The sequence below is a fragment of the Vitis vinifera genome, chromosome 6, assembly GCF_030704535.1.
Source record: "Vitis vinifera cultivar Pinot Noir 40024 chromosome 6, ASM3070453v1".
In the NCBI taxonomy this organism is placed as follows: Eukaryota; Viridiplantae; Streptophyta; class Magnoliopsida; order Vitales; family Vitaceae; genus Vitis; species Vitis vinifera.
Window position 1 is genome coordinate 17,701,488 of NC_081810.1, and position 72,089 is coordinate 17,773,576.

At 32.6% G+C, this 72,089-nt stretch overlaps 4 protein-coding genes across 9 annotated transcripts in view; 2 read left to right on the forward strand and 2 right to left on the reverse strand.

The window, feature by feature from the left end:
• Positions 1-35,666: 35,666 nt before the first annotated feature.
• LOC100249621 (uncharacterized) lies at positions 35,667-48,478 on the forward strand. 4 transcript variants are annotated; one of them, XM_019220593.2, is made up of 3 exons: positions 35,681-35,798; positions 36,477-36,581; positions 46,328-48,478. In XM_019220593.2, the coding sequence occupies exon 3, from the start codon at positions 46,331-46,333 to the stop codon at positions 48,296-48,298; it is 1,968 nt and encodes a 655-aa protein (XP_019076138.1). In that variant the 5' UTR covers positions 35,681-35,798; positions 36,477-36,581; positions 46,328-46,330; the 3' UTR covers positions 48,299-48,478. The 4 variants fall into 4 exon arrangements, with proteins under 4 accessions (XP_019076136.1, XP_019076138.1, XP_019076137.1 ...); XM_019220591.2 differs by lacking the exon at positions 36,477-36,581 and having other exon boundaries at positions 35,667-35,798; XM_019220592.2 differs by lacking the exon at positions 36,477-36,581 and having other exon boundaries at positions 46,292-48,478.
• Positions 48,479-49,035: 557 nt separating this feature from the next.
• On the forward strand, positions 49,036-60,702 carry LOC100246140 (uncharacterized). Its single transcript, XM_002267066.5, has 14 exons — positions 49,036-49,478; positions 49,576-49,616; positions 50,599-50,691; positions 50,842-50,916; positions 51,685-51,734; positions 52,712-52,801; positions 53,979-54,035; positions 54,508-54,577; positions 55,609-55,710; positions 55,780-55,832; positions 58,687-58,837; positions 58,952-59,036; positions 59,852-59,980; positions 60,196-60,702. The coding sequence occupies exons 1-14, from the start codon at positions 49,208-49,210 to the stop codon at positions 60,375-60,377; spliced, it is 1,449 nt and encodes a 482-aa protein (XP_002267102.2). The 5' UTR covers positions 49,036-49,207; the 3' UTR covers positions 60,378-60,702.
• A 4,056-nt stretch (positions 60,703-64,758) lies between these two features.
• On the reverse strand, positions 64,759-70,249 carry LOC100251284 (probable E3 ubiquitin-protein ligase RHC1A). Of its 3 annotated transcripts, none has more exons than XM_010653254.3 (3): positions 69,611-69,756; positions 69,397-69,504; positions 64,759-66,092 (listed from the first exon to the last, which is right to left on the reverse strand). In XM_010653254.3, the coding sequence occupies exon 3, from the start codon at positions 66,031-66,033 to the stop codon at positions 65,023-65,025; it is 1,011 nt and encodes a 336-aa protein (XP_010651556.1). In that variant the 5' UTR covers positions 66,034-66,092; positions 69,397-69,504; positions 69,611-69,756; the 3' UTR covers positions 64,759-65,022. The 3 variants fall into 3 exon arrangements, with proteins under 3 accessions (XP_010651556.1, XP_059593575.1, XP_002266870.1); XM_059737592.1 differs by having other exon boundaries at positions 69,337-69,504; XM_002266834.5 differs by lacking the exon at positions 69,397-69,504 and having other exon boundaries at positions 69,611-70,249.
• A 940-nt stretch (positions 70,250-71,189) lies between these two features.
• Positions 71,190-72,089, reverse strand: part of LOC100256436 (THO complex subunit 7A) — a 6,711-nt gene continuing 5,811 nt past the window's right edge. Inside the window, exon 5 of the mRNA XM_059737594.1 lies at positions 71,190-71,514. Within this exon, the coding sequence (XP_059593577.1) occupies positions 71,383-71,514 (132 nt within the window). The 3' untranslated portion in view covers positions 71,190-71,382. The remainder of the gene's footprint in view (positions 71,515-72,089) is intronic.

A 72,089-nucleotide genomic window follows, 5' to 3' on the forward strand; every position in this document is an offset into this window, starting at 1 on the left:
ATCTAGTTTGTAATTTTAATTTGTAGAAATTTTAAATTTTGTTGTTAAAAATAGGGAAAAAAATCATATTTGATTTTTTTGTATCAAAATAAAAATAAATTTAAAATATTGGAATATAAAAGAAAATGAAATATAGAAAGTACAATTCCTTTATTCAACATTTTAATAAATTACATGAAAAAATGAAAAGAAAAAAAAATGAGAAGCAAAAAAGAAAAAAAAAACAAAAACTAATATTTGAACTATCCAGCACAATGGACCAAACGATGGCATGGCGAGTCATATCCTTAAGTCTAGCATGACCCAATAGACCAAGTCATGTCGACATAACCTACTATAGTAATTGGGTCATGTTGGCCCAACCTGACCTTTTAGAGTGTCAACTCGACCCAACCTTTTAGCATGCCGAGTTATGGGCCAAACTAGGGTGCCTGACCCATTTGACACCTCTAAGTCCATGTAACATAGTAGCTTGACAAATTTTGACAACTCAATAGCCTAATGTCATGATTCACCATAGATTTTGTCCAATATGTAAAATCATCTCTCTGATTAGGAGATAGTGCACTACAGTCTCTACTATACATAAATCGATTGTGAACAACTTATCATCTTGTAAGCAAACCATAACTTGTATACTTTATATGGATCCTAATGCATCCAAGTTATATAGAATGAAAGTGATATGGTGTTGAATGTTCAAATCAATATCAATACAAAAATGAATAGTAAGTGGAAAATCAAATCTAACTTTTTACATCATGTCTCACTTTTAAGAGCTCTATCCCAACAATTTTTTTATACATCTTGATATGGATGTGTAATATCATTTGTGGAGATTACATAAAGAGGTAGACATGGATTTAATGCCATACTTGTTGTCTTTTAGATTAGGCAATTTCATATGGTATGAAAATATTTTTTCAAGGATAGATGGTAAGCAATAGTTTTTCAACCCTACTATTTTTCTTTACACCCAATAGGGTTAAAAAATAATATAATTTTTTAACAAAGTCATTTCAAAATTTATAGCTAACTTTGGAAAAGATTTTTGATGTTGAGAAGTAGTTTTTATTCTTCTTGGGGTCATGAGAACAAGGTTATCTCAAAGGAAGCAACAACAACTTTAATAGGAGTAAAACATGCAAATTTAACTTTTTCCTTACAAGGTGAACTTTTATTAAACTCTATGTAGTTTAATTCTTTGATTTGATAAAAGAAGAGATAAAAGGTAAAGATGGTCCCAAAAGCCACTATAGACATAAAAATTTAAGTAGACTAAATTACCACTAATTTGGTCTTCAAAGTAAATAAACAAAAAAAAAAATAGATATCCTCTTATGGATAAGTTTCCTAAAAAAAAAACTAATCTCCAACTATAAAAAAGATAATAATAATAAGAAGAAAAATATTATTATTATTATCTTGTTGGTAAAACCTCCTAGGAAAGAAAAATTGTTAAAATCAAGGAACTAAATCCCTTGAATTAAGCAACCAAAATCCGAGAATTTGAAATTCAAATTCCTTATCCCTAAAAATAAAGGTGTCTTCTTTCAAGAAATGGGGGAGAAATTAAGAAATTGAAAAAATCCTAAGGAGAAAATCCAAAAATGACTTTGTACAAGAAAAGAGGTTTTACAACAAAAGAAAAAGTTTCATCAAATCTCCCTAGAAGTTTGGTAAATGGCAAAAAACATTGCTACACACGTTCTTCACTATTCAACAAGTTCATTCGGGAATAAGCTACTTGTGGCCCTTGATTGATCTTCGAAATCAAGAAAACATCATCGTCATCTTCCAAATTATGATCAAGGCAAAAAAAAATTAGAGAAAAAATATTATTTTGTAAAGAATATTGTTTTTATTGTACCCCATCATATTTTAATTTTAATAAATATTTTGTTTACATTATTTTCCTATTGTTTTGCTAATTTCACAAGACTTTTACGAAATTTGTGCATACAAATTTCTGGCATGCTCGATGGGATGTCTCTATCTCTCATCTCTTTTGTTAGAAGATTGATCACTATTACGTCAATGGCATCCAAAAGAACTCAAGTTGTGCATGTCAACAAGGGTAGTGACAAGATTGTCATTGTGCAATCGACACTCAACATCGCGACAAGCCCCATGACTCGTAGTAAAACAAAATCAACATCTTCACTCTCAACAAAACAAATAAGTAAGTTTACTTATTTGCGAAAACCACTAAGAACGCGTGATGAGAACCAACCATTCATCACTTTGGCCTCTTTTGGGGTAAAGAGTCATAGTCCTCGTAATAGGGGAAAACTTCCTTTAACATTAAAGGACTTTGGGGATAAATCTCCTTACTCTATTACCGATGCCAACTCTAGTATCGGCTCACACTCTGGATCGCCAACTAAAATGTTAAAAATGGAAAACTACTCCAATTTCTGACTCTTTTACTTCTCCCTTCTTGATGACTATGTTGGTAATGGCAACCGACACTATATCCATAGATGAATAATTGGCAAAAATGGCTCGCGCCATCGCCAAACTCACTAAGACTGTAGAGGAAAATGATATGTGGATAATTTCCCTCATAAACAAGGTCGATGCATAAGTACAAAATGTGGGTGAGCCAAATCAAGGTCTCAACTACCTTCTAAATGTTGCATTTCATCTCGATGATGCACCACATACGTCTAGGATAGTGCAAGTCGAAGAACAAACGGCAGAATCTACCTTGGTGGCATCATTATTTGTCCAACAACTTCAGGACATGATAACTAACACCATTAGAGCATAGTAAAGTGGACCCTCACAGAGTACACTTATGTACTCTAAACCTTACACTAAGAGGATTAATAGTCTACGTATGCCTGTGGGCTATCAATCTCCAAAGTTTCAATCATTTGACGAGAAGGAAAATCCAAAACAACATGTTACCCATTTTGTTGAAACTTGTAACAATGCAGGTACAAATGGTGACTTGTTAGTCAAACAATTCGTTCATTCTCTTCAAATGAATGCTTTCGATTGGTACATAGACCTTGCACTTGAGTGTATTGATAGTTGGGACCAAATAGAATGCGAATTCCTTAATCGTTTCTACAACACTCGACGAATTGTAAGCATGATGGAGCTTACTAATACTAAGCAATGGAAAGATGAGTTGGTCCTAAACCACATTAATCGTTGGCGTTCCTTAAGCCTGGACTGCAAAAATAGATTATACAAGGTGTTAGTTGTGGAGATGTGTATACAAGGAATGCATTAGGGTCTTCTATACATTCTCAAAGGGATATGACCTCGCACCTTTGAAGAGTTAGCTGCTAGAGCACATGACATGGAGCTCAACATAGCCAACCATGGTACTAAGAAGGACCTTATCATTGACCAGCAAAGAGAGAAACATGATGGGAAAACAAGTGATAAACCTTAATAAAACTCATCCAGGAGTCAATGATGGTAAATACGACTCCTATCGAAATCTCAACAAGAGATAAAAATAATGAAGTAAAAGAGGTCGAACTAACCCAGGAAAATGAGGCGTTGGTTCACCTTGAAGGAATTGAAGGAGAAGAAGTATCTTTTTCCTGACTTTGATGTGCTTAACATGTTGGAAGATCTACTCTAGAAAAGGTTATTGAGCTACTTGAGTGCAAGCATCTAGAAGAAATAGGTCGTGTTAATGATCCGAACTACTGCCATTACCATCTAATCGTCAGTCACCCTGTGGAGAAAGGTCTCATCTTAAAATATCTTATAATGAAACTTGCAAAGCAAGGAAGAATTCATTTGGATTTGGATCAAGTAATAGAGTCAAATCATGTTATAGTCACATTTGGGTCATTTAATCCTATTCCATTACACATTCCACCTAAGACATTGGGGGCATGCGCCGGTACTATCCAATGTGAGTTACCTAGGTCAAAGCAAACACAATTGTCACGCTAAGACACCCTTCTTCACCTTTGCTCTGATAATGAATCAATGTCATATAGCAAAGAAGGTTGGACATTGATGACATGAAGAAAACCTTGCAAGAAGCAAGAATCTCATCCATACCCAAATCTTCTTAGGAAGGAAACACGTAAGCAAAATATTCATCGACATGCGAAGAAGAAAGAAGAAAAGAAACTCAAAAGAAAATAAGTGATTGTACAGGTTGATGACCTCTTAGTAAAAAAGCTTATCACCCCTATCACCTTAAGAGAATACCTCCCTTTAGAGTGCTTCAATAGAAAAATGATAACATCAACTCATATGGTCTCTTGTCATGAGACTTTAGTAGAAAATAGGTCAAGTGAAGATGAACAAAGTGCTATTGGTTTAAAGTCAAGCAAAACCAAGGAAGAGGATAAGGTAGTAGTTGCACCTATTGTGTTTACCCTCATTTTTCAATATCCATGAAATGCTACAACTTCTTGAGGAAACACGAATTGCATTAATCCAGACACTTAAGAATCCATCACTCTATGCCACAAAAATAAAGAAGACAAAATGATTTGAAAACAAAGGTCACAATTTTGCGACATGTTGTGCAACTATCACTTTCACCAATGACGATGAAAAGAGCGTGACATCAAATTTTACCATAATTGTTCTCAAACCTCGACACTCCAATGATGTTCCTTAAAGCATGAGCCTAAACGGCATATTTCTCATATCCTACAAGAGCTTAAACTGTAGTAACAAAAAAAAAAAATCAAACTTATGCAAAAAAAAAAAAAAAAATCTTTTTTGGCAAACTTCTTAAATTGGTGAACAAACTTTTTTGTATTAAAGAAGTCAAATTCGGAGATTATAAACTAAAATCTCCAACTTCTTTAAATACAAGTGTTCTTTTCTTTCATCATGAAGCACTCTTAAAAGGGAGATGCAACTTAGAAGCTAAATCCAAAAATGAAGTTTCAAAAGTCAAGATCAAACTCCAAATATTTTTCAACAAGTTTGTAGAATAATATCAAACACAAACAAAAGTGTCATTCATCCACCTTCAAAGTTAAAGAAAATAAGGTTGGGTATTTCAAAACACTTGAGAAAATTATTGATAAGTTTACTTGAAATCAAATCATTATTGACCCTCAATTAAACTTTGCTCCAAAAACACATGTTTACCACCCTTGGATTAAAATCAAGTCCAAACTTGACACATTCTTCAACAAGCCTATGGAAGAATATCAAACACAATACAAAAGTGTCATTCATCCACCTTAAGGGCTGAAAAAAAATCAAGACGAATTCAAATGATCTTCTTTTGTTCTCTAAAATGCTTAAGAAAAGTCTTCACAAGTTTGGTTGAAAATAAGTCATCTTTGACCCTCAATTGAACTTTGTTCCAAAGATATGAATTTATCACCCTTCGATCAAACTCAAGACAAGTGGCATTCATGGCCCATATAAGCATAAACTATGTATAGTGCACAAAAAATAAAAATAAAAAAAATCAGCTAAGTTGAAAACCTAAAAAAGTGACTTAGGCAAAATTAGGACATATACTCGCAAAATTAAATCTTTCTCTTAGTCTTAGCAAAAGTTAGAGCATAAAATAATAATAATAATAATACCTCTTCACCATCAAGTTCCATCGGTTGAGTAGAAGTTGGAACGTCAGCAAAGAGGACATCTGCATCAAGAGGGTGAGAGTTAGTCTCATCATAGTACATGAGGTTGTGTCTAATCTTTCGGCATTTGAAGTGACATTCACTTGTATCATTAGAGTCATCATTTTATACATGAAGACTTTGTGCATTGTTATGTTGCTTAAAAGTCTTGTGACAGTGACCACTACCACAATTGAAAATAGTTTCCTCATGCTCCAAGTGCGTAGAGGTATTAGTTTGATGACTACCCATTAAGCGCTTAGAAAAAGCACTTGAATCATCAGGTAAATCATCAAAATCCTTCTCAACACTGTCTCTAATGTTCCCCTTAGTAGAAACACTTGAGTCGAATTTACACATTCTACTCTCTAAAGACTTTAAGGGTATTTGTCGAGAAAAATCAAGAGGAGGCTCCATACAAGCAGCAATAAGAATTTCCTTATCAGGATTGTGCATTTTGATCCACCAATCTGCATTAGCCTTGGTGACTCAAAACTCTTCAAGACTATGAAAATCTAGTATAGTAACTTTGGAGTATGTACCAAGCCTAGTGCATGACTCCCAATGTTGATACACCACCTCTAAAGTTCCAACACAAAAAATCTCTGGCAAACCCCTATGAGGTCTTGAGGATACCCAAACTGCTTGGAAAACTGGTGAGGATAATACGATTAGATCACCTGATGGTTACTTTGTCACAAAGACAAATAGCTAGAGCAAAGACTTGTGAGATAAGAAGCTTTGGTAACACTAATAGATTCATTATCAATCCAATGCACACACTCTTTGTGTCACAATGCCAAGTGGTCCAGTTTTATGTCTTTACAAGATATTATCAAAGCCCGAGCTTGTAAATCATCGAAACACTTAGCAGAAAACTCGCTAGCGTAATAAGTCATTCGTGGGAGATGGTTCCAAGAAGGAGAAATGAAATGGGTATCGAAATATTCACCTAACCATTCGTATAAATAATGAATAGGGAAAATAAATGCATTAGTCTTGAGATTCAAAGAACAAGTTATTTCATTTAAATCGTTGTAAATGCTTACTAACACCGGAATAACAAGACTAAATGTCTCACCTTAAGCCATTCTACTAGCTACCTTAAAGACTCCAAAACGAATCAAATTGACACCCCCAAGGAAGAATGAACTTGCATAACCAACATGCTATGAAAGCAACCAAGTAAGTTTCCTTAACATCTGCCTCGGCCACACCAAGGTCGTCAAAAACTTCCGTCTCTGACTGAGTACAAGATTTAATAGGATCAATATCCCCGAATGGGTTATAAGTATCCTTAGGCCTTTGTGTCTTATTCCTTATACTCTTCTTTTAGGGTTTTGCATAATTCATGGAGCCTTTGTACCAAAATGACACCCAATAGGCTAACTTGACTAAAGACTTCCCCTTCATCTCAGAGCAAATTCAATGATATACAAGGAATAAGTTTCGACAACTTGGTGGGAGTGAGGAATTCATTGCATCATTAGATAACTCTTCCGAACTTGGTACCATCTCATCATAAAAAGATCCAATGATGGGTAGTCCAACAATACGATACAAGTCCCAAAGATATATGGAAACCTCTTCAATGGAAGTATGCAAGGTGTTAAGGGTAGGACACCAACGTTCGCAAAAGGCCTTAATCATAGAAGCATGACAATCATAGTTGAATAGGGATGCAAAAAATAGCTTCATAAAGTTTGTATACTTTAAGAAATAGTCTATGCCGACCCATTACCTCCTCTACTCATTCCCAATATCCTTCGGTAAAGAAAGATTCCCCAAGTACCTTAAAGGAGCTTCCCCATTTAGCTTCTCCGTCACAAACATAAGAGCCTATCAATCCAAATTCATCATGAACTTCAATAGTAGTTGGGTGAGAGAATTCAGTAGTAGAACATCAAAAACAAGTTTCACTTTATTAGGTTTTTGAATTGTTGATATTTGTAAGCTTGCAAGATGCAACTCGAGACCAGGAAGAAATGTGTAATGGATCCTTTGTCACTGGCACTGACAAAGATTGAAGGTTAGTAAATGACTTATGCATTGACAAGGTAATCCCCTCATCAAAATCTTCACTATCATCCTCAAGAATGGTTACAGTATTCTCTTTGAAACATTTGAAGAACTTCGTTCTACACAAAGAAAAAAGGAAGGTAGAGAAAGAGATGAATAAAATATGGGTCTAAGTTTTTAGACACCACTATGCATTTAAGTCAGGCCAATTTGTATGAGTGAAGACCTTAGCACTTAAGTCGTATTAAGTGCTGAAAGTACAAAACCGCATAGCATCAAAGCCATAACTTGTTACATAAACGCCAAGTATTATTCTAGTTTTAATTAAATGTTAAAACTTAAACACCACTATGCATTCAAGTCAAACCAATTTGCATGGATGAAGACATTAACACATAAGTGCTGAAAATATGACACTGCTTTGCATCAGGGCTACGACTTGATTACATGAGGGTCAAATTTTAAATATTCATATTTAATTTTATTAAAAATTCACTCTCAAGTATTAAGGCAAATTTTTGAAAAATTAATTAATTACCTGATATCAAATTTGTTTCCACGAATGATAAAGGTCAACATGTGTTTGAGAAAGGTAAGTCTTTTCATTCTTTTTTTTTTTAAATGTAAGCCAAAAAATAAATAAAATAAATAAATTGGGAGATCACATGTCAATATATATATATATATATATATATATATATATATATATATATATATATAAACTTCCCATATATATATAAAGCTATCATCCACTGTTAGCCATTCATATGTGTGTGTGTGTGTGTGTGTGTGTGTGTGTGTGTATGTTGGTTGTTATTGCTTCATAACCCCACGCATGCCACAAATAGGCTCCTATACTCAGCCACTACTGATGTCTCCCCACAACTTGATGTTGAATGCTATGACATGATTTCCAATGCATTTATAATACCCAAAAAAAAAACTTACAGGTTTGGAAATGGATCCAAGGTTGAAGATGATTGAAAAAATGAAATGATTCCTCGTGGAGAACTCAAATCGAGTTCCTTAAAATTAGGTTGAAGATCACCTAAAAATTGAAATAATTTTTAAAAGAATTCAAGTTGGGTTTCTCAAATTGGGTTGAAGAACATCCAAGGATCAAAAGAGCTCTCTGAAAAAGTTTAAGTCTAATTTCTCAATTATTGTCCCTTTTATATATATATATATATATATATATATAAAACATATACAGAGAAGACAAATTGGAAGATGATTCAAAGTGTAAAGCAAGAAGGAAAACAAAGTAGAGTTTGAAAAAAAAAAAAAAGTGGGAAAGAAATATTTAAAAAAAAATAGGAAACTTCTTATTAAAATATTTCTTTGAAAAAAAAAATACTTCAAGACTCACCCCATCTACATGACAATGCATGTACATGATGTGTCTTGAAGTGGAGGCATTTGTAGATTAAAAAAAAATTAGTGGACTAAATTACCACTAATTTGGTTTTCAAAGTGAATAAAAATAAATAAATAAAAATTGATATCCTCTTATGGATGAGTTTCCTAAAAAAAAAGAAAGAAACTAATCTCCAATTATAAAAAATATGATAATAATAATAATAAGAAAAATATTATTATTATTATTATTATCTTTGTTGGTAAAACCTGGAGAAGAAAATTTGCTAAAATCAATGAACTAAATCCCTTGAATTAAGCAACTAAAATTCGGGAATTTAAAATTCAAATTTTCTATCTTTACCTATAAATAGAGGTGACTACTTTCAAGAAACGGGAAAGAAATTCAAAAATCAAAAATTGAGAAATCGAAAAAATCCAAAAAAAAAGGAAAATCCTAATGAGAAATCTAAAAGTGACTTCGTATGGGAAAATAGGTTTCACAAAAAATATGAAAAGTTTCATCAAATCTCCCTACAATTTTGATAAATGGTAAAAAGAAAACGAGTTCATTCGGGAATAAGCCACTTGTGGCCCTCGATTAATCTTTGAAATCAAGAAAATGTCATCGTCGTCTTCCAAATTGTGATCAAGGCAAAATAATTAGAGGAAAAAAATATTCTTTTATAAAGAATATTATTTTTGAGATTATACCACAATATTTTTTATTTTAATAAATATTTTGTTCGCATTATTTTCCTATTGTTTTGCTAATTTTGCAAGACTTTTAGGAAATTTGTGCGTACAACCACATTTGTGCACAATTTTATTTTTTATTTTTTTTAAAGAAAATTTATGTGGTCATATAGAAATTTTATTGATTTAAAGAATAATATAGATACAATCCCTAATATGTTCTTGGATTCTTCTTCTCCTAGTTGTCAAACAAGGGCTTGAAAAAGCTTAATCTTGAATACAAAGTTTGTTGAAAATTTGACATCATAGGAGCATAACTTGGATTTTGACTTCTTATGGTTTGAGTTTTGAGTTTACTTAGGCTTTCACTTGACTTGAGCTTTGGCTTAACTAAGCCTTTACTTGAATAGGGCTTTGGCTTAACTTAGGCGGTGTTTGTTTTTTTGGCTTTTTGCTAAAAGCAATTTACTTTCAGAATTTAGGTTGTTTGTTTTTTTTAATTTTTAATGACTTATTACTAAATTTTTAAAATTTTTGGCTCAATGGAAAAAGCCAAAATATTTGGTTTTTTCTAAATAGAAAAAATCAGTTTTTGAAACCTCCCCAAATACGATTTTCAACCCAACACCCGACCTTAGCCCACCCATCCCTTGTAGCTTTCCACAACCGACATCCTCAACCCTCACCTCATCGATAATTTCTTCATTCTCCTCATCCATCGCTCTCTATCTGAGACTACACAGTTGGAAAGACATTCCACTTTCATTCGACATTGTTGATCTGATCGAAGCTAACCCTCAACCCAAATTTATTTTGAGTTTTAGGATTTTAATAGAGCAGTCAAGTCTCATTTCCTAGTACTTCTCTCTCTAAAACTCTCATTCTCTATTCTAGTTCACATATGCAAGTGCTCTGTTTAGGGTTTTTGAGTTCACGTGTTGCAGGTCCTAAGATAATTTTAGGATTTCTAGGCTCTGTTAGAGGAGCTGTGTGGGTGTTTCTTTTGTTTGAGTTCATTTTTAGGAAAAAATTTCTAGGCTACTGATTTTGTTTGAGATTACAAAGAATATGGGTATCGGGTATTTGGGTTTTTTTGTCTCAACAAGACCAAATCAGGAGTATTCAATGAGTGGTTGGGATTTTAATTTCTATCTTTTGCAACCCTTCCCCTTTTGTAGGAATCAACTGGAGCATAAAATAATTCAAGACTTCTTGTCTGTTTATTGAAATATAAGAGATTGGGTAGATGGAATTGTAGGGTACGTTTGAAACATTACCATTCTTTGTTCCTTTGATGATTATAAAATTTCTAGATTTTGGTTGAATCGATAGCTATGTGGCTATGCCACTAAGGTTGTCCTAAATGATGAATTTAACAATGGGTCTTCTTCCAATTCAAGAGCATCCACAAGGTTTGAAGGCTTAGAAGAAAATACCTCATCTATCTCTAATTGAGGAAAGTTTTTGCCCCCATAGAGCACTCTCCCTTTTCCAACTTGACTATTCTTCTAGAGTTGGGTCTTTTCCCCAACAAGAAGTTGCCTGACAAGACAGAATTAAAGGAGCTGGTCTCCTCATCATCACATTTCTTCGTGTCAATACTTATTGTTTCAACCTTTCTTTTTCCTTTTACAAGGGTAAGTGATCTTCGGCTTGAGTCTACTTCCTCAATAGAAGTCCCTTGTTGTGCCTTTGGAGTACTCCCCCCTATACTTTAATTTACTCTCGGCATCACTCTATCACAAAACTGAAATCGTTTAACCTCTGATGGAGCAAATTTTGTTGTCTAAGATCAAAGACTTGGAGCCCTTCTTGGCTCCTTGCTACATAATGGGAAAGTAAAGGAATTAGGGCATTGAAATTTAAGAAGCCCTAATGTTGAAAGTCAATTGTCAGTTGGATTAAATAAAAGGCCTAACCTCATGGGCTTTGCCAAGTCATGGTCCCTTGAATTATGTGGTCTGGCTTTGCTTGAGGCTCTTACTAAGGGCATTGATGCCCCTCAATTTGGAGGCAAGAGTCATTCATCCCCCTAGGACATCTCTTCATTCGAGAAATAATAAGGAGAGTTTTTTCTCCTTTGATGACAACACTGAGCATAGTAGAAATCTACATGCATTGTTATTGCAAAGGTCCAACTTGTAGTCTCTTTGCATAAGGTTTTCACTAGGCTACCATCCCTTGGCCGAGAAAAAAGAGTTTGGCTACTCTACAATGTTAGGCTTAATGTCATTGGGCTTAGAAAATCTTCTTTAGTTGATCCCCAGGCACAAAGTATGGCCCGTCACCCTGAAATAGATCTTGAGCACCTTTTTTTGGGGCAAAAGGTCCATTGTCATCCTTGTTTAAATTTAGAAAATTAACCCCAGTTGGCTTACCCTAGTTGCAGGTTGTCCATGGTTATCCATACTTGTGCACCTTTCAACTTGTTTATAGAGTTTGCAGGTTTTCTAACTTCTGCACTGCAACCCCAACCTCGTGCTAAGGGTAAGCTAAATGGTTTATCAGGTTGCTTTTGGAAATCTTAGTCAACTCATCCCTTCAACTTGTTTTTGATTCGTCTTTGGCCTCCAATACTTCTAAAATCAGCAACAGGAAAAAAATCCATCTACCATTCACCTTAATTGATGTCAATAAGATCTCCCATTTCATCAAATGTGACATATTATGCAAGTACACAATTCAGTTAAGGCACCAAAGGATTTCAAAATGGCTTCAAAAGCTCTCATGTCCATAGATGGAAAGGTAAGCCTCTCAGCCTCTCAATTCAACCTAACCACTCTTTAAGTCAGATTCATAATTGTATTTGTTCTTGAACATCACCTTCCCAAGCAAACTTTACTCTTTTTGAACCATAACCTCTCCTAGATTACTTGATTCTTCTGCTACATTTGTTGATTTGATCCAATAAAAATGAATTTCATGGCTAAAAAAGATAAATCACTAGAGACCTATTTATTCCTATAGCAACAGCTAGCCTATGATCAATTGTTTCCCACTCAAACAATTGGTTACAAGATTAATTTTTAAGCATGGTTACAAGATTATTTTATATTATAAAGAACATAAATTTTTTAATTTGTTGTGCATTGTTCCAAATGTTCCTATTTACTCCTTAGCAGGCAAAGCTTGTTCCTAATGTTCAGCTGTTTAGTCATATCTATTATTTGTTGTGCATACTGAACCAATGACTTTGTTTCACTTATGACCATAGTTTCAACTCCTTAAGCGACTCTTGTTCATACTGTTTGACAATTTTGTCATTTAAGATTACTTTCTGTGCATGATAAATTGTTGGCTTCACTTGATTTACGGTCTCCATATCAGAAATCATATTCTGTGCATTTTTTTTCTTGTATCAAAAGGAAAAAGACATAAAAGAAGCTGCATAGGTATTATGGAAACTGCATATTGCTAACATTTTCAGTTTTTTTTTTTTTTTTTTGGAAGGAAAAGTATATCTTGAGAATGGAACCAGTGGCTTTGAGCACTACTTTGATGATATATTTTTAGCAAATGGAGATTAATGCTTTCTAGAACTTTTTTTTTTATAGGCAATGCTTTTCAGAACACAAATTATGTTATTTGATGAACAGTTGTCTTCCACTGTTATACTTTGAGATGTCACTTCCTAGGAAACACTTCATCCATCTCTTGTTCTTTCTGATGTACAAAAATGCACGTACACATGTATGTGAGCATTCATGTAGACATGTATTGGCATAAAAAGAAGTGAATAGGCTGGGTGTAAATGAATATGCTAAAATAAGAAATAAGAGCCAATGAGATATAATCAATGAAATGTAAATAGAGTTTAGGCTCAAATTCACATAAGAAGGTTACACTAAGTATATTGCAAGCCATACTCAAACTTTACATTCATGAAGATTTTTATTTTATTGTCTCTAATTGAAAATTGAAAATTAATCATTAATGTTGGTTGGTTTTTTGTATAGTAATGAGTCAAAATGTTGAGATTAGTAGGGCAAATTGGACTGACCCCATCCAAAGAAAGCACTTTATTGATCTTTGTCTTCAAGAGGCAAACAAATGCTTTAGATCAGGTGAAGATTTAAAGTCTAGTGCTTGGCCTCAAATTGCTGAGGAGTTGGAGAAGTTACTTGGAAAACGTTATACTTCAAAACAACTTAAGAATGGGTGAGATTACATAAAAAGACAATATCTCATTTGGAGTAAAATGATGACTATGACAGGACATGGTTACAACTCTGTAACCAAAACTTTTGATTGGCTAGCTAAAAAATGGGAAGAATATCTACAGGTAGTTTTTTTTATGGATTTGAGTGAATTTTAAAAATAATTGTCTTATATATGTATACATGAAAAATTTGTTGTTTATCTTGCAAAATGGAAATATCCAGAAGTTAAACAATTTTGTTTTAAACCATTAGCAAATGTAGAAGAATAAGAGGCATTGTTTGGAGTGTTAGCTACTGGGTCTAAAAATTGGAGCTCTGGAGGAGTGATAGCTTCTGGGGCTGAGGAATCATCAACACATTCTACATCTATGCCTAGCAAAACTTCAATTAGTTTAGAAGAAGATGAGGATTTGCCAAGAAATACTAATGATAAAGCAGAAGGTTCTAAGAAAAAACAGAAGAAAGGAAAGAAAGAGCAAACTTAAGAAGAAATGAATAGAATAATGAATGTGTTGGAGAATTTTGAAGGACCCTCAGTCAAATAATGCATGAAGATTTTGAAGAGGCTCTTGACTTATGAGGATCCATTATACTATGTAGCAATTAATGCATTTTGCAAGAAAAAATAGTACAGAGAGGTGTGGATGGAGATGGAAAGTGACGAAGAGCGAACGGGATGGATTCAAAGCTTGAGAAAAAACTTTTTAAATATTTGTTTTAGATTTGTGGAATGCATAAGGTATATGACTAATATGATGATTTTAATTTGGTACATTTGGTTTTTTGTTTTGGATATTTGATACATTTAAACTTTTCCAATTATAAGACTTTCTCTCTACATTTTATGGATATTTGTTTTGGATATTTATTACTCATACATTGTTATAACTATTTGATTATATTGTTATGCTTTTATTCCATAACTATTGTTTTTTTATAATAGATATTCTTATGGAGAATCCTTCACATCACTCAAATAGTTCAAGTTCATCATCATCAAGTGAAGATGAAGATACAAAGTTAGAAGTGACAAGAGTTTTAAAAAAAAGATTGGTTGTGTTGTTGCTCAAATTATTAAGTGACTCATCCATTAATAAGGAACGAGTCTCTACTTCATCATTTACAGGTTCACTTTTCATTCAAGAGCTTTTAAATGGTTCATTTAGCACATGTTATGAACTAATGCGGATGGAAAAACATGGATTTATTTCTCTGTCACATGTTTTGAGAAAAATGATGGCTTGTTGATAGTAAACATTTGAATGTTGAAGAGAAAATGGCCATGTTTCTTATGACTATTAGTCATAATCTTCGGAATCGATTGATTAAGAATAGAGTCCAACACTCAAGTCAAACAATTCACAAATCCTTCCATGAGGTTTTAGTGGCCATGGTGAATTTCTCAAAAGAGATGATTACTCCTCCATCATTCAATGATAGTTCAAATGGTATCTCTAATCGTTGGCTAAGACAAATTTTTAAGGTATATTATTTTTTTATTTCTAATTATTCATATCATATTTGTATTATTCTCATATAAAAATAATTATTTATATTTTAAAGAATTATTACCATGTAGGATGTTGTTGGTGCAATTAATGGAACTCTTATCCATGCATGTATTCCCACTAATCAACAATACCTTATCAAGGTCGTGAGAGAGGAGAATGTTTTCAGAATGTTATGGCAGTTTGTGATTTTGACATGATATTTAGGTTTGTTGTTGTTGGATGGGAAGGAACAACTCATGATTCATCTTGACAGAAACTATTCGTAACCCGTAACATAATTTTCCAATGCCCCCATCAAGTAAATATTTTATTTTCATTTCATTTAATATAATTTGTATTTATTCATTAAAATAATCAACTCAATCCTTTTTTTCAAAAAAATATTATTTAGTAGATGCAGCATACACACACACTCGAGGTTTTATGGCACCATATCGTAATGTGCGCTATTGGTTGAGTGATTTTCGTAGTGGTGGTAAAGCTGTAAGAAAAGAGGAGATATTCAACCAATGTCATGCAAGATTAAGAAATGTCATTGAACGTGCTTTTGGTGTTGTTAAGGCGTGTTTCCCAATATTGAAGAGAATGGCACCTTATTCATTTACTACTCAAACAAAAATTGTCATGACATGCTTCTCCATTCACAATTTTCTTCGACAAATCTCAATTGCAGATAGATTATTTTCAGAAAATGGCAATGAAGTGGAATTAGAAAGTGACAATGCAAATCAAAATCAATACTCAACTACAAGCAGTTTTTTTGCAGCATCTGATCAAGAATCATGCAACAGTTCTGAGACCAAATCGCAAATGAACTCTTTCAAGTGTTAAGTTAACTTGTCATTTTTAGCTTTTTACCATTGTAAGAAATGCAATGTTTAGATATTAGCATAAAATGTGATGTCTTCAAATATTTGAAAATATGTACTTGAATTGTTATGTTTTTTCTTTAATTTGATTTAGGTTTTATCAATCCATTATATTTCATATTATTAAGTTTAAATATTTTATTTTAATTATATAAAAAATAAATATATTAATTATTTTTTGTAAGAATGATAATGATAAATTATTTATTATAACAATTTTATTATTTTGAACTTTTTAGAAATAAGTTAAATTATATTTTTTAATACATTAAAATATTAAGATATTGGTTTTTAGTATATAAAAAAAACAAACAGCTTAATACTTAATAGAAATAAAATATTAAAAAAACAAATAACTTAATACTTAATACTATTAAGCATTATTTAGTATTAAGTTAAAAATAAGTTCTATTTAGAATTAAGCCAAAAAAATAAACGTCACCTTAGGCTTTGGCTTTGACTTGGGCCTTAGATCACTTTTCTCAAGGTTTGAAATATTGGTAAACACAGATATAACATTAACGGATATATCGAAAATATTAAAGAAATATCAATAAGACAAAAATTATTTAAAATTCATGGAAATATTTGGAGAAACTCCAAAAAATGATAAAATAAATAAAAATACACATATTAAAGTTATTTTTTAAGTGTAATTGAGATAGGTATGGTTAAAGAGAAAAATATCGGTAAACAAAGATATATCGGTATTAATAATTTATTATTTATCTAATCAAATTAATTTTAATTTATAAAATATTTGAACTTGATTATTATTTTTATATATTTTAGTATTTTTTGAATAAATGTATATTTTTAATATTTTAAAATAAAAACGTTCAAAATTAAATAAAATTAAAATGATAAATATAAAAAATTTAAAAGTGAAGTGATAGTAATTTTTTAAAATATGATTAATGAGATAATGATAATACATTTAACAGTAAAACTATAATTTATTTAATTCAAATGCATTCAATAATGTAAAATAAATGATGATGCTTATATGAATTTTTAATATTTAATTATCATATAAATGATATTAAAAAATACTTGTTAAGAAAATTATAATAGTGGTTTTATATATTTATTAATTAATTAAATAAAATTTAAAATAACATAATTAGAATTTATTTATTTATTTTTTAATAATAAACTTTAACATATTTATTATGTTTATATATTAACAAAAGAGAATATGGCTCAGTGGTAACTAAGCTTGAACCCAAGAATCTTGCCGATAGCAGGCTAAACACAATTGATGGAGGGTTTTGTGGCAGGCTAGGTGTAGGTGAAAAAAATGAAATAGAGGCTTTGTGGCGAGCTAGGGCGAAAAATTAAATGGAGGGCATGCAAAAACTAGCGCATTGACCGGCAACGAATGGTGTTTGTCTTCCCAAAATATCAAGAAATTTCTTGAAAAATCAGTAGAAATGTTGATAAACGTCGATATTTCGTCGAAATGTTGTATCAGCTTTGTCAAATAAGCGAAATTTGCCGATATTTTGACAAAAAATCACGACATTTTAAACCTTGCTTATGCCTTGGTGTGACTTGAGTCTTGACATGGCTTAGACCTTAGTGTGGCTTAGGACCTGGTCTGAACAACATTGATTGAGAGATTGGATAGCTTGATCTTGAATCAAAGAGGTTTTTTACAACTTTCGAACTTGAAACGTTAAAAACCTTAACAATTAAGAGATAGTTAAAGAAATTAAAGATTTTTTAGCAAAGCTTTGATGATGCCAAAATGATTTGAAGTCTTATTTGAAGATTTGAAGAAGCTTTGATGTTAGATTAATTTTTGTAATTAATCTATAATTTGGGCCACACATGTAAATAATTAAAATGTGTGTGCTATCATTTAATTAAGCCTAAATATAGTGATCTAATTAATAATTGATTAATTGGCTTAAGGGTATAATTGTCATGAGATTATTGTGTAGATACCATTAGACAATTATTATTTCTATGAGGGGCAGAAATATAATTGTGATAAAATTAAAACTGCCCTAACGGTTTATAAATAGGGTTATGGTCCCCATTCTACGACTACGCATTCCAATTTCTGAAAATCCTCTCAGAGAGAAATTGACACAGAATCTAGTGGCTAGAATTGGAAGACCATCTCAAAGGGTTTTCTTCCTATAAGGTTTCTCCTTCAATGGATTTAGGTATGCTTCCGCTATTATTTTTCTACTCATTGTTTTTTAATCAGGAGATTCCAGTATATATGAAATTAGGGTATTCACCTTGTTAAATATTCCAGTATATATGAAATTAGGGCATTTACCTTGTTAACTATTCCAGTATATATGAAATTAGGGTATTCATCTTGGTTGATTTTAACAAGACTATTCCAGTATATATGAAATTAGGGTATTCATCTTGGTTGAGTATTTTAACAAGTGGTATCAGAGCCTACTCCTTGATTAATTCTTTGAGTTATTATTTTAATATATGTCAATGGATTAAGATTTATTAAATATTGAGTTGATAATTTTTTTTTTTTATTATTATTATTATTATTATTTAATAGCATTTTATGATATTAATATTTAAGTTATTGATCTAGCATTTTAAATAGGCTAATTAAAGCGGAAAATCACCAAAGTGACATCTTTCGTGTAGATTAGTCTGTTCGGGGTGTTAGATATTTGTGTATGTGATTCATGCAGGTATTGACTGGCCCAAAGGAAAGTTAATATTTGGTCAAATTGCATACATACCTGCGGTGATAAATATGTGATGATTATAAAGGTAACTTAATGTGAATAATAAATCAATCCAAAGATAGATTTATTATTTGACATAACTTATCATCAATGTTTGATCACTACAACAAGAGTACCACTCACAGTTAATATTATTGTCCAAAGACTTGATATTAATGTTGTGCTAGGTATCTTGAAATGTCATAATTTGCTTTTAAATTTAAAGATTATGTGTTTAATTGCTTATTTTATGTGAGCATGATGGTTTATTTGATTCATTTTATTTTGTTCTCGATTCAGCTTTTATATCAACTACTTCTATATCTGCCAACATCAATAATGTCCCTATGTTAAATGGGACTAATTTTAAGGACTGGAAAGAGAATATGATGATTCTCTTAGGCTGCATGGATATAGACTTGGCCTTGAGAATGCCCAAACCTGATGAACTCAATGAGCAAAGTACTCAAGAGGATGAGGTTTATTGGGGTAAGTGGGAACGTTCAAATAGGCTAAGTCTTATGATCATGAAGCGCGGCATTCCAGAAGCTTTCAGGGGTGCGGTAACCGATGAGGTTACTAATGCCAGTGACTTCCTTACGGAAATTCAGAAACGTTTTGCCAAAAACGATAAGGCTGAAACGAGCACGCTTTTAGCAAGCTTGATTTCAATGAAGTATAAAGGCAAGGGTAATGTTCGGGAGTACATCATGGAGATGTCTCATCTTGCTTCAAAACTTAAGGCTTTGAAACTCGAGTTATCTGATGATTTACTCGTGCATTTGGTTCTCATCTCTCTTCCTGCACAATTTAATCAATTCAAGGTCAGTTATAACTGTCAAAAGGATAAATGGACTCTTAATGAGCTCATTTCATTCTGTGTGCAAGAGGAAGAGAGATTGAAGCAAGACAAGACCGAAAGTGCTCATCTGGCTAGCACTTCCAAGGATAAGGGCAAACGAAAGAATAAGGATAATAAGGTTGCTGCTTCTAATGGTCCAGAACAAAAGAAATAGAAAGTTGAGGTAACATGTTTCTTCTGTAATAAGCCTGGACATACTAAGAAGGAATGTACCAAGTATGCTGCTTGGCGTGTTAAGAAAGGTATGTTTCTTACTTTGGTTTGTTCTGAAGTTAATTTAGCTTCAGTATCTAGAAACACATGGTGGTTAGATTCTGGTGCTACTACTCACATTTGTGTTTCTATGCAGGGTTGCCTGAGTTACCGAAAACCAAGTGATGCTAAAAGATGCATCTATGTCGGAGACGGTCAGTCGGTAGAAGTAGAGGCAATAGGGCACTTTAGATAATTATTGAAATCTGGTTATTTTTTGGATTTAATAGATACTTTTGTTGTACCGTCTTTCAGACGGAATTTAATTTCAGTTTCTGTTTTGGACAAATCAGGTTATTGTTGTTCATTTGGAAACAATATATTTACATTATCTATTAATTCAAATGCTGTAGGAACCGGTTTACTTAATGTTTATGATAATCTATATTTGTTGGAAACTATTCCGTCCTATAATGAAACCTTGCATGTGGAATCACGAGGTACAAAACGTAAATTGAATAAAGATAATTCGGCCTCATTGTGGCACAAACGCCTAGGTCATATCTCTAAATCTAGAGTTGAGCGACTTGTGTCGGATGGGATTTTGGATTCACTTGACTTTTCAGATTTTGATATTTGTGTTGAGTGTATTAAAGGAAAACAGACCAAAACAAAGAAATTAGGTGCCAATAGAGCTACAGACGTCTTAGAATTAATTCATACAGATATCTGTGGACCATACCCTACGACATCTTGGAATGGTCAACAGTACTTTATAACATTCATAGACGACTATTCAAGATATGGCTACCTATTTCTTATACATGAGAAATCACAATCATTGGACGTGTTCAAAACATTTAAAGCAGAAGTTGAGTTACAACTCAACAAAAGAATAAAGAGCGTCAGATCTGACCGTGGTGGTGAATACTATGGTAGATATGACGGATCAGGTGAACAACGTCCAGGACCATTTGCTAAATACCTAGAGGAATGTGGGATCGTCCCTCAATACATCATGCCAGGATCACCTAGCATGAATGGTGTAGCAGAAAGACGAAACCGAACCCTTAAGGACATGGTAAGGAGTATGATTAGTCATTCTGCTTTACCCGAAAAACTCTGGGGTGAAGCACTCAAAACGGCAGCTTATATCCTAAATCGGGTGCCAACTAAAGCGGTTGCTAAAACGCCTTATGAGCTTTGGACGGGTCGAAAGCCCAGTTTAAAGCATTTTCATATTTGGGGATGTCCAGCTGAAGCGAGACCTTATAAGCCTCATGAAAAGAAATTGGACTCTAAAACAGTTAGCAGCTACTTTATTGGCTATGCAGAGCGATCAAGGGGTTTTAAATTTTATGATCCTGCTATTAGGTCAATTTTTGAGACGGGAACTGCAACATTTTTTGAGGATGTTGAGTTTGGGGAGAGAAATCAGGCTAGGAATATTGTCTTTGAGGAGGAAGAGGGATCTACTATTGCTTTTGATAATGTACAGGTTTCACTACCTATCATTGATCAAGAAGTAAATTTGGATCCTCAACCAACAGACAATATTGTTCAACCCTTAATTGCAAATGAGGACATTGCTCCTAAAGAACAAACTCAACAACCTCGAGAAAATATGCCATTAAGGAGATCCACTAGAGAAAGGAGAAATGCAATTTTGGACGATTATATCGTATATCTCCAGGAACGTGAGGTAGAAAGTGGAATGATGGAAGATGATCTAATCAACTTCCAGCAAGCCATGAAAAGTTCCAACTCTCAGAAATGGATTGAAGCCATGAATGAAGAGTACAAATCTATGCAAGACAATAAAGTTTGGGAACTTGTCCCATTACAAGTTGGTACGAAGCCCATTGGTTGTAAATGGATATTTAAAACCAAGCGGAATTCAAATGGTAATGTAGAAAGGTATAAAGCACGTCTTGTAGCTAAAGGCTTTACTCAAAAAGAAGCAATTGACTTCAAAGAGACCTTCTCTCCAGTTTCTACGAAGGACTCTTTCAGGATAATCATGGCACTAGTTACACATTATAATCTTGAGTTACATCAAATGGATGTTAAAACAGCGTTTCTCAATGGTGACATTAATGAAACAATTTATATGGTACAACCAGAAAACTTTGTGTCCGAAGACTCAAAGAATATGGTTTGTAAATTAACTAAATCCATTTATGGGCTCAAGCAAGCTTCTCGTCAGTGGTACTTCAAGTTTCATCAAATTATTGTCTCATATGGTTTTGAGGCAAATCTTATGGATGAATGTGTGTATCACAAATTCAGTGGGAGTAAGTATATTTTCCTGGTTTTATATGTCGATGACATATTGCTAGCCACAAATGATATTAGCATATTGCACGACACCAAGAGATTTTTATCAAAACATTTTGAGATGAAAGATCTTGGTGATGCCTCCTTTGTCTTAGGAATCCAGATACACCGAGATCGTTCTAAGGGTATTTTAGGATTGTCACAAATGACCTATATTGATAAAGTCCTCCAAAGGTATGGCATGCAAAATAGCAAACCAGGTGATACCCCTGTCGCTAAAGGAGACAAACTCAGTCTTAATCAATGCCCTAAAAATAGTTTAGAAAGTCAAGAAATGCAAAAGATTCCTTACGCTTCGGCTGTGGGGAGTCTAATGTATGCTCAAGTATGTACACGTCCGGATATTGCGTACATTGTTGGCATGTTAGGCAGATATCTAAGTAACCCTGGAATGGATCATTGGAGAGCAGCCAAGAGGGTTATGAGATATTTACAGAGAACAAAAGAGTACATGCTTACATATAGGAGATTGGATCAGTTAGAGATCATTGGGTATTCTGACTCCGACTTTGCTGGATGCCAAGACAGCAGAAGATCCACATCAGGCTATATTTATCTGTTGGCTGGTGGAGCAATTTCATGGAGGTCTGCCAAACAGACACTCATAACTTCATCCACCATGGAAGCAGAGTTTGTAGCATGTTATGAGGCATCCAATCAAGGAATATGGCTACAAAATTTTGTCACTGGGCTGCGTGTTCTGGATGGTATTGAAAGACCACTGAAGATATTTTGTGACAATAAATCAGCAGTTTTATATTCCAATAACAACAAGAGCTCTACAAAATCAAAATACATTAATATCAAGTTCCTAGTTGTAAAAGAAAAAGTACAGAGTGGACAGATATCCATAGAGCATATTGGAACAAACTCCATGATAGCGGATCCGCTTACAAAGGGATTACCACCCAAGGTCTTTCATGAGCACATTGCTCATATGGGTGTTGTCTCATTTGAGGATATCCAAATTTAGTGGGAGTTTGTATTATTCATTGTATATTGCTCTATGTTATGTTTAGACTTTATCTATACATTTGGATTGTGTTCTGCAGAAATAAAGTATTCATTTTATTGCACTCTGTTAAATTATGCTAAAGATTTGATCTCAATAAAGTTAAGTTGGACCAGTTGGAAATAGGCATGAATAGATCACATTGCATGTAATTTCCATGCTATGCACTCATGATTGATCTATGTCATTTAGCTGTGCAGATATATGTGACCATTGATTGGTCTAGTAACGATTGATGTAACAAAGGTCACCTTGATCCTATGTCAGTATAGTTAATGGACGAGATTGTTCGGATATACCCTAAGGACATGATAGCAAATTTTGAGCTCATAAGGTTAAGCACATTTATTTGATTACATATGCATGTGGCCCAGTGGGAGATTGTTAGATTAATTTTTGTAATTAATCTATAATTTGGGCCACACATGTAAATAATTAAAATGTGTGTGCTATCATTTAATTAAGCCTAAATATAGTGATCTAATTAATAATTGATTAATTGGCTTAAGGGTATAATTGTCATGAGATTATTGTGTAGATACCATTAGACAATTATTATTTCTATGAAGGGCAGAAATATAATTGTGATAAAATTAAAACTGCCCTAGCGGTTTATAAATAGGGTTATGGTCCCCATTCTACAACTACGCATTCCAATTTCTGAAAATCCTCTCAGAGAGAAATTGACACAGAATCTAGTGGCTAGAATTAGAAGACCATCTCAAAGGGTTTTCTTCCTATAAGGTTTCTCCTTCAATGGATTCAGGTATGCTTCCGCTATTATTTTTCTACTTATTGTTTTTTAATCAGGAGATTCCAGTATATATGAAATTAGGGTATTCACCTTGTTAAATATTCCAGTATATATGAAATTAGGGTATTTACCTTGTTAACTATTCTAGTATATATGAAATTAGGGTATTCATCTTGGTTGATTTTAACAAGACTATTCCAGTATATATGAAATTAGGGTATTCATCTTGGTTGAGTATTTTAACATTTGAATCTCCTTTGAAGAGCTCCTCTCTAACTTTTATTTTCTGAATTCTCTTTGGTAATGTTATTCTCAATCTTTTGAATTTTAGAATAAGCTCTCTTTATGACAATTTAAATGATCGTATTTGGGATCGATTTCTATTATTTAGAAATATTACGTCTTAGTTAAAATTAATATTTAGGAAGATTTGAAAGACTATATTCAATGGTCTTAATCCTTGAAATATTATTCTTCAATAAAATAATATTTAAGGAGATTTCATATATTATATTTAATAGTTTTGATTTTATTTATTACTAAGACTTGACACTTACTTTTTCAATTATGAATTTTTTTATTCTAATAATTATATGTCAAATATATATTTTCATTTATTTAATGGAAGATAACTTATCTTCTCTACAAGGTTCATACTAAACACAACATTAACTTATTGGTAAAAAAAATTATGTCATATGCCCACTTACAAGTGCACGGTGGTTGGTGGGATTTTGGGTCCTCAAATTCCACATAAAAATTTTAAGAGTTGCACATTGTGTGGTCATGCAACCTTCAAATTTATTTTGTGAATGGTAGGAGAGGCTAAGAGATGTCTTGTACCTATGAAAAAAACCCAAAAATTATTTTTTTTAAATCAAATTTAAAATAAGTCTATTTTCAATGGATTTTTTAGGCTTTTCAAAAAAAAATAAGGACATTAAAGCTATGTTTGGTTCAAAAAATATGTCAAGAAAAATGTTTTTCTTATTTTTTATTTTACCACAAAAAATATAAAATAAAATTAAATATAATTAAATTTTGTCAAAATGTATATATTTTTAAATTATATAATCTTTATATAATATAGGAAAATAAGTAAAATGTGTTTCAAGAAGCATATAAAAAATAATTTATTAAGTTCAAACCTATTTTTTATTTTCCTTCCCTTTTTATTTTATTTTTTATAGTTTTCTTCTCTATTTTCTTTCCTTCACATTTTCCGGGAAGCAAACATAACTTAAGGTTATGTTTGATTCCTGAAAAATACCAATGAAAGAAAAAAAAATGCGAAGGAAAATGGTTTTCTCATTTTTGGTTTCACTATAATTTTTTTAAAAAAAATATTAAATATAATTAAAATTAGTTAGAAATTTATACATTTTAAAATTATTTCATCTTTATATAATGGAGGAAATTAAGTGAAATGAGTTTGAAGAAATATATAAAAATAATTTATTAATTTTAAATCTATTTTTTTATTTTTCATTCAATTTTTCTTTCCTTCCACTTTTCCTCTTTATTTTCTTTCCCTCACATTTTCTCTCAAATTTTCCAAGAATCAAACATAGCCTAAAGGAAAAAAAAAATTAAGAAAAATGATTTTTTATGTTTGATTTATCATAAAAAAAATATTTAATTAAAATTAATTAGAAAAAACTCCTATATTTTCAAATTATTGAATCTTTACATAGAAAAATAAAATGAGTTTAAAAAAGTTTATTAAAATAATTTATTACTTTTAAACTTTTTTTTTTATTTTCCTTCATTTTTTTCTTTCCTTTTATTTTTGTCTCCACTTTCTTTCCCTTGTACTTTTCCATAAATTTTCTAATAATATATTTACCCTTGTGGAGAGTGTTTGAACTAAAAATATTTACCTCATGTTTGGTTTTTGGAAAATTTGAGAGAAAATATAAGGAAAAGAAATTGGAGAAGAAAAATATAAGGAAAAAAAAATAAAGGAAAATAAAAAATAGTTTTAAAGTTAATAAATTATATTTACATGTTTCTTTAAATTGTCCTCACTTACTTTTCTTTTTCTATATAAAAAATAAATAATTTGAAAATTTATAAATATATATATATATCTATTTTTAATTATATTTGATCTTTTTTCATTTTTTTTGTAGTAAACGAGATATAAGAAAATTATTTTACTTATTTTTTTTTTAAATAAAGGGAAATTATTATTATTATTATTATTTAATATTTGGTTTTTTGATAAGAATATGAAAGAAGATCAAATAAAATTATAATCACTTAAAAATTTTAAATTATTTAATTTTTATATGAAATAGTTAAAATAAATTAAATGCACTTGAAGTAGCATATCAAAATAACTTATTAATTTTAAATCTTTTTTTTAAATTTGAATTTTTGGATTTTTCTTGCATTTAGATAAACATTATTTTCTTTCACTTTTTAAAAATTTTTAAAACAAATATCCATTGTTTTTAATTAATTTTTTTTCCAATTCAAATTTAAATATTATTACAAAAACTTTGTTGACGGAAAAAAGAGGGAGTACTTGATTTGGGTAATAATTCTCTTTAAGAAAAATTCATCATAATTTTAATTTTCATTCTTAATATATTCAATAGCATAATTTAATTAAAATAATTGTAACATAGAAAGTTAAATATTATTACGAAACTATTTAGATAAACATTATTTTATTTCACTTCTTAAAAATTAAGTATTGAGATTATGTAAAGCATTATAAATTTAAAATAAGACCCATATTTTTTAAATCTTTGTTATCAAAGGAAAATCATTCAAAATATTCACGATTAATTTATTATCATAAAAATATAGGAATATGACTTTATTATGAATTTATTTATTATCAATAATACATGACTATAAATTAATTATTAATTTATTAATATAGAGAATTACTCATTTAACTAAAAACTCTTTTGTTTAAAAAATTTTATTATATTTTTTCAAATTAATCAGTCATAACACAATTCAACAAAGAAGATGTGCTTAAAAATAAAGTTTTAATTTTTACATTATTTATAAGATATTTTATTTATTTTTATTTTTTTGGGTGAGACAAGGTGACAAAGCATATTATTATAGTTCTTTTATCATTAAATTATTAGTCTTGATAATAAAGCCTAATTAATAATATTAATAAAATAAGTTGGGTAAGTAATTTAATGATGTAATAGCTCTTAAGAGGTTCCATTTTTTCAAACCTTCCAAATCATCCCGTTTATTTTAATTGTTTTCCAAACTTTTCCATGAACATAAATGATCCAAGTATTCTTTCAAGTTTAACTTTAAACATTAAAACCAAAAATATGAATTTTGTAAAAGAATCCCAAACCATAGCAATAATTTATAGGATATATCATAAAGTCATGACAACTCAATTAAATCCTAGAGCTGTATGTCAATTTGTTAAAGATGAAACATTATTATTACAATATAATCTTAACAATACTCAATGGGAATTAAAAGATTTAACCCATCCAAAACCAATTAAACCTTTAACAACTCCTTCAAAAATTATACAACATACAAATGACACTGTTCAAATAGAATTTAGTCCAACTTCTAGATATTCATTTACTCAATATTTTATGTCTGCTAGATCTTCCACTTCAAATGCAAATTTAAATGGTGTCGATTTTACTCCAAAAATTTCTATTCCTGTATATCAGCAACAAGAATCTCCTCCTGTGTCAGCTACTCATTCCAATATGTATCATAATCAAGTTAACATTATTCATAAGAAAAATTATAAAAAGACTCCTTTTACTCCTAATGTAGAATGGATAAAATCAAAATTATTTTGTCCCTCATAATAATACTAAAAAATCTTATTTTCAAACACTTCCTCCTCAATCTAGAAATGCATTAAGAAAACAATATGAAAAATATATGAATCAAAAGAAAATGAAAATTCCTTTTTTCTATTGGTTTTTCCTACTTAGAAAACAAATAAAACAAATTATAACTTTAAGAAATGAAGAAAGACATCAATTAACCATAAAACACTCAGAAAATGTTCAAAAAAGAATTTTAACAATAACCTTAGAATTAGGTTCCCAACCACCCTTAAATAATCATCAATTTAATTTTGATAATAATTCAATTTCTGTTTCACCCTTCAAAATTCCAAGAAGCAAAGATGAATAAAGTTCCATAATTTACAAACATATTAGACAAGTTCAACAACAATTAAATTATACAAATCATTCTCTTCAACATTTAAATCAACAAACAACAAAAATTTCTCAATTTTTGTTTTCTTCTGCCCCGAGAAGGAAGATAGGAGAAACATCAAAATCAAATTTTTCTTCAAACCTTTCTCCAACTTTATCATCATCATCATCATCTGTCAAGACTTTAGAACAATCTTTTATTATTCCTATAAATGCTACAAAATCAAATATACAACTAGCTACACCAACATAAACAATGTTAAAAGAAATACAACTTAAATTAGATAAACTCAGTATTAATGTTATTAATCAAAATAAGAATCAAATTCAAACTATAACAAAAGGAAAATCAGAAATCAATAAAATAGAAGAACAATTCAAAATGTCTCCTGATTCAATAGTTAAACCCTCTACAACAGTCAATGCAATTTCTAATAATTTTGTAAGCAGAAAAAATTATTATTCAAAACCCTATTTTCCTGATGTTCAATTAGAAGAAAGAAATTATCAATTAGTTGCTAGTTATGATGGTAGTAGTTTTTATGAATGGAATATAGATGGAATGAGTGAACATCAAATAATTAATTTACTTCATGAAATGATGATGACTGCTAATGCTTATAGAATCAAGACTAGTAATTCTGATTTTCATGCTGCTAGTGCCTTAGTCATAGGATTCACCGGTTTACTTAAAGGTTGGTGGGATCATTATTTAAGTCCAAATGATAGAGAATACATATTAAATGCAAAAAAGACAATAATCAAAGAAGAATGAACATTAGTCCAATCTTATGAAGAAGATGCTGTCAATACGTTAATATTTGCAATAACAAAACATTTTATAGGAGATCATGTCTACTTTCAAGAAAGAACTTCTGAAATCCTTAATAATCTTAGATGTCCAAAACTTCAAGATTTCAAGTGGTATAAGATATGTTTTTAGTCAAAGTTATGTCAAAACATGATTGTGAAAGTCATTATTGGAAAGAAAAATTTATATCTGGTTTACCAACTTTATTTGTAAAAAATGTTAGACAAAGAATGATAAATATTCATAATGGATGAATTCCTTATGAGTCATTAACATATGGAGAATTAATTACTTTCATCAATAATGAAGGTTTAGCTCTTTGTACAGATCTCAAATTAAAGAGTCAAATGAAAAAGAAAAACAAGATAGTAAAAAAGAATTAGGAAAATTTTGTTTGTATTATGGTTATGATACAATAATAGCTCATTCAAAAAGAAAAAATAAACAAAGTAATATAAAGGGTAAAAAAACCCTCAACATAGTCAAAATTCCAAAAGAAATTTATAAAATTTAATCCTAATAAATCAAAATCTTCAAATAAATCAACTTTAGAAAAGAAAACACCCACATGTTATAAATGTGGAAAAGTGGGTCATTACTCAAAAGATTGTCAATTAGAAAATAAGATTAATTCATTAGAAATAAGTGATAAACTAAAAAATTTAATAATATGATTAATGATTGATAAAGAAAATGAAGATTCTAGTGAAAATTATGAATCAGAAGAAGATAATCAAATATTAATAACACAAAAAATATCAAGTGAAGAGTCTAGTCAAGATGAAGAAAAATCATATGATAAAAAATATTGTGATGGTATTTGTGAATGTTCATATAAATCAATAAATTTGATTTCAAAGAAGTCAAAAACTCCTTTAAATATTCTTATTCATAATTATGTGCCTCTTATCAATTCAATATATTTTCAATTTTGGTATATTAAAGATAAACTCATTAGATATCTTATTCATGCTTCAAAAGAGGTACTAAACTTTGAATTTTATATACAGATGGAGCAAGAACGGATTAAGTTTGGGAAATTCACTCTTCTAGTGTTTCCTAAAAGTAATATATCATTTCGGATTCATATAGATATAGAAGGTTTAGATAGATCACAAAAATGCATTTTAAACAACTTCTGGAATGCAAAAAGTGATACTCAAAAGTTGGAAGCTTTAAATGCTTTATCTTCTTATTTTAAATAGATAAATGATGATTTAGACAGTTTTCCTAACCCTTCAAGTTCTAATATACATTGCATCCCAATGGATACAGATCTTGAAAGTTTCAATTGCAAGAAAAGTCCAGAATAATCTAAAGCTATAGTTTTAAAATATTTTCAAAATGAATTTCAAAACGAATTTCCAACACTTTCTAATGAAAACTTAGGATTTCAAAAATCAAAATTATCATTTTTCAGGTAAAAGAATTTGAATCTTCCTCAAGACCTTAGACAGATAATCAGTCAAAAGGCTCAAGTTACAAGGAAAGCTAAGCAAAAGCATATCATGCAATTTCTTGCTGACTGTAACACTTTTGGAGTTACTATTTAAGGGATAAGTTTCACTTGGATTACTCACTATGGAAACACCAATAATAATTGTCCAAAGATTGATCCCTTGTGTAGGGTAATTCCACTGGAACAGCGTGACTGTAAGTGTGCTCTTACTTACAATATTTGCAAAGCCAACATTAACTTAGACAGTACAGATCAGTAGTCATCAAATTTAATAATGAGTCAATAGAACTAACTTTTTCTCTCCTCATGGATTATGTAGTGCTTTATCAACTAATTTTCTTCTATCCTGATCAAACTGATGGATTTGGAAGAAAGTTAGCAGTTTGTGTTTCAAATGCCTTCATCAGAAATTTCAAATCAGTTGAACTCATTATCGAAAGAAAGTCTCCTGAATGGTCGAATAATGGAGGAGTTTACCCTGCTCAACATCTTATCCTTCTCAAAGCCAAGCAAAGAAAACATCAATTGTTTGGTACAGAGATCCTTTGGCCCTATACTAAATTTAGCTTCAAAAAACAAATCAGACATTGGAGGTTAAGAATGATTGTCAGAAACCTTAATTCCGAGATTTATAGTTCTTCTAACTATAATCTCATTATTGAAGACAATATTCAAAAGATCATTTCTGCAAATGATTTTCCATAAGTCATTTTTTTTTGTTCCAAACTCAATTTTCTTATCTTGTTGATAAATACAAAAATGATTACGTCCATGAAAAGGAAGCTTAACAAGTTTTTGAGAAATATCTCTTAGAAATGCTCGGTTAAGAGATATCAAGAATCTTTTCTAAATATGTATCTTTGTACATTTGTCTCCTTGTATTTATCTAGTAAAAAGAAATCATAAAGTAATGAATAGTGTTTTTGTATACTATTATGACTTTCAAAAAGCTACAGAAGAAATGGAAGATGAAGAGAATTTATTCTTTTTTGACAATAGAAAAGAATCTCACCTCCTTTCTACAGACTTCAAAAACCAAAGCTCCAGTTGTCCTAACACGTGGTGACGGATTTCAAAAAATTTTCAAGCATGAAGACTCAAGATCGACTCAAGTCTGATTTCATCGTCTATAAATAGAGAAGCCAACTTCCTCACAAGGCAAAGTTGAAAATCCAGAGAGCTCAAGCGTGCAAGCATAGAGTGTTCTTAGAAATTCTCTCTTTTGCTTTTTGTAATATGCTCTTTCAAAAATTCAAGTCCTTTGTATTCATCTCTTTAGTCATCCCTCTACTGTCAACAAGCATGTATTCAACAACTCTCTGTAATCAAGGTATATTTTCAATAAAAGTTATTTTCAAATTCAAATATCTGTGTTTTTATGTTTAAATTTCTGCAATAAATTAGACAGAATTAGATAGTAACATTTCTGTTTTTATGCTTAGAGTTCATTAGACAGAATTAATTTGTTGTGTGCATAAACTGTTATATGTCCTGGGTGAAAACAGGGACCATCACAAACGGATCAACACGGGACTTACACTCCTTCTGCCCTCAAACACCGCTATCTAGGTTGACTAAGCCGTTCACAAGAAATTCAATTCAAACTAAGTTAGGACTAAATTAGTGATTAATTACGACATATAACAGTTCATGCACAAACTGCAAATTAATTCTATCTAATGAACTCCAAGCATAAAAACAGAAATAATTACTATTTAATTTTGTCTAATTTATTGCAGAAATTTAAACATAAAAACACTTATATTTGAATCTGAAAATAACTTTTATTGAAAATATACTTTGATTACATAGAGTTGTTGAATACATGCTTATTGACAATAGAGGGATGACTAAAGAGATGAATACAAAGGACTAGAATTTTTTAAAGAGGATATTACAAAAGCAAAAGAGAAAATTTCTAAGAACACTCTATACTTGTACTCTTGAGCTCTCAGGATTTCCAATTCTGCCTTGTGAGGAAGTTGGCTTCTCTATTTATAGACGATGAAATCGGACTTGAGTCGATCTTGAGTCTTCATGCTTGAAATTTTTTTGAAATCCGTCACCACGTGTTAGGACAGCTAGAGCTTTGGTTTTTGAAGTCTGTAGAAATGAAGTGAGATTTTTTTCTATTGTTAGAAGAGAATAAATTTTCTTTTTCTTTCTTTTCTTCCATAGCTTTTTGAAAGTCATAATAGTAAACAAAAAACACTATTCATTACTTTATGATTTTTATTTATTTTTTACATTTTTCATAATTTTTTTACATATTTTTTTTCTAATTTATTGTAGAAATTTAAATATAAAAACACGGATATTTGAATCTGAAAATAACTTTTATTGAAAATATACTTTGATTACAAAGAGTTGTTGAATACATGCTTATTGACAACAGAGGGATGACTAAAGAGATGAATACAAAGGACTAGAATTTTTGAAAGAGGATATTACAAAAGCAAGAAAGAGAATTTCTAAGAACACTCTATGCTTGCACTCTTGAGCTCTCAGGATTTCTAACTCTGCCTTGTGAGGAAGTTGGCTTCTCTATTTATAGATGATGAAGTCGGACTTGAGTTGATCTTGAGTTTTCATGCTTGAAAAAATTTTGAAATCCATCACCACATGTTGGGACAGCTGAAGCTTTGGTTTTTGAGGTCTGTAGAAAGGAGATGAGATTCTTTTCTATTGTCATTATTAGTCTTGATAATAAAACCTAATTAATAATATTAATAATATAAGTTGGGTAAGTAATTTAATGATGTAATAAATCTTAAGAGGTTCCATTATTTTTTTAACACTATCATGCAATGTATGCACAATTAAAATTAAAAATTATACCAATTTTTTATACGGTGATGTTTTTCTTTTCTTTTTTTTACTTAATTCTAAGTAGAACTTAAGACTAAATAATGATCAATAATATTAAGTTGTTATATTCTTGTCTAATTTATTGCAGAAAATTAAACATAAAAACTCAAAGATTTGAATCTGAAAATAACTTTTGTATTGAAAATATACCTTAATTACAAAGAGTTGTCGATTACAAACAAGCTTATTAATAGTAGAGGGATGACTACAAGGAGATAAATACGAAGGGCTAGATTTTTTGAAAGGAGAGACAGGTTCACACAACAAATTAATTTTACAACAAATTAATTCTGTATATGAACTCTAAGCATAAAAACAGAAATAATTATTGTCTAATTCTGTCTAATTTATTGTAGAAAATTAAACATAAAAAAGCAAAGATTTGAATATGAAAATAACTTTTGTATTGAAAATATACCTTAATTACAAAGAGTTGTTGATTACAAACAAGCTTGTTGATAGTAGAGGGATGACTACAAGGAGATGAATACTAAGGACTAGATTTTTTTTAAAAGAAAGAGAGGTTACAAAAGCTAAGAGAAAATTTTACAGAACACTCTTTGCTCGCACTACTTACTCTTCCACTCTTGAGCTTTGCCTTGTGATGAGGGTTGCGTCTCTATTAATAGAGAAAATGTCGGACTTAAGTCTTGATGAAATCCACGTGCTTCAAAGTTTTGAAATCCGCAATCAAATCTTGGACAACTGGTTGTATTCTTGAAGTCTGCTGAAAAATGTGAGTTTTCTTTACTTGTGTCAAAGAGGTGTTAAAAGAAATCAAAAGAAAATAAATTTTCTTTCTCTTCTCTTCTCTTCCACATGTCTATTAATTTTAAAAAATAACTTGGAGTACAAAAATTAAGTTAATTAATATCATATTTCTCATGCCAAAATTGATTTAAAGGAAAAACTAGCATAGTTATTCATATGTAGTTTTATTCCGAGAAACTTTGATATTAATGGCTAAATTTTTTCCTTCCAAATTATTATTATTATTATTATTTTCAAATTAATAGACTTGTTAAAAAATCCAACTCTTTAAGCTTCATTCTAGTGAATCTTTAAAATAACATGTTTCATTGTTTAAATTATTTTATGTTATTATTTACTTTTGATGGAAGAATATAGTTATAAATGTTAATAAAAAATTGAAATTTTTATAAGCTTTTTGTAAACGATAAAAATTTAAATTTTTTAAAGCAAAAAGATTAAAGAATTTAAAAATGGTTGAGTGGGTTTGTAAAGTTTAAAAGATTAAAAAAAATAGTGTTTAGGAAGATGATTGGGTTATCAAGTAGAAAAGATAAAAAATAAAAAATAAAAAAGAAGACAAAAGACAAAAATAAGGATACATTTAGAAAGATGAATGAGTTTATAAAGTAAAAAGGATAAAAATATTAAAAATAATATGAGAAGGATATATTTGGCAATATATATGCATTTTTAAAGTATATTAAAATTTAATAATTAGTTTTAGGCATTCAAGTGAATTATTTTGAATTTTTTAAATACTTAAATGCTATGTTCGACTGGAAATTTGAAAAAATGCGAAGGAAAGAAAATAGAGAGTAAAAATAGAAGAAAATAAAAAATTTAGGAAAATAAAAAATATATTTGAAATCAATAAATTAATTTTATATACTATTTCATTTTTTTCACTTATTTAATTCTTTTATATAAATATTAGATAATTTTAAAATATACAAATTTCTTAATAATTTTAATTATATTTGACTTTTTTTTTCGTATTTTTCATAATAAAATCAAATAGAAAAAAATTATTTTTCTTAATATTTTTTTTCTTTCTTAATACTTTTCGAGAACTAAACATAACCAAACGTTTAGTATGAATGAAAATTTAGACCAAAAATATGCAAAATAACAAAAAAAAATCAAATTAAAATTTGTAAAATTTTGAAGCAAAAATATTTTATTTACTTCCATATAATATAACTTTATGATATAATGAATGCCAAAGATTAATTTCAAAATAAATTAACATTTTTACTAGACTAGTAAAATTTATACATATTTGTAAAGCCTATGTGTGTGTTCCCTTTTTGTCTATTATGAAAAAACAAAAAAAATCGAACCTAAAAAGAAAAAAGAAAAAAGAAAAAGAAAAATCCAAAGGACCCATGGGGCGAACCCAAAGGCCCACGCGACCTCCGCTCGTGCGGTGTCGGGCGTCCTCGGACCACACGCGGCTCATTATTTTCCCTCTTTCAATAATTAATTAAATAATAATAGTAATAATATTAAAAAATATTAGAAATTAATTACAAAGGTAGAAAGGAAAAAACAGCATAACATAATAACACACCTCAATATCGATATATCATTTTCTCTCTCCCTTTCTCTCTCTCCATTTCTTCATCTCTCGATCCATTTCGCCAATCTTCTCGTCTTCTTCGTGCTTTCCAACGGGTACTTTCTCTCTCTTTTTCTGCCCTACTCTTGCTCCATGTGATTTGTTCATCTCGGATATCTCAGATTTTGGTTTCGTTTTTCTGCATGATTTTATGTTAGGGTTTTGCGGTTTTTGAATTCGGATTGTCTTCTCTATGTGCCGTTATGTAGGATTCAAAGCGTTTCATGGATCTTTGATTCAATCGTTTCTTGATCTGTGGTTTTTTTTTGGGTTTTTTTTTTCTTGTTTCCTTTTTTCCTTGGCTGATGAATTGAACTTCGTTGGTGGTGTTTTTGAGTCGGTGGAGGAAATGGATTATTAATGTGGATTCTACGTTGTTGTGTATGTGTGAGAAGGAACTTTGTTTGTTTGGCCATTTTGCAGCGGCTTTGACTTTTATAGCTGTTGTTTTCGTTTTGATTTTTGGTTAAGTATTGTGGTGGTGTTGTATGTTTCTGGTTTTTGCCGATTTATCAATTTGAAACATTATTTTTTTCACCCCAGAAATAGAGAATTTTGACAAGGAGGAAAAAGATTGTTTGATATGCTATAGAACATTGGAGATAATGTGTAATGTGTTGTAATTGATCAAATTGATGATGCCAACATTCTGTTTCTGTACTGTGAATGCTGTAATAAGGGAAATGAACTTACAGTTGAAATAATAATTTGAGTTTTTCGTTTGATGGGTCCAGATTTAACTGGCGGCTCAATCCCAATGAATCCGTTTACAATGGTGGAAGATGAGATGATCTTTTGTTTTATTTGGTTTTTTCGTGTGGTTGATGTGATGTTTCAGTGTAAGTGCGTCCCACTGAAAGTGGGAGTGATTTTCAGAAACGGATTTTTCTTATTAGATTTGAATGGGTAAGCTTTGCCGCATGTCTCATTCTTTCATGTAAACATGTATTGTGATTGTATATCCCCTTATACTACAACTTCAATACTTAGAAGCATGAGTTGATCATTGTTGGTGGACATCTAATTTGACTTTAGGTTGACAGGCAGTTTCACTGTCAAGAGGGTAGCATTACCTTGAGAATAGCATTCACCTCAAATATGGTGAAATGACATTACTGATTAAGTGGGAGAGAAAGAAAGTAGGCTCATTAATAACTTTCTTTTTTGTCGTGTACTCTTATGTCGTTGTAATCATTTATTTATTTTCTAAGTAAATGTTAAATGAATCTACTTGATGTGTTATGTCATAGTTCTTGTTACCTAAAAAAGCAAAGCAATCACTCAATAAAGTATGACCTTAAGTACATGCTAGAAATGTGTGAAACACCTCAAAGAACTTCTTATATGAAGTAAACCCTGCTTTGGTGTCCATTTCGTGGTTCTTATAAGTAAACATTGTGAAGTGCCAAAAACCACGATGTAATTCAATACTAGAAGGATAAATAATAAATTTATAGAAGCAAGCATTACTACGACCTGTGTATAATTACTGTTTAGTTTATTGAAGTTCTGTAAACTATGCTCTACGGTTCTGGTTGTTGCAAGGCTGTCAGTAACCCGAGGTTTGGGTCCCCATGGAAAGCCCTAAGGGCTTGGCCATGGAAGGTTCTTCGGTTATCAAAAAAAAAAAAGGTGGCAACAAGAAGATTTCTCTTTTGAAATCTCTTCCTATAATCTCTTTTCGTTCCTAATAGCTAAGGTTTCCCAACTTGTCAACTATCCTGCGCTCCAAATGACACATTTTACTTTTTGCAGCATGCATATATATATGACTTCCTTTGTAGGCCGCAGCTGATGGTTTTTGTATTCCCGTGCTTCTTTTGGGTTTTTTGATTGCTTTGTATACATCGTGTATACTTCTTTTTATTCTAATACACTTAAACTCATAAAAAAAATATATGCATGACTTCCTCTAGTAATAAATAAAAGAAGTTAAGTGGGTCTTATACGTAAGATTCAATTTATTATGAACATCAATCTTATAAGTAAACTCATTTCTCATCTTTATTAAGCCACTGACATTTTATCTCATAAATTAAATATTAAAAAAAACTGGCAGTAAAAACAATGAATCTTACGAACAACAATCTCATAAATAAACTCATTTCTCATCTTTATTAAGCCACTGACATTTTAGCTCATAAATTAAATATTAAAAAAAAAAAAAACTGGTAGCAAAAACAGTTTTTGAACAACTCTCATCTCAAACCCTAAGGCACATTCCTCATTATTGAAGCATCAGCTGGATATCCTTGTTTGAAAAAACATGCAAAAATTTTTTGCAAACAACTCCTATCTCAAATCCTAAGATGCATTCTCCACTATTCAAGCACCGGTGCTTGTCCTTGTCCAACGTTGATTCTATGTTGAGATTGATAAATCCTTTCTTTCTTTATCAATCTATATGATTATGGATTCATGCATGCTTGATGTTATGATAGGGTTTTATAGGTTCTTCTTCTTCTTCAACAGCATGCTCTCTTTCTCTCTGTCTCTCTCATACTTCTCTTTGTGTTTGATTATCTTAGTGTCTGGATTCATGTGTGCATGACATTATGTTAGGTTTTACAACTTAGGTGGCTCATTTGTAGTTTGAAATAGATAGGCTGTTCAATGTTTCATCATATAATAAAAGTTTGATTGGATCTTTGATTTAATCAAGCTCAATCTATAATATATCATACTTTTTTTTTTTTTTGGTGAGATCTATTGAACTACTACACTATTGTATGATATTTTCAAGCCAATAACATATAGTTGTTATTCGAAATCTCATTTTTCCTTCTATAAAAAAAGAAAGAAAGAAAGAAAGAAAAAGAAAAAAGTTCTGATTGACAATTGCAGAAACCTTGACTCTTATTAGAGTTGATTTTTAAGTGTTACAGCACCATTGGATTTTTGTTGATCTTTAGGAGTTCATTTTGAGAATATTTCAAATTCTGGCTTCCCTATGTACTTTATTGTAATTACCAAATAGAAGGTGTTCAAAACTTTTTTTTTTTCCTTTGTTAATTATTTTTTGTAATAAAAGAAACAAGCTTAAAGTTTGCTCGTGGAAGGTTCCTTTTTGCGGGAGGTTGGCCATGTGGAAGATGAGATGTCTACACATAGGGGAGCAGAGCAGGTTGAAAGGTCAGAGGGAGTTGGAGAGTATGTTAGTGGGTCCTTGAAGGGTCTATCAAGTAGAGCTGCCTTGGAAATTCTTGAAGAATTTTGAAATTTGCTTGAGACCTGGGAATTTTGAAAAAGTAGAACTACATCTCTCAACTTCTCAAGTACCTTGGGTAGACCGTTCCTCTAAGTATTACATTCTATAGTGTTGCACATGCACAAAATGAGTGGTTATGCCATATATGAAATGAAATTTTTATGAACAAAGTTAATACGAAAAAAAAAATTCTTCCACTTCCTCATTATGAGCATCATCTCAATGATTTCAGTAATTAAAGAATTCCTTACAAAACGTTAACCATCTCCTTATTCATTGTACAGTGGCTAGTGTGTTGTGGGGGATTGTTCTTAGTCTGTTTGGAGCCTAGTGGGTCTTTCCAGAAACTGTAAAGGAGGCGGTTATCAGCTGGAAGGGTTTTTTTGTGGGTAAAAAGAGGGAGAAAATTTGGAGATCCATACTGTTATTTATTTTTTGGACGGTTTGGAAGGAGATGAATAGATTAGCATTCAGGGGGGGGGGGGGGAGTTAGCTATACAGAAAGTTAAAAATTCTTTTGTTTGTAATTTGTGGGGGTGGGCAAAATTGTATAATGGTGCGGAGCCTCGTTCCCTTATAGGTTTCCTGGAGTGGATAGCCTCCAGTTAAGGGTTGGTGGGTTTTTTTTGCTTCTTTTGGTTGTTGTTGTGAGGTCTTCGTCGCCTCGTATACTACCTGTATGCTATGCGGCACTTTGCCTTTTGCTAATATATGTGTTTACTTATCGAAAAAAAAAAAATTAAAGAATTCCTTACACCTCCTTCATTACTGTGCTAGCTGGATCTCCTTGTTCCACATGTCACGGAGACCCAAACTGATAAAATCAATTTATTTTCCTTTTGTGAAGGTAAAAAGATACATAAATCCTAGAACAATTAATGTCAACCATAGTAATCTGTTTTAGTCTTGCCATACCCATCTCAATCTCTCTCTCTCTCTCTCTCTCTCTCTCTCTCTCTCCCTATCTTGCTCACACACAGGCACATAATTTTCTCTATATTAGGTAGTTTTAGATTTTAGATTCATCCATGCTTGATTTTGTGTTAGGGTTTTTTATTTTGATAATGAAAATTGGGTTTTGTTCTTTTCAATTTATTTTCCTTTTTGTGAAGGTAAAAAGATATATAAATCCTAGAACAATTAACGTCAACCACAGTAATTTGATTTTAGCCTTGCAATACCCATCTGTCTCTCTCTCTCTCTCTCTCTCTCTCTCACATGCACACATGCTTTTTTCTCTCTGTTCAATTGGTTTTAGATTTCAGATTCATGCATGCTTGCTTTTATGTTAGGATTTTTTATTTTGAGAATTCAAATTGGATTTCATTCTTTGTTTCATATAGGAAATTTTTTTATTGAATTGTGTCTTGATCAGAAATTATATAACTTCATACTTATTTTGTGTTGTGGCTGATGAAGTGAGCTCCTTGTCCATGTGCTTGATTTTATATTAGGATTTTTTTAGTTTGAGAATTAAAATTGGCTTGTCTGTTCTTTTGTCATTTAGGTAAACTTTGATTGAATAATGTTTTTATCTGATGTGCTTTAATTTCATGCTTATTTGTATTATGGCAGAATAAATTGAGTCCATTTGATACACTATTTATTCAGAAAATGATATCAGATTGTAAATTTTCCTTATATGTACTTTCTGAAAGTCTTTTTTTTTTTTTTGGAGGATTTTGTATTTCCTGGAAGGATTTCTCATCCTTCATTATACTTACTATTTTAATTCAATGAAATCTTTGTTTTGGATCAAACAATTGTCCTTATGTTTAAACATATCATGAAAGAAAGCTTTTATGTGACAGTTCGGTGGACAATTATGTTTCTTACCTAAGTTGTTTTTAATTCAATTTCTGTTGATAATAATTTATTCAATATTTAGTTGGTAGCATTAATTTGACCATGAAACCTAATAAATGTCACAAAACCACCTCAAGTCAAGAGCATAAACCCAATTTCCTTGTAGTCCTCTTTTCTTGGCTTAAATATCTACAAGCACATGTTTAATAATTGATGGAGGACGTTTAGCTTATAAATCCGTCAACAATAAATAATATAATGTTTAAAATACTGAATCTCTCTCTCTCTCTAAGTCATGAATGAATTAGATCATTTTTTTCCCCTTAAAATGTTTCCAAATCGGGTGATACATCACAATCTTGTCAGGTGATGCTCGACAACTAATCAATAGAAAATGGCCTTAAGCACATGATGATAACCCTCTCTTGGATAATGTTGGGCCCTTCTTGCTGTTCCCTTGGTTTTCCTCTTATGTGAAACACCACAAATAACCCTTTCTTATATAAAGCTAGATTGAAAGAACAAAAAACTATACATTCTTTGATGTTATGCATTGCATATGACACTTACTCTCATACTAGTAGTAGTGCTATATATAAAAAAACCAATACTAAATTTATTTCTTAGTCCTTCTGTAAATGGTCAACATTTCAACAATTCAATTGAAATTTAAAAAAAAAATGTGAAGAAAAACATTTTTTGCAAGGTCCTTAGTTCTCAAACCCTGAAATTGACCCCCTCAACTTGTGGGATTGGCTGGATCACTTTGTTTTACATTAGAAGATTGATAATTTCCTTTGTCTTTTTAATTAATCTAAAAAGATTGTTGCCTAGAATAATTGATATTAATTGCATCCATCTCTCAATATTCATCTCTCTCTCTCTCTATCTATCTGTCTCAATCATCTCCTTGATGTTTCTCAGATTCTTTCCAAGTGATACATTATATTATCTTTGTGTGTGCGAATGCTTCATATGTGCTGTCATCTCTTGTGGTAATAAAAAGAAAAATAAGTATTGCTTCACCTACAGAGGGTTTTTTTTAATTAAAAAAAAGATTTACTAATTGATTAGTTTCCTTTTTTCATGTTAAACTACCATGTCAATGATTTTGTAGATAAAAAACTGCCCCGAAAAAACTGTTGGCATACAAATATTCAGGACCATCCCTAGCCTGGCCTTGAACCCCACCTTTTCATGTGTGCCCCGGCAGGATCTCCTTTGAAACACACCTGTGTACACTTAGGTAGAAATCCATATTAAGGTAAAACCTCATCAATGCTAAAATGTTGAAATTCATCCATTGATTCCTTTTGAGCTTCCCAATGTCCATCTCTCTTTCTTTCTCTCCCCCCCCCCCCCCCCCCCTCTTTCTCTCTCTCTCACACACACATATTCATATTTTCCTCTCTATCTGATGATATTTGATTGTTTCCTTTGGACTCATGCATGCATTTTGTTATGTTAGCTTTGTAACACTGGTACAATATAATATCAAAACACTGTTTCTGCTGTGACTTACACATGGTTTAGTTTGTGAATCACTGGAATACTTACACTGCTATATAAACTATTAGTCATTAGTTTATTTATATGTTCTTTGAAGTTGATCTGAAGTTTTCCTAATTTGACCAGTTGTTCCTGTTCAATATGAACTTGGAAAGTGATAAGTTTCAAATACGGGGAAACCCTGGAATTATAAATGGGCAATCCTGGCATCTGAGAAGATCTCTTATAGACTGGTATGGTGTAAAAATGTTTTGACTTGCATAATCTTTAAGCAGATTTATAATGGCTAAGACTCAGACAAGGATGCTTGAATAAATTGTGCACTTCTAGAGCAGAATATGAGACTAACAGGAGATGCTTTAGGATATGCACTCTGAGAGTACCTAAAATCACACATCCATACATTCTAGTTCATGCATCTCATTTTGGAATTGTGCTTCCTATTATCACAAGCACGAATCTAAAATTATCATTTTTTAGAGGTCTGCATTTGTTTCGCTAGATTGGGGAAATTCTGAAGCAGATTTTTGTTTAGCCTAGGGAGGAGGCAGTACTTTAGAGGAACACTAAGGGAATTCTGGGCCCTATTCTTAGGACATGCTTTTCTTATTTTGTTTTGTGGTTTATTGGCTTTTTTTGCCCTTTATTTTTCTCTCTAAAGGGATATTATCTTGTTGTCTTTTTCTTGATATATATATATATATATATATAGATATATAGATATATAGATATATATATATATATAGATATATAGATATATAGATATATATTTGGCAAATAATTGATAGAAGGGTTTTGAACAATTGAAAGGCAATAGTTGATGTCCCTTTTGGAGTGATCTAGAGTCTGGTTTAGGAATGGTTAATTGCTCTTTGCTTGATTTCATTGATGACTTAAGTAGAAGATATTTGGTTTTTGTATAGTTTCCTATTTTCATTTGCATTGTGGTTCCCATTGTGTACTTCCAGTTTATGTTGTGTGCACGAACCGTTTTGCTAGGCTCCATTTAATATATCTGCATTTGCCTATTAAAGAAAGAAAGGCAATCATGAATGTACTCAATCTTGACAATCTGGAAGGAAAGAAACAACATATCTTTTGATAATTAAAAGAACTCTATTCATAGACTAAAACATTCCTTTGTAATATTTGGACTTGGTCTAAGTTGTTTTTAGTTTTTAGTCCCCCCCATCTGTAGTAGATTTTGTGGACTGGTTGGGCTTGTTGTGAGAAGGGCATTGTTTTTTGTTGCCCCTCTATTTTGGAGGTGCGTTGAGGCAGTTGTTGTATGTGCTCTGTGTACTTTGGGGCGCTTTGTATGCATCTTTTGTTTATGATATTCCCTTGCTTTACTCATCAAATATATATCTTGAAGGCCAATTTCATTATTTTTGACAATTCTCAAAGCCTATCTTTTGAGTGTTTGTTCTCTTTTGATGTTGTGTCATCACATCCATATTTGGAACGCTTCTTTCATACTAGTTAATCATACTCCCATCCAATGTTTTAAAAGGCTATTGAGCCTCAAGGTGAGGCTTTGAAAATTAGCCATGAGGCTATAGCCTCAATTAAGGTAATTAAGGCTTAAGCCTTACCATGTCGAGGCTTAAGCCTCATAGGTGCCTCAAGGTTATTGAGGCCTAAACCTCAAATATCCTAAAGGTTTTCGGTCATTGTGGCCTTTTGATATATATTTTCTAATAGGCTTAAGCCTCAATATTCAATGAGTTGTGATGGGATATATTATCATCTATGATTTTGTGGGCTTTTAATATATAGATTTTTTGAGTTTTGTATTGGTTTCCCACATGGTTAAACCTTTTTCAAAATAAAACCTTAATTGACTTTCAATTAACCTTTTAAATGAAAGGGAAAAAGAGAGTTTGAGAAGAAAGAATAGAGAAATTGTTACCAAAAAAAATAGTAAAACTATTGATTGTCCTGGTGTTTGATTTCATATATATAGATGTAATTTTATTATTAATAGATCAGAAAAAATAATGAAGAAGAAGACTAGGTGGATATTTTTTTTTTTTGATAAGTATGAAGACTAGGTGGATATTAACACTAATTGGGAGGATGATATAGCAATTAGATATGATTATATCCCTTGGAGGATCCTACTAGTGATAGTGATAGTAATGTTAAAAATTATTTGATGAAACTATGACAGAAGGTAAAATGTTAGAAGAGAGAAAAAATGAACTAAATTAGAAACTATTAACAAAATAACAAAGAAGAAGACTTGGTGGATAATATAACAATTAGATATGATGATATTCCTTGGAGGATCTTACTAGTGATAGTGCTTAGTGATAGTAATGTTGAAAATTATTTAATGAAACTATGAGAAAGGGTCAAAATGTTAGAAGAGAGAAAAAAGAAACTGAATTAGAAGCTATTAACAATGACAAATAATTAATTTTATTATTATGAAGTTTATGTTTTCATTTTTATTTTTTATTTTTCAATTTTCTTCTGAATTTATGAGTACTTTTCTGATTTTTTTGATAATTTATTTATTATTTAGTTGTTTAAGTTGAGTCTTATACCTCGTTTTGCCTTGAGGCTTATGCCTCCCCTCACTTGGGCAAAACACCTCAAGACCTCCTTTAGCCATTTAAAACATTGCTCCCTTTTTTTCATTATGTCATGCTTGATTAGTAAGATAAAAATGATACTTAGGTGATTTGTTTTTTTAACTTAAGTCTTAAAACCAGTTGTTTTAAGATTTAAGATAAGTAAAAAGAATTGCCTTTTCCATTAAGACAAAATTGTTTTTGAAAAAATGATAGGTTAAAAAACAAACAATTTTAAAAATGACTTAGGTCTTTCTGATAAAAGAAAAATGACTTTAAGTCTTAAAGCAACTTGCTTTAAGACTTCAGGCAGAAAAAATAAAGATAAAATAAAAAATTTAATACTCAGTACTATTAAGTACTATTTAGATTTAAGACCAAAAAAAAAAAAAAATAGTCACCCTAGACAATGCTTTCAATCAACTTCTTTATGTACCCTTTCTTTTTGGTTAGCAACTTCACATATAAATTTAGGACCAGAATAAACTCTGTTTAGATCAAATGTTGCTTCTTATTAGGCTAGACAAGTGATTTGTGATTTGCTAAAGAAACTTTATGTGGTATGGAAGCATTGCCTAGATAAGTTGTGTGAAATCATTTTCTGTTTCTCTTGTATTGTTATATGAGTTTTTGGTTGGGAAGTAAACATACAACATATTTCTCTGGTTTTGTATGCCAGGATTAGGGATTTGCTACAATACATTCTCTTGAGTATAAATGCTAGGTGTCTGTTTGAAAAGGAACTGATTTACTAAGATTCCCTTGAAAAGAAAATGATACTGTCTGTTTTTGTGATGGTAGAGACATGGATTATAGTGTTGAATAAACATGGGCTATTTGGACTTTGGAGCTTAATCCATTTTCATGACTTATTTTAATTGTTAAGGTTGTTTTCAGAATTGCTTTGAAAAAGCAAAATTACACTCTCAATTAACAGGGGTTGGCTGTATCCCATCTTGTTATACCTTCATGCCCATAAAGGCCAAAAAAATAAAAAACTTTTTGCTTATTCAATGATGTGAAAACATTAAGAAAACTAGCTAGCCCCTTTCTGCTACATCTCTCTCTCTCTCTCCCCCTCTCCCTCTTACACACACACACACATTCATTCATGAAGATCATTTGTTGCTTCTTTTGATGTTGATTTATGCTTCATCAACATCACAAAGGTATTCATCTCCTATATCCTTATGGTATGCATATATACTTTGGTACCGCTGTGCTATTGTGAACTGATTGGCAAATCATTATGTTAAAGTTTCTCTTCATTCTGATGTTTTGTATGAAGAATGCTATGTATGCCTAGATAATGTGATGATATGTTTGTGCTATTGTGGAGAATTGAATGGCAATTCTTGGTCTTGAACATAATCTCACACCTGTGTGGTTTGCTCTCATGATGATGCTATTTGTCAAAACTGAGAAATTAATTATTTCTTTCTAACAGTAAAAGAACATTTCATCCTTGTCCTTGAATCCCCAGGAGATGTCTCCAGCATCCAGATCTAAGTCCAAAGACAGAAGGGTGGGCAAGGAACCACCGAAAGCTTCTTCAAAGTCTTCAGGACCCGCCAATGCTGGCAGTAGTATCCCAGCCAGTGCATATGATCCAGTTTTAGGAACATTCCATGGCCTTGAACCAACACCAGTGACATCTGCCCCACCTCTTCAAAGTAATGGCCGTTTTCGTAGCATAGATGAAACCGATGACAATTGTGGGAGCTCACTTGGTACGGGAGGTGAATATGATGCTGCTTCCAATAATGGTAGCTGGTCTGGTGAGTCTGAAGATCATAAAGAAAAAGCATCTAATCCACCTGTCCGACAGGAGGCAATACCAGGAGCTGACAATGACAAAAGAGAAAAAATCCGTCAGAAGAATGAGAGGAAGCATCAGCGTCAGAAGGAGAGGAGAGCCCAGGAACTGCATGAGCGATGCAGTGGCTATCTGATGTCGAGAAAACTAGAAGCACTTGCCCAACAGCTTGTGGCAATGGGGTTTACTTCTGAACGTGCTACAATGGCTCTCATATTAAATGAAGGCAGAGTAGAAGAATCAGTTTCGTGGCTGTTTGAAGGGGGTGAAGAAGCAGATAAACACAAGAGTGAAAACCTTGATGGTGGGAATAATTTGAAAATTGACATAGCAGAAGAGCTTGCTCAGATTACAGGCCTAGAGATGAGGTACAAGTGCTCAAAGCAGGAAGTTGAAAGGGCTATAGTTGCCTCTGAGGGTGATCTTGCGAAGGCAGAAGAAACCTTAAGGGCACAGAGGCAAGACCCACCTTCCACTCCACCAAACTCAGAAGAAACTGATGATCCACCAACCATTACTAATGGTAAGCTTCCAGTAGCTGTTAGCCAGAACCCTTTGAGGCAATCAACACAGTCCAATTCATCTTCTACAATACAACAAAGGAGAGATGAAAAAGACTTCAACTATACAAAATCACCTGCTACTATAGGGACATCTTCCGAACCTGGAAGTAAAAATGTGCAACCTTTGAAGGGAACGCAACCTAAGTTGGAGTGGGCAAGACAACAACAAATAGTAATGCAGGAAGACAAAAGGTTGCTGACTGCTGGGTCAAATTCTTCCCATTCATACACAATGGCTTCACCCCTTCAGGTGTCACAGCCACCAGCCAAGACGGAGACCCGTTTTGCTGCTGTTGGGAATGAATTTAAGAACCTACAGCCAGGACCAGTTAGGGAACCAGTTATTGTCATGCAGCGGCCCCAATCTATCAATTTAAAGCATGTCTCTTCTACAAGCATGAACTCATCCCCTCCAGGAACAGCAGCTGGTTGGTATCATAGTAATTTTGAAATTGCCAAGTCCAATGGGTTGTCACCCAACATCCCTAGCACCAGAAACCTCAACCTGAATGATCTTAGTGCAAATCAGTTGTACCACCAACATCATTATCAAACACATCAACAACTCATGTCCGGTTCAAGCCCAGCAGAGTCCCCAGGAACTCACCGGGGAAATGGTTCACGGAGCAGAATGAGTACATCTCCAAGCCTTGCTGCTGCCTCCTCCCTTGGACTTTTCTCTGGATTGGGTTCAACTGTCTCGTCAGGGTCCTCCTCTCCTGTAGACTGGAGCACTGGTGGCCAAATGCAACTGTTAGACTACACGAGCATAGATTGGACGTTGGATCGGAATTTGTCTAATGGGAGACCCAGTGGGGGATTGTGGCAAGGGATGGCTTCTCTGGTGAACAACAATGCTTACATGCATGATTCAAATGCATCAGTAGTTGTTGGTAATCCTACCATGAGAATCATTCCTCCCAATGGGCCTGGAATCCCAATTCCAGGCCTGCAGGGCGGTGGATCTGCTAATGCCGAAGCATCCGCTGGTAGCTCTCGAGAGTGGACTTCTCCTTTCGAAGAGAGAGACCTTTTTAGCTTGCCCAGAAGGTTTGTTTTTTCGCCTACTCTGTAGAGAGGATGAGTGGGAGGGAGGGGTCTAGAAGAATAACATGAAAAAAAAAAAAAAAAATGTGCTTGGATTTGATATGTTGATGTCGTTCTTGTAATGCAGTCGTGTCGTGTATTGGTGGACAATCTTTTAAATGCAAAGAAAGCTTCTAAGAGTCCTTTGGTTGATAGGTCTCTTTCACTACTTGATGCTTTTATTTGGTGTGGAGGGATGTGGTGGCGAATGCCATCTTCTGTGTAATGCATTTTTTCAGCCATCACTTTTAAAGCCAATTGGTCTTCTCAGTATATATGAGACAGACAAAAGCTCAATCAGAATTAAATAAATAAATAAATTATCATAAGTTTTTTTACGTGGTTGTTTTTGGGCTCATTTTTCATCCATTTGTTACCAGAAGGAAGTGCGCCGGAGGTAATGCAAAATTCAATCAATTTTTCCTATTATCATTTAAATAAATTTTCAAAATTATCTCATGATAAATCTGGGTTTTATAGTGAAAAGTGTGTTGGAATACAATTCAGAAAATGTTGGAGAAGATGAAATGTTTTATGTTTTGAGTATTTTTTAAAAATAATTTTTATATGTAATATTTTATTTTTAATTATGGTTCATATTTATATAATTATTTTTTTAAAATAAATAAAAATAATTTTTAATGTATAAGGGCAAGTGTTCAAGTCTTTGGGCTTGGATCTGATTTTTAATTTTAAAACAAAATAATGAAGAGAGTGAGGAGCCACACCCACAGATGAAAGGTTGGGTGGGCCACATTTATCCATCAAATTTCCAACTGAATCTCCATCTCAACTCACCACTCCAACCTCTGCACTCTATACGGGACACAACAGAACAGAAAGGCAGAAACAGCACAGAGGAGACGAGGAGTGGGCACATATACTTACATATGTGTTCATGGCTCTTTCGACTCCTCCAATTCTAATCACTCCCAGAAGCCACCACCCGTTCTCCTTTCCAACAGCTCATCACCCATCAAAACAAGCACCCTTCTCCTCCTCTTCCTCCTTCATCTCCAGGTCACTTCAACCCCTCCGCCTCCTCTCTCCTCCTACAACAACCTTCCACTTCAAGTGCTTCTCCAAAGCCCAAAGGCAGTCAGACGACCAAGTTGAGTTTGAGAGGCTCTTCTCTAACCTCAATCAAGCCACCCTCAAGAGGGAACCTGGTATTTCTTTCTTCAATTAAGGTTTTCGGTTTTAATTTTTTTTTTTCATTGCAATGCTGCTGTTATTGATGATGGGTTTCTTTTCGACTGTTACCAGGAAGCCTCAGTAGTGCCATTTTTCTTGTTGCTGGCACCACGGTATGCTTTTCCCTTTTCAGTTTTGCATGCAACAGCATGTGGGTATAGGTAGACTTTGAGAATTCTTCATCTTTAATAGCTCTAGCTCTAAGGAATAATTTTGGAAGAGCAAAAATGATGAGTTTGTGACATAATGATCTGTTTGGTAGTGGGAAATAGAATGCTTTCTGTGTTTGCAAGAATATGGATGATGACATGATTGAAGTTCATTTTTGAAGGGAATTTCTAAAAGTAGGTAATATTTAGGAAACTCCAAAGAGATGTTTTGCAATCAAAAAACAGAAAATAATTCGACATGATGTTTTTCTTCAAGAACATATTTTAGTTATTTTTCCTTATTTTCTGAGGACCATTTTTAAAAAAATAATGAGATAAATACAAAGAATAATTGAAAATAAAGTATCACATATAAAATTTATTTTAAAAAATTGGAAACATAAAAAACAAGTTGAAAAGTCTCCCGGTTCTCAAACAAACTTTTGTACTAAAAAACATCATAGAACTGTTTTTAAAAACTATTATAAAAATCTACTTTCCCATAACAATTTGCAAAAGCCTGTTTTTGAGAGCATTTAACAAACAGGCCATAAGACATTGTTTTTCACATTTTCAAGATGCAAGCAATTTGCCAATTGAAAACAATCTGAACTCAAAGATGTCTATGCTTTTCACTTTTGAAAATGAAAACATTTTATTTAAAAACTGTTTCTGTTTCTGGATCAAGATGCTTTTGTGAAAGAGGATGCAGGAAGAGCTTTTCAACTCCCTTTTTTTTATACCTTATTTTGGATACCTCTGGACCGCTAAACTCTCCTCAGATTATAAACTTAGCTAGATGCTTTTGGATTCGTCTCTAGAAAAGCTTCTAATCACACTCCAAAGTTAAAATAATGTTTGCTTTATAAATAGTTTTTGTGGAATTATTAGTATTGCTATTTCCATCTCTTTATTGTAACAGCCATTTCTTTGTTGAATTCTATAGGTTGGTGCGGGGATTCTTGCAATTCCTGCAGTGACACAAGAATCCGGTTTTCTTGCCTCTGCAGTTACATGCTTTCTTTGTTGGGTATATATGGTAAAATTCTGAGACTACAATCAAAATTAGTGAGCCTCATTATTTCATGGTAGCCTGGATCTTTCTACTCCTTAAATTTTGCTTCTCTCATTGTGTGGGAGATAGCCTTGTAAGTGACTCAATTTTGCTTGAGCATCCTAAATTGTGCAGGTTGTTACTGGGCTGCTCATTGCTGAAGTAAATGTGAACACTATGTGCGAACTGGGTTCTGGCGGTGTATCATTGGTAGTTTCTTTTTCCTGTTGCTGAGGGCTTGAAATTAGTGTATGGATTGTTAAATATAAGATATTTTGTCACTTTATATGAGATACCCACATGGTCCAATGAACACATGGATTTAATCTAGGGTTAATTATTAGAATTTAATTTACCCTTTTGTATCTATGTTAGGAGCCATAGAACATGATCCTATCTCACGAGATAGATACCCTTTCCTCTCTCTCACTCTGTCTCCCTTTTCAATTTGTTGATGGTTCAATACATTGTGTGAGATTGACAATTTAAAATTGTTTATCCCAAGAAACTTGTATTATACGTTACCCACCTAATGTTTCCTGATTACACTTTCAAGAAATACCAAATTTACTCACCAAGTTGTTTAAGTGATTGAGCACTCCTTACATGAAGGTTTCTGCCTGACATAACCAGGATGCACTGGTTTTCCTTAGTACAAGAGTTAGAAAATGTGGGTGTTGAGCATGACATAAAGAGCAAGTGTGCTAACCGGTGCCCATTTGAGCAAAAAACATATCCATGTACACCTTCATTCATGCTATTGCTTCTTTAATCCTGTATTTTTGGGAGAAGGTTAAACTTTAATTGCTATGACGATGTATTTTATACTTCTATTGTTAGTTGCTTGTGAAAATTAGAAAATTGATTGTATTCTATTAATGAACATTGTCAATTGTCCAGGCCTTTTAAAATGGAGGGTTGTTCACTTGAAATCCTATCATAGCTGATATAAATTACTTGCGCCATGGCTGATTTCAGGTGTCAATGGCTATGAGAACTCTTGGGCCAGTTGGAGTTCAAATTGCTTGGTGAGTGGATATTTGGTTGCAGATTTATTGGACTAAACATGCACACTGATGGAACAGTTTTGGCAGTGAAACTAGTTTTTTGTGATTCAACGATTTTATATCAGTGGTTTTCATTTATATGCCAACATTATTTTATGTGAGCATCTTTCGCCTTCTATTGAATTTAAATTTAATGCAAGTGCTTGTTGGTTGAAAATGTACTCCCCTACTATGATGGTAGAGCCTCCAAACATAGTAAAGATCGGATGCAACAACTTTTAATTGATCAACGCTTGATGTAGTGCATCTATTGGGTCTTTCAATGAAGTTAACAAACCAAAGAGATGATGGAGCCAACAATCCTAAATGATCTTGGTTAGCTTGATATTTCTTCCTTTTCTGATAACACAACTTCATCAATGAATAGGGCCTGATGGTGGTGATTAGTGCTTACAAGCTTGGCCAAAAACTATCAAGGGACTTTGACCTAGAACCCAGGAACCAAAACATCTGACTACTACAATCAGCTTCAAGATATTTGGTTGACACATTGGGTGTTAAGTTTATATCTTTCCAGGTTAGCTGAGTGCTCTTTATGATGGAAGTTCCGAATTATAGTGGTTCATTGCTCCACTGCTTGTATAGCTCTTTATGGTCATGGTTCCTTCATGAATTTGGTTCAAGATGTGATGCCCCTAGATGTTGGTAGTCTGTTTCACTCATACTTTGTAATAAAAGTTCTAAATTATTGAAGAAGCACTGGTTTATGAGCAATGCAAGAATAAATGTTCTTTAGTCTGAGTATTCCTCTGCACAAGAGGTTCCTTTCCTTTTTATTGCTCCTTTTTTTCTTCTGCAGACAACTAAATTCACTTAGAATTTATTGAGCAAACTGTTCTTTTTCATTCAAATATTGGCATTTGGATCCATTATGGCTTGCATGCTCTAAATCTATATTGTTTTGTCATCTAAGAACAACCCATTTCTTCTTGCTGCAGCTGGTCATACCTTTTCATACATTATGCCCTTCTTGTTGCCTATGTGGCTCGTTCCTCAGATATTTTGACAAATTTCCTTGGCATTCCAATGTATGTATCATAATTCCAGTCTTTCTATTAGAACTTTGAGAGAATAAATTTTGTACTTCTTGATGCAGTTATCATATTCTGTTCCTGAAAATATTGTGGTGAGATATAATTATACCATACCCTTCCTAGTTGCCAGTGTGGTTTATTTTTCATATTTTTTTTTTTATCAATCTATCTTTTTCTTCATGGCAGCTGGATTGTATTTTAAAGTAATGTAAAGAAATGGCATGATATATTTGTTTGGGCAGCTGACTTTGGTTACAGTTGAACCTATTAGAAACTTTAAATAGTTCAAGTCTGAACACCATCAGTGGTCCATAAATGTCATCTATTTGTTACCATTATAAACGTCATTTGGTTGAAGTGTTTTTTCCATAATCCTTGGAGTCGTTTCTTGAGATTATTTTTTTTAAATATAACTTCTAATTTATGCCAATTAACTACTATTTAAACAAATAGATATATAATCGGCTTATGCAAAAATAAAATGCTAATAAAGTATTTTTGTTTAATCAAAGTGAGATATAATATAGAGTGCATGATATACATTGTGGGCCAAATCCTATAAGCTTAAGACTTTAGGAAAATTGGTTGTCTAACATGGTATTAGAGCCTCATTTGGCAGGAAGTCATGTGTTCAAACCTCACTGAATGTTTATCTCCTTAATTTATTAAACCCTAAGGAGGCTACTTTATTTCCCCCATTTACCAAGCCCATGTGTAAGCTCAAAGGAGGATTACACATGAGGGAGGGTGTTAGAGTGCATAATAATACATATGGTCCATATCCTACAAGATTAAGCTTTAAGGAAAATCAGTTGTATAGAAGTCCACAACAAACAAAAAAAGAATGAAAGGAAGTGTTACATACTTATCAATACCTCTAGATTTTGATCTAAAATCATCAATGTACCAAAGATTATAGTGTCTTTTCTTAATGGCAGGATGAATAGATTCAAATCATGTAAGTGTATCCCATTAGCAATATATTTGTGGCTTATTCTTGCCATATGTGATCATGTAAGGCTGTTTTTCAGTGTGCTTTGATTCTACGTGCCTAAATGTTGAGTCAATTTTGTTCCTTATTGACTAGGAATTGCATGAAAAGGAACTTCTATGCATAATACAATAGATTTCATATGTTTGTTAGGTGTTGATGGCAGCATTATGATTGCAGATGGGAAAGTGCCACCTTGTTCTCATTGGTTTTTGGAGGCATATGCTATTTTGGAAGGTTAGGGCTGCTTTTCTATTTCCCTCCAGTTTGTTTGGTCCTTTTAGGGGTGGGGGATGCTCTATTTTTGGTTTTTCTTTCTTTTTACATCGTAAACCACTCCATGCAGGTTAAACAAATTAGCCTCATTCTAGATATCATTGACTAATTAATCCACAGATGATCTTTTCGCGGAAGTTAAGATAGGAAGATAGTCTATTCTCGGGTACGTGTGTGGAATTGCGTGCTTGCCTCTGTGTGGATAATTAATCAAAGTTTCTATTATATGGCATAAGGGGGGGGGGGGGGGGACTTATTCTTCACTTCACTATCCAGCAGTTATACAGAGGAAATTTCACAATGCAATAACAGATTTAGATTTGCTGATCCTTCCAAATGTACATAGAGATGACGATTTTTTGTATAACCTATTTGGTTCTTTTTACTCAACTTTGAACTTCTAATGTTTTCTACCCCAAACTTACTTTTGCAGCCAGAGGTTTATTGGTGCCATTAATGGCGTTTTGGTATTTGGGATCATCATTTCTTTTTCCGCTCTTGTGGTAATTCTCATGAACTCTATGATTTTAAGTGTTAATTTCTTGGATAGTAATTAGAAACAACCTTCACTTATGAATAATATTCTGCATTGAGTAATAGCTTTTGATTGATAAGAAATGATCATTCCCTTTGACGATGCTCTTTTATCCTCTGATGGAGTGCAATCAATGGAATAATATACAAATTTGTAAACTTGGTAAGTGTGCCCAGTTCACTGCACCACCACCCCCAAGTTTTTACCATGCACCCTGGGAATACTTGCTCTGATACTAGATGATAATAACATTTTCTGAACAATGGGAATGGAAAATAAATCAGATAATAATAATTTTAGAACATTAAAAATTGAAAACAAGATGAATAAGATGATGTTCTGCTTCCCTTTACATAAGACTCTACCTTTATCATAGATTTTTACCATGAGGAAGTTTATGTTCAGGCAAGCCAGTATCCTTAAGAAACAAAATTGTCATTCTCTCCTTTTATACCATCCTATAATCATTTCTACCCACAATTTTGTTCTTTCATATGGAAGAGTGGATCGTATATTGCACCCTGCAACATTGGGACATTGGTTCCTGTCACATAGGATGCTGCAATCGAGGAGAGCAGCTGTCCCTCATATGTGACAACCATGGAACAATTGGGCATGTTTCAAATGTAATCTGTTACCTCAAATCTCCTAGAATGTTGTTTAGGATCCTTCAAAGATCTGAGAAAGTTCTTGGGGAACTTTTAGAACTTCCAGAATATCGGCTGGATGTTTTACCTATCCCATTGAAATGAACACCTGATTCCTTCTTCCAGGTAGGGGGGTGCCCAAAAATAGATATGATTATAAAACTTATCAGGCTGTATGTATGATTTCTTGGAGTAAAGTATAATAAGGTGAATTGGCACATGGAGTCCTTTGGAAATCTTCTCTATCTCTAAGCTACCGAGGAACAATGAAGATTAGATTTTTTGGAGTTCGATTCCTGAGATTTTCTTTAATGCATATTACAGTAAAGAGGGATTAACTTCTTATTCTTAGGCAGCCACAAGTGGAGACCTGCAGTGGGATGCTCTTCTGAAAGCCAACTTTGAAGCCGTTCCTCTAAGCATACCCATAATAGCACTTTCATTTGTGTACCAGGTAACACCACCAACCTTCACCTATATGATGTTGAAGGGGTAGTAACATTTAAAGCCTGATTTGTAACAGAATGTAGTACCTGTTCTTTGTACAAATCTTGAAGGAAACCTCTCAAAAGTAAGGTGACAAATCTTATCATTACACTTTGTTTAATACTTGGTATATACTCTATAGTGTAGTAACTTCTTGCCATCAACTTTTTTATGATAATTCTAACATTTGAAATGATCAAATCCTTCTAATTGTTCCCCAGCATGTGAATGGTATAAAGATGATGGATTAAAACATTTCTCTTGCTGGAAATGCATATATAGAATGAATGTTAGAAGGCTTTTCTATTAATTTTAAGAGTTCTTGTGACTGTTTTTTCCTTGTTTCTTTAATAGCTACTTTTTGTAATAATGGATTTCTATGTCATTATTTCTGTTGTTCAAACCTTAAGGAAACTGTTTTTTGGATTGGTAGGATGGATTTCATTCTGTCATCACATCTTATCCAGAGCCATGACTTCCTTTATTTTTGAGATGGCAGATTCTGAATTTGGAGAAAGTCATTGGTTATTTTGCTGCAGAAGACTACATAAGAGGAAAGATAATTACAAGTAAACTAAAAGAGGAAAGATGATAAGAAGATTCAAATTCAATCCACATCTATTCTTTAAAATAATGAACATGAAGAGTGATGAGTTTGATGATGTTATAAACAAAAGCAATCAAGATATATCAGAAAAAATTGTTGTGTTTTGCATCATTAAAATGTGGTAACTGAACCCAAAGAATAATTGAATCTTGAAAATCCTTGCAATCAGAAGCCATAGAATGATGAAATCAATTGAGATTCACCTCTATGGTTTGTTATTGAAGAAATCAAGGCTGTAAATTGGTCTGAATCTCATGTTTGCTTAGAATCACACCAAACTCTGAAAAGGGCAGATGCTGAAATGAATTGCTCAACCTCCAATTGGGGCAAATTTAACAGTGAGAAGCCTGAGGAAGATGGTTATGATGATGGGTATCCCTTTAGGTGACAAGTGCTGATGGCTCTGCCTCACCTCACCATCCATAAACTAACATCAGCAGTTGCTGCATTTCCTGCTCCTCCAAAAAGAAAGGAACCTGCTCTGGTTTTGCATGGCTCTACCACCAAGTTGCCCATGTCATTAAACCCAGAAAAAGCAAAGAAGGAAAAGTGGTGCTGTAAACAGTAGAAGAGTTATCAATGTCCCCTTCTAATATTTATGTTCAATCAAGTGAAACTTATAAATATTTTCCTAATAGTGTCTAGGAAAAGAGGTGCCCATTTTCTGACAGTTCATTATAGTTTGTGTTCTGGGTGTGAGCATGTCCTCAGCCAATGACTTTGGAAATTCCTAATCCTCTTATTAGAGTTTCAAGTGTACACAACGTTGAATCTGAAGGGACTGGCATATAACTTACAATTATTTAGAATATTCCAACTTTTATATGTGGAGTCAGTTGAAAAAATTCCTTATAAGGTGAAGGAAAGTTTCGTTATGATGATGGATGGATAAAGAAACCTAATAATTAAGCTCGGTGTGTGAAAAACGGGAGGCTGAAAACTGTATTTTGCCATCCTTGTTGCTTTTCCACAAGCTGCCAGAGATAGGCAGTACTATTATGTTCTTGCAAACTGTAAAGAGGTTTGGGGAAATGTTGACCTATTGTATTTGCCTAGAAAGAATATAGATGAGTGTGAACAGGATAATTGGTTCTTTGCTATATATTTTTGGAAGCTTGGGGTATATTGTGGAAGAGAGTGACCATCTTCATGTATCCTGTTATTCAATGGTTTTTCTTGCATCTGCTAAGAACTTTAAGGAGATGATTGAGCAGGATTGCTATCTTTCAAGTTTTTCCATGGTTACGGACAGGCATGGGCATCAGAGTCTTAGGAAGGATCCAGTTCTATTCTTAATCAACACTTATGCTTAACATTCAGAGTGAGGGAACCTATAGAAACACTATACGTAATGGTCACTCTATCTGATAAAGTTGCACAAGACAGCAGAACATGAGTAAAAGTAATAGAAGTGGATATATGTTCTTGGGGTGGTCATGGTAAACCAGCAAGCTGTGAACACTGTAATTGCCCTAAGCGTATAGGGAGGCTGGTGGTGAGCTGCATCTAGAACTTAGACATCCACCATTTGCATTGTGATGGAATAAACCACTTAGAAATAAACCAACATTTCATCAAAGAGAAATTTAAGTATGGCCGTTTTGTGCCATTTCTATAGAGACCTAGAATCAAATTGCAGATGTTATTAAATTATTACCAAACGTTTAGCTAGGTCTTTCTTTCACAAGTTGCGCAAGTGTAATGTTCATGCACCAATTTGAAGGGAAGTATTGAGAGGATAATGTTTACAGCCTCCTCTGCCCTCTTTCCTCTCCCTTCTCATGATTTTCTTTTCTTTTCTACCTAACAGCTCTAATCACCCTGTATCTCTAGCTCTAATCACCCCTCTCACTTCTGTTTCTTACAATGATGGCCCCACGTGGGCAACATGTGCAACTAAGGGTAATTCAAATGAAGAACATATGCAAGAATTCCTATGACATGATTTGTTTCTCTGGCAGTTTTGTCATCAGTATTTGCACATTGGTCCACTTATGTACCAAATGGTTGTACCTCTATGACTAATAGCATTTTGGCCACCACATAACCTATTGTATGATTGTTTGAAGTGGCCACAGAGATGGAGGTCATGGTTGGGCACAGGTTGCAATCAAAGTCTGAACTGACCTGTATATTTTTGTTTATCTGGAAGCCTGTTACAGTAACCCTTTTATTTCTATGGCTTGTTTTTTTCTATGATTCATGGGATTTATTTCCTTTCATTACCGGTCTGTTTGCTCATGTGGTATGTCACTCTCCAGGTGATATTTATAATATTTTGTGAGGTCTGTTTTGAAATTTTGTACACTTAGATATCATCAACCTGTCGATTTGCAGGACATCAATTGTTCTAGGCACAGCTATCCCCCTTGTTCTGTTTCTTGTTTGGAATGCTGTTATACTAGGAAGCATTACAAATATTGGAACAGGTGCAGATAAGATTATCGATCCAATAGAACAATTGAGATCTAGCAATGGGGTTATTGGAGTAAGTAATGCTTAATGTCTTTTGATCTCAAGTGCAAGTCATTATTTCCTTTTATCAGAAAAGTGCTAAATGACGGATTTTCCCTCTTCTATTACTGTATGTGGCCTTCTACAGCCAATAGTTGAGGTCTTCTCGCTATTTGCAATTGCAACTTCCTATATTGGATTTGTTTTGGGCCTCGCTGACTTCCTTGCTGACTGTGAGTGCCTCTTCCTACATTTATTAAAACTAAAAATAACGTCAATTTCATATTGATGATGTGATTAGTCCTCACTTTTCATGCTGTGCATTACTAATGTATAAATGGCTCATTGAATTACTATAAATTCATTCACTTATGAAGCCCAATTTTGGATATGCTGGTAGCCAAGTAATTGCCTGTAGGCTGTATCACTCAACTTTCTGACTGATAATAGAGGGGTTTGCCATATTCGAGCTAGTAGCCCATGCACAAACTTAGCAACAGATTGGCTTTTGGAATCATCATACTGTCCAGACCATTAATATATGAACTCTATATGGAGACAGCCTCACTTGGACACACGTGCACATGTATATTTGGTTGTGAATATGTCAAGCCCTGAGATTGCACACATGTATATTTGGTATGATGTGTATGCACATTGTGATATTGGAAAGATGTCTTCAGCATTCTAGTCAAGAAGTACATCGTCCTTAAAAAGATGTGATGTATACTTGCACACCAGTGCTTTATAACTTATCAAGAAACAAAGAAATTTGCGACATTATCAGACTTGACTTGATAAGAGATTGCACCATACATGCATTTTTCTGCATGTTTAGAAAAATATAGAAGAGAAGCAAACACATTCACTAGTGTCTAAATTATTGTTAGGCTTGTAAGTGTTGATTTGGTAGAAATACAGTAATAATACACTTATTAACTAATGGCATACCGGCCTCCCTTCTTGCTGTCTGTCTCACTGTTGAGAGCCAAATTGGCTTGTTTCTCTATCTTGGCCTTGACCTTTCTCATTCTCATAAATGTTCCAGTGCTGAAACTCCCAGCTGGTCAGAGCAGTCCTTTGCCATACCTATTAACCTTGGTTCCACCATTGGTATTGTCATTGCTCGATCCAGAGATATTTTTCAAAGCCTTGGATTTTGCTGGAACTTATGGAGGTATGGTGGTATTTTGAAGTTTAAATCTCTATGAATTCAAATCGATCTTTGTGATTGAACAGTGTTTAGGGCTGTTGTAGAGTAGCTCTATAATGGAATGATACAGATGTATCGACTTGTTATTTCTCATTTGAAACCGGATTCTTTTCCACATTCATCTAAACATGGTGAGCTCACATTCTGCCTAAACCGTTGCTTGGTTTCATGGACTGCAGTTCTGGTGCTATTTGGAATTCTTCCAGCTGCGATGTCATGGTCAGATAGATCCTCATCTTCAGAGCAGTCTCCAAGACTTCCATATCTGGTTCCAGGGGGAAAACTCACCCTTTCTCTTATAATTGGGGGTGCAGGATGTGTTATTCTTTCTGAGCTGCTTGAAAACTTTGGCCACCCCTAATCGTCAAGATACACAAGTCCTGTGCTGTTTAGACTCATCAAAAGCCATGAAAACCTTCAACCATGGAGTTGTTGGTCTGCTATTTGTTTATTTGCTTTTTCTGAATCTAAATATCACCCTTATAACCTAATAAATTACCAACTCTTGTATACCATCATTCATGCCAATGCAGCTTATTAGGTGGCACGACACCCTTACATCATGTTTGGAATGTTGGAATAGAGAATTGGAATGGAAGTCGATGTCATGTCCATTCATTAATGTGTTTGGATTATTTTTTAGAAATGGAAATCAAATCTCACCCTTGCTAAGATTTTAATTTTAATTCCTCTCTTCTACATAGCATTGTGATTTACCACCATTCTCATCTACATCCATTCCTATTTTACATATTCCAAAGCTAATTCTTTGAACTTTTCATTAATTAATTAATAATACTTGGAATATGAACATAACAAGTATCGTGAATTTCAAAATGAATCTAATTTAATTTCATCAAAATCCATGCATGGAAAAATAAATTAAAATATTTAACAAAAGAAAACTTAAGGGGGTGTCATTAAGACCACTTTTTAGTTCTAACACTAACACCTTGAGTACTTTCATAAGAGTGATGATACAAGTTTCGAGGTTATTCTTGGGAAAATTCCTTCTTGTTTATTTGAATAATATTTTGATATCTAGTTGATCTAATGAGCAGCATTTAAATCATCTTAGACAAGTTTTCCATACCCTTAGAGTTGGGAGATTGTACGTTAACCTTAAAAAGTGTTTGTTCATGCAACCCTAGCAAGGTTGAAGCCATAAGAGATAAGCCTAAACCTAACACTTTGACTACAAACCGTAGTTTCCATTGTTTAGCTTCTTTCTATTGGAGATTTATTATGTGATTTAGTACCATCACTACCCCAATTACTAAGTGCATGAAAAAAGGAGACTTTCAGTAGACCCTTGCAACTTATAAAGCTTTCCTAATGATTAAGCAAAAAATGATTGAGACCTAAATTTTGACACCTTAATCTTTCGAAGGTTTTTGAGGTAGTCCATCACTACCCTAATTACTGAGTGCATGTAAAAAAGACTTTTTCATAAGACTGTAGTGACTTATAAAGATTTCCTAGTGATTAAGCAAGACATAATTGAGACTCCACTTTTGCAACATCCTAATCTTTCTAAGGTTTTTGAGGTAGTTTATGATATTATCGAAATAAGTATAAGTAATGTTTTAAGTCAAGATGTCCATCTTGTAGCCTACTTTAGTGAAAAACTCAATAAGGAAAAACAAGGGTATTCTACTAATAAGGAGTTTTATGTCATGTGTGACTTCTTTGTCATTGGCGATACTATTCACTACCAAAGGAATTTATCCTTTACTCTGATCATGAAGCCCTTAGATAACTAAATTCTCAATGTAGGTTAAGTAAAATTCAGGTTGAGTGGGTTTAATTCCTCTAAGACTACACTTTCGTTATCAAACATCATTTTGCAGTAGAGGATAAGGTCATTGATGCTCTTGGCCATGTTGCCATTGTCCTCCATTCTATGAATAATAAACTAGTAAGGATTAAGCAAATTAAGTTACCCTTATGCCAACTTGATCATCCAGGGAAGGTTATCTTTTCAAGGGAATTAAATTATGCATTCCTCATACTTCACTTAGAGAGTTTCTAATTTGGGAATTACATGCTAGAGGTCTAGCTAGACATTTCAATAGGGATAAAATTATTGTTCTAGTTCAAGATATGTTTAATAGTGTCCTCATGTCATACCTATTAGTTAAGGCTAAAAAACAAAACATAGGCTTGTGCACTCCATTACCTATTCCACATACACCTTGGTGTGATCTTAACATGTACCAAAGGTTATGATTCCATTTTGGTAGTTGTGGATAGATTATCTAAGTTATCTGAAGTAGTTTTGTCAGAAGCAAAAGGCAATATCAAGGCGATAAGACTCCTTTTAACCTAAGGTGAAAAGCAAAAAACAAGACGATAACCTGACTATAAAAAATATACACATATTTACCTATTCGATACTTAACCAATATAAGTGTCATCTTCAACAATCAACACTATTAATTTTTCATCCCTCGTGTTGTCTTATGAAATTAACAAAATAACAATAATTATTCAAAGAAATTATTCAAAGTGTTAAATATTATACCCCACATTATAAGAAATATCATATTGTTTAGAGATATTCATCTTGTTTAAATACATATTCTATTTTTTAAAAACATTTAAAAATAAAAATAAAAAACAAAATAAGAGAATGAACACCTTAGAGAAGTTTTGAGCATCATCATTATCGTCATCACTGAAATTAAAATTATCATCACTTCTATCAAGACTAGATTGATAACTCTTCATCTCATTATCACTATAATTAATAATATAATATTTCATTTTATGTTAGATTGAATGAAATTGCAATTTAAGTAGGTTTAATCTTAACTCATGGTCAAAGGCGACCACCTCTATACCTTGCACCTTATCCCAAGGCAACTGTCTAGGCATTACCTCTTTGAAGTTGCCTTGCTTGGGTCTTCAAAAGGCAACCATCGGATTTGATAATGCTAATATAAAGTTCTAAGATCATCCGTGCTTCCTCTATGGCAAGGTTGTTTTGAACAAAATTATGAGGTTACATAGTTTATGTAATAACATGAAGTTAGTGAAAGTCTAATATCAATTATTTAGTCTTTTGGAACGAGGATTGTTATCTCAAGAGAAGTAACTTTTGGAATGAGTCATAGTCAAGGAATAGGTGTGAGAATAGGCCTATTTTAGAACACTTACAATGACTAGTTGGATGGCACATGGCAACAACTTGAAGATGAGTCAATTGCTAGCTAGAAGATATGTCTCTTTAATGAGTAGCCTTAAACGTGTAAGGGAGAGCACAAAATTTTCTCAGTTTCTTTCTAAACTTACACTTGCAACTAAAGGGAAATCAAACTATGAAAATTGAAATTTGAGGAATAATCAAGTTGTTTAATAAATAGAGAAGTTGCTATTTTATTTTCAAAATTTAACAGGTTATATATGCTTGTATACATTATTATTATCATATATGCATCATTTTCAAAGTTCTTCAACTCTCTAAGCTACTCATTCCCTTTCCCTAAGGTTATGTTTGGTTCTCGAAAAGTATCAAGGAAAAAATATTAAAGAAAATTATTTTCTCATGTTTGGTTATAATATAAAATATAGCAAAGAAAATCAAATATAATTAAAATTAATTAGAAATTTATATATTTTTCAATTATTTAATCTTTATGTGAAAGATTTAAAATAAGTGAAATGAGTTTAAAAAGTAGTATATACAAATAATTTGTTGACTTTAAATATGTTTTTTTATTTTCCTTCACTTTTTCTTTCTTTATTTTTTTTTTCTTTCATATTTTCCCTTATAATTTTTTAGGAACCAAACATAGTCTAAGGAATACACACACAACAAATAAATAAATAAAAACACCATGAAAAAGAAGGAACTCATTCACCATCATATTCAAGTCAAAATCCAAACTATTCAAAGAAAAACTTTCCAATATTTAGAATAAATAAATAAATAAAATTACTTAAGTTTCAAATTTTCATGTGTGTTTTCAACTAGTGTATGCCATTTTTGTATGAGTACTTCACTTCTTTCATCTTTTACCATTTATTCCTGACCTTAATTCAGGCAATTAATACAATAATTTGACAAAGAAATTTTCCCAAAGTTGACTTTCTCGAAAATTATTAGTAGTCAAAGTTACATATATTGGTGTATCATGTATTGGATTGCATATCATATAAGCATTGTAAGATAAAATTAAAGATTCGATACATAAAGATTTACTACATGTATTGTTGAATCATGTATTGGATCGTATATCATATACTCATTTTTACATTAAAAAAAAAAAAGCAATGTATTTGTATATCATGCAAGTGTATTATAAGTTTTTGACAATCATGCCCCTATCATCTCAAAATGCTAGACTGGCCCTAGGGTGACACATCTATATCAGCCATCTGGTTGAACCCATTCCTACAAAGAAGCAATCCATCAACAAACTCCAAACTCTTTTTCCCTAGTTCCGTGTTCATAAATCTCTAGGGTGTTTTCTCCAATTTCAAGGTGAAATGAAAAAAGAAGCACCTCTTTAATGGGTCTAACTTGTTGAGATCATCAACTATTTCTGGGTTAGCTAAGTGCAGAAACCGGGCAAGAAGATGTGCTGTGATTCATAACTTAAAACAGAAAAGAAGCCATAAACCCAACATAATTCGGCAATCATACAAGGAACTATCAACATCAGCATCAAGAAGCAATAAGACTTCATTTTTAAAGTAATGATAAAGGTGCAATCTAACTATATGTGACAAAGGAGAAAGGAACTAAGGTGCACAGTACACTTACCAGGAAAGATGCACGTGAAAAACATACTGTCATCATTTATACAAAGTAAAAGAAAATCACCCCCTATTGACAGACATTCTAATAACCTTTCAATAACAGATTCAAGATCAACATAAAGCCAAGTTCTTCTGAAACCACTTCTCCATCTACCATATCACTATTCTTTATTTGTAGATACGAAGTGAATTGTAGAGGCACACAACAAAGAAAATAAAGCAAGCAAAGCACTAACAGGACCTCAGTAATCAGAAGGCCATCCAGAGTAATCCATCTCATGATTCTCTCCATGGGGGGTTCTTGAGCTGCTTCCTCCTGTTTCATCATAATGATGAGCATTTGGGTTTGACGAGCCAAAAGGCCACAAAGACGAGAACAGGTTCCTCCTTCCCTGACTCTGCCCACCATTCTCGCTGCCACTGGCACTACTGCCATTGCTGCTGCTCCTGTTCTCACTCCTGCTGCTCCTGTTTCCACCATTTGAACTTTGTTGACCACGAACATTACCAGAAACTTGTGGAGGCAGCTCCTGGCGACAAACAGGGCATGAGTTGTGCTGAACCAACCAAGGAACAATACAGTCTGAGTGATATATATGGTCACATGGCATCTGCCTTGCTTCAGAACCCAACTCAAACTTATCTTTACAAACAGGGCAGTGTGAGTCAGAGCGAAGATGCCTCTGCGTGATCTTAATAGTGGGCATAGCATCAATGGAAGAACGAGTTGCCGGGGGAGGACCCCTCCTATCATTCATGGTAAGTTGTTCAATCAGTTCTTCCAGTCCAGGGCCCAAAAACAAGTCACCAACATTACCTCCCCTGCCTGTACCACCACTGAAAAGGGCTTCAACGGGGATCTGGCCATGGAATACCAACCAAGGACCTGAACGATAGCCACTCATGCTGTTGTCTTCAGGAACCAAACCAGATCTCACTCTAACATCAAAGTTCGGGTTTCGTCCTGCCATTCTCTGCCTCATAAAATCATTGACAGCATTCACAAGTCCAAATCTTTGGTCAGCATTGCCCTGTCTCACGAGACCATTAAAAGCATCAAAAATTGAAGACATCTGGCCATGGTTATCTTCTGAGTTCTGAGACCCCAAGAAAGCTTCTGGTACTAAACCTTCCAGGTCATTGAGCTCTTGTATAAAGCCTCCATAGCAATAAGAGCAAACCGTGTCCCGTCCTTGAAGACGAACCCTCCGCCTGCATTGATAACACCAGTGTGTGTTTCCACCAGTCGACATTTCCTCCCCTAATAAATCTTTTAGACCAAACCCTAATCTTGTCCTTCAAACAGTTTTCCCTGCACCCAAGAACTCAGAGTTCATTGATTTCCAAATTAATCAAATTACATAAATTATATAATAAAAGAATATAAGAATCCAAACAAGAGCTGAATAAAAAAAAATCCAAATTATAGCTGAACGATATACTGCTCATCAAATCTAAATTGTAACGCCAGAAATAGCAGTGATAGAAGCCTTCTCAGACCAAACATAAAAAACCTAAGGTTGCATTAAGCTGCAGGGGATTAGAGCCTTGGAGTGGTAATTGAAGGGCCCAATAACTTATATAGACCAAATCAAAGAAAATAATTTCCACCGTAGAACAAAGGGTATTAAAATCAAAAGAAATGACATTCCAAATCAAATAGTTCTGACTCTAGTACCCATAGGCTAATTATAATTACAAGAAAAATATAGTCCAAATTAAGAGAAAAGCAAAGCACTGCAAAAGTTTGATGAATGGTATCAAACACAATGAAGCAAAGCACGACAAAAGTTTAACGAATCGTATCAAACACAATGACACATAGATCACTTAAACTGAACACCCCAAATATCAACCCAACACGAGCTTTGGTCCAACTTATAGATGAATATGACACTAGGAGTGTGTTTAGCAGTGATTTTAGGAAGTGTTTCTAATCTTTCTAACACTTGAAAATTTTTATCTTTCAAGTATTAAAGATGCTAGAAACACTTCCTAGAAGCACTGTCAAACACACTCTAAAAAACATCTAAAAACCAAATTTGGATTAAAATAAAATCTTATAACTAAATCAACATAACCAATGTACAAGCAATGTTTTAGAGAATAAAGGCAGCCTTGAGGCATTTTTCCCAAATGAGGCTAGGCATAAGCCTTGAAGCGGAATAGATCATAATCCTCAACTTAAACAAACAAGCAAACAACTAAGGCTATGTTTGATTCCTAGAAAGTACAAGGGAAAAAAATGTTAAGGAAAATTAAAATCTCATGTTTGGTTTTATTATGGAAAATAAGAAAGAAAGGTAAATATAATTAAAATTATTAAAAAATTAATATATTTTTAAATTATTTAATCTTTACTTAAAAGAGTTAAATAAATGAAAAAAGTTTGAAGTAGTATATAAAAATAATTTATTTACTTTAAATCTATTTTTTGTCTTCTTTCACTTTTTCTTTCCTTTTAACTTTTCTCTCTATTTTCTTTTCTACACATTTTCCTTCAAACTTTCCAAGAACCAAACATAGTCTAAATAAATAAATAATTCATACTAATAAAATCATATGAAAATTGAATAACAAAAAAACCATAAAATATATAGTAACAAAATCAATTGCTTGTCATTGTCAATAGTTTCTAATTTAATTCTTTTTCCTCTCTTGTAAAATTCAACTCTCTCTCATGGATTCATCAAATAATCTTCAATACTACCATCACTATCATCAATAGGATTCTCCAAGAAATCATAATCATATCCAATTGCTCTATTATCTCCTCCTACCCTCCACATCAATTTTGATGTCCATTCATTCTTTTTTTTTCATCTATCTATTATAGTTGTGTTTTTCTTTATCTATCAATAATAAGATAACAATTATATATGAATTCTGCAGTTAACAATTCACCTATTTCTTCTCAATATCCCTTTACCCCCCTCCATTTAAAATGGATAACTAGAAGTCAACTAAGTTTTTATTTTGTAAAAGGTTTAACCAAGCATGGACACCCAAGTCAAAACTTATAAAATCTATACCAAAAGCCCACAAAAGCATAGAACTCACCAAAACTCATTGAATATTGAGACTTAAACTTCTTATAAAATGTATACCAAAAGCCCACAAAGCTCCAAATTCATTAAAACCATTTGAATATTTAAGACTCAAGTCTCAACAGCCTCACGGTTGCAGGCCTCAAGGCTAATTTGGAAGGGCCTCATCTTGTGGCAAGCCTCAAGGTGTAACACTCAATAGATGGCCAATATGTTGGGCTGACCAGGTTAGTTCCTCCACCCCCATCCCCATGGGCCCAGATTTTGGATTAAGAGAACTTGAACTAGAATTGGGATCATTCAATTTTCCATAAATACTTTTTTTTTATTTTTTTATTTCATGTTACCTAAAAGCCTTTTTTTTAGCTAGGCAAAAGCTTGATTTGTATATGCTTCTTCTACATATGCATAATCTATTTAACAAATGCATAATCAGGTCCTCTAAGTAATTCAATCGGTAAAGAGTAGGGAGGGTTTGGGGGGAGGTTCTTAAAACGTTTATCTTGCCTCAGGTAAACTATTCAGTCACAGTTCAGAATCAGGCACCGAGTACATACTGTCTTTATGTTGGATTGAACTTTGGGGTTAGCCCATCCCAAAACTCCCCCTATTGTCATTCCTTAATGACAAGAAATGCTTAATCAAGGTAGTCACAACCTCATGAACAGCTCTATTTTTGCACCACATCTTGCTTCATTTTCTCCATATCTTGCTTGATCAACCCAATTCCACAAATTTATACACCACTTCCACTCCTTATCTACTCAATTGTTTATACTTATGCACCATTATGTGCAAAAGCATTAAGTTGATGCTACAAAGAAGTGAAGGGGATGTAGAACTAATCCAAATTTCAATTCTAATAGGATGAAATCATGAAGCAACTAAGGCATTTGGACCACAAATCATATCACTAAAATCGCATAATTAATAAATCTAAAAAAACATCAATGTGCATAAAACGATTAAAAGGAATCACAACTTGCACGCAAATAACTTAGAGAATTAAACCAAAACAAAAACAGGAAAAAAAAAAAAAAAAAAAAAAGACCTAAATTTCAGCGCGTAAATACAATTAGAGAAAACTCTCTTCGCAAATAATCAGTAGCCACCTTGAGAATCTTAAATAAAAACGTAGAAAGGCAAAAGAATGGAAGGAAAATGGTCAAATTAGCTTGGAATAGAGAAACGCATCCAACGTTATTTGAAGGGGGGAACGGCGAAATTGGCTTTAGAAGGAAAAACCTAAAAGCATTTTCTTTCCATTTCCCATGTATGTCAAAAGAAAAGATAACAAAGGGAGGGGGGCGGGGCACAATTAGCCTGAGAATGAAAAGCCCATAACCATTTTCCTTCCATTGACTTAGCCTGAGAATTTTTTTTTTTTGATAGACAAAGAAGAAAATTGACTTAGCCTGAGAATTAAAAACCCATAGGCATTTTCCTTTCCTTTCCTTCGTAATTCCAAAGAAAAACGGTAAAATTGGCTAGAGAAGAAAACCCCACAACCTTTTTCATTTCCCACTTTGTTCCAGGGAAAATAGTGAAATTAGAGTCAGAGAAACAAACCCAGAAGCAATTTCCATCCAATCCCCCAGTAATTGCAAAGAAAAATGGTGGAATTAGGTTGAGAAAGGAAAACGTATGCGTATTTTCCTTCGATTTCCACGGTAGTTTCTGGGGATCCAAACAGGGCATATAAACTTAAAGGAAAAAAAAAAAAGAAGGCACAACAAGCAGGAAATAAGGAAATCAGACGAGCAGACATTAAGAGAATCAATACCTCCGAGAGAGAAGTCAAGAGAAATTAGAGAATTGAGCAGCGATCATAGTGGACTCAGGCAAGTAGGTAGAGCGAGAAGGGGAGAGAGTCTTATTCTCTGTGGATAGGTCTTTGGAGTGTGGACTCAGTCAAAAGCCCCTAGTTTCCAGTAAATGGTCTTTTATTTCTTTTTCCAATTTTTTTTTTCTAATTTACTAATATTGGGACATGATGGAAAATCTAAACTTTATAAATAAAATTTTTTATATTATGTTATTCAATATATAAAAATAAATTATATACATAATTAATATTATTTTATAAATATTTTTTTAACTTTTTGTTTATTCATAAATTTAATTATAATAAGAAAATTATTTTGTAAAATGAATATATAAAAAAAATTAAATAAATAAATAAATAAATTTATGATAGATGTGATATACATATATCATATCTTAGCATAGATTTACCCGATGCTTCTTGTTGTAGGATCGTCAATACCCTCAAGTTTAGGTCTCCATGGAGAGTACTAAGAGCCATAAAAGGTTGCTTGGTTATTAATAAAAAATATCGTAACATTTGTTTTATCCCATGTTTGGTCGATAACTCATCACTAACCAAATATAAGATAAGATATAATGTCTCATATTTTGTACTATCTCATATTATCCAACCAATCTAACAAAGACATAAAGCAAAAGAGAAAAAATAAATAAAATAAAAATAGATTTTAAATTAATAAAATATTTTTATATCTATCATAAGACCCATTTTCTTATTTTAAATTTTTATGAAAAATTTAAATAAATAAAATTTTAATCAATCTTAATTTTATTTGATTTTCTTTTGTATATTATTTTTCATAATAATATTAAACATGATAAAGGAAAATGTGAAGAAAAAAAATTAAAAAAAGGAAAAAATAGGAAAATAATATAAAAATGTAAAAATATAAAAAATAGATTTAAAGTAAAAAATAAAATAAAATTTTATCTCTACTTCAAAAATACATATATCTAATTTTTTAAAAATGCATAAATTCCTAATTAATTTTAATTATATTTGGTTTTTATATATATATTTTTCTTCCTAAATGCAAACATAAAAAATCATTTTTCTTCACAATATTTTTTTTTCCTTTCCAAAAACCCCAAATGGCACAATGGAAGATATGAAATGTTTCTGTGATTAAAATGATAAGATATGATATGATATGCATCACTTGAGCTCTTCAAGTTTCTGTGATTTTTCCCTGAAACCAAACAGAGAATAAAGCTGCTCTTCCTGTACATGAAAGATGTGTACCTGTGCAAAAGCACAGAATTGAAATTCAATAACACAAACCATAATTTTCAAGGTTAATTCAACTCATCATTTACAAAAGGTATGATTTGAATAAATATAATAACTTCCATTGAGATTGAAGAGAAAGGCCATTCTTCCAGAGTTTGGATCCCAAACTGGCCTAGTCTGATAGAATGACCCAACATCATGTTATGGTGTTCCAGCAGCAGAAAAAGAAAAAAAAGAAAGAAACATCCAATTATGAATCTTCTCAATCCAAACACAGAGTAGGCACTATTTCCAGAACTCCAGGTTTTAAGATTCAAAAGTTGGGATAATGCTTCATAAAAGGGTATCTGATAGGTAACATTGCAACTGAACTGAATCCAAAAATGTGTATAAATGCCATTTCTGAGCATCAATGGGAAACTCAAGCATGAACAAAACAAGGGTTAAAAGGGTACACAATCTCACAATTTCAAGACAGATAGAAAGAAAGATGCATCCTAATCAACAGCCATAGCTTCAGAAACCCCATTGCCATCCTCCATCCCATTCTTATGCTCTTCGGTTAGACTTCTTATCTCCTCGATCAGATTCTTCTGTTCTTCCTCTATGGTATTCTGCAACTCATCAACCTGCAGGAAAATAAAGTGAAACACAAGACGAGTCAAACGACGCTAACCATTTTCAACCCATCAGATCAAGTGCTTCAGTTGCAGATCGCTCAATCTACCATTTTTGAACCAAGTCAATTAACATAAGTAGATATAGATCAAGAAAGGTATGTCATTTAAATTACATAGCTAAAACACTGCAGACAGTAATGGTATCGGGTTAAAGCTTGAACAAACAACTTACAGAACTTAATAACAAATGTGTAGGCAAGCATGAGTTGCTGATAGTAAGAGCAGGAGATTAGATTGAGACACAGCCAAGAAAATCATTCAAAGACCAGAAAAAGGGGAAATTGGGGAAGCAAATGAACAGCTTCCTTATGCTTCACAGAACATTCAAAGGCCTAGATTCATCATCCAGACATTAAAGAGAAAATTGGAGCCATCACCACAACTGGTGGTATAAGACCAGCACCAAAATTTCAAGAGATGTTTTAATTTAAATTCTTCAAATATGGTTGTCGATGATGGCTGCCAATTTCAGCTATGGTCCCCTTCTCCTATAGTTTTGTAGTTATGGTAGGAAGGCCAACCAA

Coding starts and splice junctions, on each gene's coding strand:
- LOC100249621 (XM_019220591.2), top strand. CDS start 46,331: ATGTCTCCAGCATCCAGATCTAAGTCCAAAGACAGAAGGGTGGGCAAG.
- LOC100246140 (XM_002267066.5), top strand. CDS start 49,208: ATGGCTCTTTCGACTCCTCCAATTCTAATCACTCCCAGAAGCCACCAC. Junction 54,578..55,608: donor TTTCTTTTTCCGCTCTTGTG/GTAATTCTCATG, acceptor TCTTATTCTTAG/GCAGCCACAAGTGGAGACCT. Junction 59,981..60,195: donor TTTTGCTGGAACTTATGGAG/GTATGGTGGTAT, acceptor CATGGACTGCAG/TTCTGGTGCTATTTGGAATT.
- LOC100251284 (XM_002266834.5), bottom strand. CDS start 66,033: ATGTCGACTGGTGGAAACACACACTGGTGTTATCAATGCAGGCGGAGG.